This window comes from Podarcis melisellensis (genome assembly GCF_964234715.1).
Source record: "Podarcis melisellensis genome assembly, chromosome: 5".
Classification (NCBI taxonomy): Eukaryota; Metazoa; Chordata; class Lepidosauria; order Squamata; family Lacertidae; genus Podarcis; species Podarcis melisellensis.
Genome location: NC_138537.1, coordinates 282,486 through 350,862, shown reverse-complemented (window position 1 = coordinate 350,862; position 68,377 = coordinate 282,486). Strand labels below are relative to the sequence as shown.

The 68,377-nt window shown below is 52.9% G+C and overlaps 3 protein-coding genes and 1 long non-coding RNA gene across 9 annotated transcripts; all 4 read right to left on the bottom strand.

Moving 5' to 3' along the window:
• Positions 1-4,763: 4,763 nt before the first annotated feature.
• Positions 4,764-8,078, bottom strand: XXYLT1 (xyloside xylosyltransferase 1). Its single transcript, XM_081911301.1, has 4 exons — positions 7,590-8,078; positions 7,349-7,496; positions 6,647-6,779; positions 4,764-5,875 (listed from the first exon to the last, which is right to left on the bottom strand). Exons 1-4 carry the CDS (start codon positions 8,061-8,063, stop codon positions 5,479-5,481), a joined length of 1,152 nt encoding a protein of 383 aa, XP_081767427.1. The 5' UTR covers positions 8,064-8,078; the 3' UTR covers positions 4,764-5,478.
• Positions 8,079-10,263: 2,185 nt separating this feature from the next.
• ACAP2 (ArfGAP with coiled-coil, ankyrin repeat and PH domains 2) lies at positions 10,264-39,493 on the bottom strand. Of its 5 annotated transcripts, none has more exons than XM_081910924.1 (25): positions 39,354-39,493; positions 32,595-32,652; positions 31,923-32,042; positions 31,407-31,460; positions 29,329-29,387; positions 28,508-28,691; positions 27,421-27,465; positions 27,074-27,169; positions 26,537-26,611; positions 25,214-25,326; positions 23,858-23,878; positions 21,520-21,571; positions 20,802-20,902; positions 19,764-19,869; positions 19,121-19,326; positions 18,943-19,012; positions 18,099-18,193; positions 16,955-17,148; positions 16,238-16,342; positions 15,311-15,391; positions 14,522-14,709; positions 14,303-14,412; positions 13,595-13,705; positions 13,290-13,351; positions 10,264-10,462 (listed from the first exon to the last, which is right to left on the bottom strand). In XM_081910924.1, the coding sequence occupies exons 1-25, from the start codon at positions 39,404-39,406 to the stop codon at positions 10,359-10,361; spliced, it is 2,463 nt and encodes an 820-aa protein (XP_081767050.1). In that variant the 5' UTR covers positions 39,407-39,493; the 3' UTR covers positions 10,264-10,358. The 5 variants fall into 5 exon arrangements, with proteins under 5 accessions (XP_081767050.1, XP_081767053.1, XP_081767052.1 ...); XM_081910927.1 differs by having other exon boundaries at positions 31,923-32,105; positions 39,354-39,434; XM_081910926.1 differs by lacking the exon at positions 16,238-16,342.
• Positions 39,494-46,196: 6,703 nt separating this feature from the next.
• On the bottom strand, positions 46,197-62,335 carry PPP1R2 (protein phosphatase 1 regulatory inhibitor subunit 2). 2 transcript variants are annotated; one of them, XM_081911405.1, is made up of 6 exons: positions 62,056-62,332; positions 61,377-61,484; positions 58,694-58,771; positions 58,417-58,517; positions 56,284-56,475; positions 46,197-46,735 (listed from the first exon to the last, which is right to left on the bottom strand). In XM_081911405.1, exons 1-6 carry the CDS (start codon positions 62,262-62,264, stop codon positions 46,668-46,670), a joined length of 756 nt encoding a protein of 251 aa, XP_081767531.1. In that variant the 5' UTR covers positions 62,265-62,332; the 3' UTR covers positions 46,197-46,667. The 2 variants fall into 2 exon arrangements, with proteins under 2 accessions (XP_081767531.1, XP_081767532.1); XM_081911406.1 differs by lacking the exon at positions 46,197-46,735 and adding an exon at positions 48,935-49,004 and having other exon boundaries at positions 62,056-62,335.
• On the bottom strand, positions 47,492-48,054 carry LOC309370025. Its single transcript, XR_014168366.1, has 2 exons — positions 47,939-48,054; positions 47,492-47,898 (listed from the first exon to the last, which is right to left on the bottom strand). It is a non-coding gene; the product is annotated as an uncharacterized lncRNA (long non-coding RNA).
• Positions 62,336-68,377: the final 6,042 nt, after the last annotated feature.

The window sequence follows — 68,377 nt, the reverse complement described above, 5'->3', positions numbered from 1 at the left end:
TCCCGAGCTCAGCGGCTGCCTGCCGAATGGGGGTCTCCCTGACCAGGAGGAGAAAATTAGGGGGCAGAGCTCAGTTTCAGAGAGCCCTCGGACCTCAACACGCAGCAGGGTCAGGATCCTGCTCTGCCGCAAGCTGCTGAGTTTCCCTATAGAGTCTATTCCTGCCCTTTGCCACCTGAAGCGCCCTTGGTGGGAAGGCGGCGAGGTGCCCATTTCACAGATCAACCTACGAAACAAGCGTCCTCTGAGGGGCGTCTGTTCTCGCGGCCTGGGAAGGGGGCGCAGGTCCCGATGCCCCCCTGGAAATGGGGCAGGCAGGCAGGCGAGGAAAGCGAAGCTGGCGGACCCGCGCGCGCAGGCCTGAGCTTGCCGCTGCTGCTCCCTCTCGTTCCTCTCCGGGGGTCGCGGGGACTTGCAAAGGCTTTGCAACCCGCCAGGCCAGAGCAGCCGCCTTGGGGGCGCCTCACGTTCTCTAGCGGGCGGGGGGCTCGGATGCCGCCCGAGCAGGAGGCGAGCAGCAGCTGCTCCAGCAAAGCTATTTTGAGCGCAGCGGGAAATGTCAAGAGCCAGGCCCCCCGATGGCACCCTGGGGAGCCACGTCAGCGGGACTGGCGGGGGGGGGGGGCTCTGCCCTTTGCGGGAGGGTGGCGAGGGGAGCTGTGTCTCGCAGCAGCGACAGCCAACCGCCTTCTCCCCCCCCCCCCGGGCTGCTGTGGGCAGCAGAGGCGGCCAGAGCTTCCTTTCCAGCCGGCAGATTTATCCTGGGCAGGATGAGGCTCACAGAGAGGGATGAAAGGGCAGAGGCAGGCCGAGAAAGGGGGGCCCCCTGGCACCCCCCCCCAGCCTGGCTCAGAGGCCTCTGGGGTCCCGGGGGAGGCCTTGGGCAAGATGCCCCCCTGGTGTTTGTGTCGGGGCCCTGGAAGCAGGCAAACTGCGCGCCAGGAACAGCTGGGGGAAAACTGCCCATCTCGCGCACAGCTCCTGGCGCGACCGCAGCTAAGTTGTGCGTCCAGTTCTGGTCGCCTCGCCTCAAAAAGGATGCGGCAGGTTGGGAAACGAGAACGGCAGTTCGAGGGATGGAGGGGTCGGAGCGACTCCCTTCTGAGGAAAGGGCGCAGCCGCAGCGCTCGAAGTGAATAGCATTTCTCATGGCCCGGAGAAAAGCTTTTCTCTCGCTCCCTCGCAACACCTTAAAGACTAAGTTTGCAGCGAGACCCGTTGCTGCGACAAACGGGGGGACGAAGGGGCTTCTCATATGCCTTGAACGGGGGGGGGGGTGACAGCAGACTCACAGGGCGAGGCGGGCTGAGAGGCCTCCCCACACCACCCAGCCTTGCCCCCTGCTCTCTCTCTCTCCTCCTCTCTCTGCCCCATACATTATGGGGTCGACGTGGGTTCTGCAGAGCTACGGGGGCAGCGCCAGGAGCTGCACCTTGCCAAGGGAGGCCGGAGCTCCACAGGGACCTGCGGAGCTGCACCCGGCGGAGGGGGGAAATGCGCCCTCCGCTTCCCCATAACGTGCGGCAGAGCCAGACCAGTTACAGATAGGTAGCCGTGTTGGTCTGCCATAGTCAAAACAAAAATTTTTTTTCTTTCCAGTAGCACCTTAAAGACCAACTAAGTTAGTTCTTGGTATGAGCTTTCGTGTGCATGCACACTTCTTCAGATACACTCTTCTTCTTCAGTATCTGAAGAAGTGTGCATGCACACGAAAGCTCATACCAAGAACTAACTTAGTTGGTCTTTAAGGTGCTACTGAGCCAGACCAGTTATCTCTCTCCCCATCGCGCAAGGCTTTCGTGGGGCTCAGCTCCACCCCCCGCGACTTCCTGCAGATCTGGAACCTGCAGGAAGAGGAAACCAGGCAGGCGGCTCTGCGGGACCTGGCCGCTCTCCAGAAGCGCCCGGGCTAAAAATATCGCGCAAGTGCAAGCCGGGGAGGGGCGGGTGACAGACAGGCGCGCCCTCCTGGGCGAGCTGTCATTGCAGGACGGGTGCCTTGGCTCCAGCGGCGCAAGAGGGCTGTGCGTGACTCAGTCCCAGCCAGGCAGCCTCACTGACCCCCGGTGCGCCTGAGCTGCCAGCCAAGCACCCAGAGGAAAGACCCCTCCGGATCCTGCCCAGGGCAGCCTTGGCACAGCCTCCCGCGGGCACCTGCCACTTCCGCAACAGAAGCATCTGGCTGGGAATTGGGACGTGGCGGGGCAGGGCGCTGCTCCTCCGCGGGATGGCGCAGGGATCCTGCGTGCCACTAGCCGCTTGTTCAGTCCCAGTTCAGGGCTGCTCGTCCGTCTTCCTCCGGGGTCTTCTGCTGCTCCGTGGCAGAGAAACGGGTCGAGGGCTTCCCATGTTCTCTGTTGATAGTCCTGAAGCTGCCCTCTTTCCGGGGTAAAGCTGCCCTCTTTCCTGCTGTCCTGGTAAAGGGCCTTGGGCTGGACTCGAACTCCCATTCTCCCCGCCCATGAGGCTAGGCTGGCAGCTGGGAGCCAGGAGGGCACCGGGGAGGGGAGGACTCAGTCCCAGGGGGTGGGGAGCTGAAACACCCCTTCCTCTTGCCACCGGTGCAGAACAGCGTCCGGATCCTGCACCCCAACAATATTTTATGTAGGAACCCCTTTGCTGCTGGGGTAACCAACACACCAACACGGTTCCCTGCAGAGGTAGCTGGGCACCAGCGCCAGCCAGCAGGACCAATGGTCAGGCACGAGGGGCGAGACCTGGAGGGCCCTAAAGAAGCATCTTTGCACAGAGCGAGGCAGGGGCTCCTGGAAGACCCGCGTCCTCACGCAGCACGTCTGGCGAGCCGCTCTCTCGCCTCATCAGGTCGCTTTAGTTGAGACTCCTGGATGGCAGGGGCTGAACTAGATGATCCTTGGCTTCCCTCCCATTCCATGACTCTATGAGCTTGTTTCGCCCTCATTTGGTCCCTAAAGCCGGCAGAGCGGAGATGGGCGGGCTCCTGCTGCAGCTGCGACGCCAGACCCCGAGGAAGGCTCTCCTCGCCCCCAGCGTCAAACTCACGCTTTGTGTTTGGCCCCGATCCCTGTCCTGCTCAACAGCCAGAGGCCGCTTTGGCACCAGCCCAACGCCAGCTAATGGGGGATCCTGCTGCAAGGCTGCAGCCGGCCAGGACGGAGCAGGCTCGCCCGGGCTGCTGCTTCAAGTATTCCGCATCGAGGTGCCAATTGCTTTCCCCGACGCTGCCGAGACGCCAGCCCTGCAGAGGCGGCTAAAAAGGCGAATTTGCCTCGTGGGTTGTGAGAACGGGAGCAGCGCCCTCTGGAGGAGGTTCTGAGTAGGACAACGCAAAGGACCCAGGGATGGAGAGACGTCCCCTAGACCTAGAGGGATCAGCTTGGGGGCTTTTGGGGTTTAGAGAAAAGGAGAGGAAGAGGCAAAGGGAAAGAAGGATGTGAAATTATGCCTGGCATGTAGAAAGTGGAGGGAGAAAAGTTTTCTCCTCCTCTCTTATGACACCAAAATCCATGGACATCCAAGTGAAGCGGAAGCTGTTTTCGATTTCTTTTAATGCTGTTCACCTGCTCTGGGACCTTTGTGTGAAGGGCTAAATAAGTAAATAACAGCCGAATCCTGGAAGATTCAGAACAGAAAGGAAGCTCTCCTTTGCAGAGTTAACTTGTGGGACTCCCACCCCCAGGAAGCCCTGATCCATGGCTACCAACCTAGGCGGCTTTAAAAGAGGATCAGAAAAATTCACGGAGAGGAGGGCTATTGGTGGCTCCTAGAAGGACGAAGGCTCTGCTTCTGACTGCACAGCAGGGGCACCAGTGCTTCTACCAGTTGCTGGAAACCACGGAAAGAAACACTTTTCTTCACCTACTTTCTCTATGCCAGGCAACCTGTGTCACACTTTTATCATGTCTCCTTTTACTCACCTTTACTCTAAAGAGTCCCAAATTTTTCAACCTTTCCCCATGGGGGCAAAGGACAGTCACTCTGTTCCTTTGGTCATTTCTGTTGCTTTTTCCTGAACTTTTTCCTGCTCTACGATATCCTTTTTGAGGTGAGGCGACCAGAACTGGACACAGGATTCCAAATGCAGACACACCACTGATTTGTAAATAGCATGTCAGTAGTTTTGTTTTCAATTCCTTTCCTGATGATCCCTAGTGTGGAATTTGCCTTTTTCACGGCTGTCGCACATGGGCCCAACATCTCTATCGCTCTCTCTGCTCCAACCCAGAGGACCCACTCCTGGTCTTCAACACCAGTTCAGGCCCCACAAGTGTGTATGCGAAATCAACATTTTCTGTGGGAACCTGCAACACTTTACACTCGTTTCCATTGAATTGTACTTGCCATGTTGCAGCTCCCTCACTACTGGAGAGATCCTTTTGGAGCTCTTCACAATCTCTTTTTGTTTTAACCACCCTGATCAATTTAGTGTTACCAGCAAACTTGGCCCCCTCCCTGCTCTAGTCCAGTGTTTCCCAAACTTGGGTCTCCAGCTGTTTTCAGACTACCATTCCCATAATCCCTGTCCACTGGTCCTGCAAGCTGGGGATGATGGGAGCTGTAGTCCAAAAACAGCTGGAAACCCAAGTTTGGACAAGATCCTTTATGAACAAGTTTAAGAAGCGTTCTACTTCCCTCTGTTTGAACAGCTTTCCATTCCTGATCCAAGAGGCCTGGAAGCCACGTCAGGTGGCAGCTGGTCTGACTTCCAGCAAGCCATTTCGCTTCCCTGCTGCAGACCCCTCTCCTTCCACCCCGCTTTCCCCAGAGGTGAGAGACATGCTGGGCCTGTTGGAATGAATTTTATTCTGCTCCTGCAGAAGGGACATAAGACTCCTGGCACCCTCTCCTTCTCCCCCCAGGTCTCACCCCACTGCCCCACTGCCTGACAGCAGAAGAAGAACAACCACACCATCACCCCCTGGACAAGGCCTCCCAGCCCCACAGTCTCCCCTCGGCCAAAAGGGCAGCAGGGCCTTTTCACCACTGCCCAAAAGGATGTTGGTGTGGAAGGCCAGGGCTGAACGCTCTAGTGGAACTGGGGGCCAATGGATCGCTGCAGAATCCAGGCTTGGTCCACAAGAATCTGTTCTTGGTCCGGGGGCCACGATCCTGCTGCCTTGCTGGGCACGTGTGCTGCAGCCAAGATCAGAACGTGGATGGCCGCACTCTGCAGTCAAGGGGGAAACGTTCACAGTCCCCCAGGGAGCTGCCAGGGAAATGTCCAGCAGGAGGTCTCAGCCCCAGAGAGGCCTTGGGCTCACCTCCCTCTCCCTGCTGTGTCTGGGTCCCAAAACAACAATTGCTGGCTGGTGGCAGAAGGCACTCAGCTCCCATCCTTCCTGCAAAGCCCATGAGGATTCCTCCCAAGTAGACCCCAGTTGTGCGCAAGGGAAAGGGAGCAACCTCCACTTGATGGAACCCCCCAGAGAGACATGGCGAGAGCCCTGCAGTGACCACAGCACAGCTGCAGCCCCCAAGCTCCCCCTGGCCAGCCAGGGGCTACTCCTGGGGGATGGGCGTGTTGCAGTTGCCGTGGTAGATCCGGACGTGGCCGTCGCAGCGGAAGTAGTGGTCAAAGACGTCGCGGTAGCCGTGCTCACGCCACCAGGAGCAGAGCTGCCGGTTCCAGGTGCAGTCGAGGACGTGGAAGAGCTCCGGGTGAGCCATGCCCACCAGCGTGAAGAAGTCCTGGTCGCCCAGGTGGCCCCGGAAGTGGAACTGGTCCGCCAGGCGCTGGGCGGCGCCCGGCTCCAGCAGGCGGTTGTAGAGCTCCGAGTGGCGCATGGCCTCCAGGTTCAGCAGGAGGACCCCACTGTTGAAGCCGGGGAGGCCGTCTGGCGGGGGCTCCCCCACCTTGGTCCCCGGGTGCTCCTGGCGGTACTGCCAGAAGAGGTGCCTGCACAAGAGGAAAGGCAAGTCAGAGCCCTGCAGGATTAGGCCAGGGGCCTGGCCCGGCCAGCATCCTGTTCTGCTTCTATTAGAAAACTCGCAATCAGGATCCGCACCCAAGAGCAGCTCTGCCCTCCTGCCGCTGGGATTCAGAAGCATTGCTGCCTCTGACTGTGAAGGGCAGAGCGGAGGCCGTGGGGCCGGAGTCATGGACAGCCCTGAATGTGTCTAATTCTCCTTTGCAGGGACAGCTGAGGCGGCCAGAGTCCTCCTGTCTCTTCCAAACAAAGTCAGGAAGGAAAGTCGGGGGGGGGGGGGGAATGAGCATGGCCAGCCCCATCCCAGGCCCCTGCTGGCAAGAGCTGCGTACAAACAGCTGGCAAGAGCAAAGGAAGGAAACATCTGGAGGGCAGCCCCACTCCCCAGCCAGCAGAGGAGATGGAGGGCGGAGCTGACCCCCTTCCTCCCAGGCTCCAGGTGACAGCAGCAGTGCCCCCCCAGGCCTGCCCCCCTTGCTACATGTGTCCCTTGTCCTACCAGGTGTTTGTAAGCAGCAAATTGACAACAGCCCCCCCAAAAGTGAGCTCATGTTGAGTTTCAAGAGAACACTTTCCCCACAGATTTTCTGCCCAACTTCCCTTCTCAAGTCTTTTGTCCTGAGCGTAGGGGGGGGGGATTCTGGGAAGCCACCTCTGAGCACCCCCTTGTGCCCATGTGCAGCTTCTGCTAGGATCCCAAGTACCCCCCCCCCTCCGGAGCACCCACTGCTGGCACCTACCGATAGACGGGCTGCATCTCGTGGACGATGCCAATCACGGCCCCTTCTGGGAAGTTGTCAAACTCTTCAAAGAGTTCCCGGATGTTGGTCCTGTACTCCACATCAAGGTCCACCTGGATGATCCGCGAAATCTCTGTGGGGGAGGGGCAACGAGGAGCCTCTGAAGCACCTTCCCTGCTCCCTTGGTCCTCCCTAGGCACAGCTTCCACCCCCCCCCCAGGGAGGCTTCAATCAGCCCCCACCCAGGGGAAGAGGCCAGGGACCAAGACCATACATGGCAGTCAGGTAGGGGGCAGGGGTGGGTCATGGGGGCTCAGTAACTGTATATTGCACCTTCTCCCCTCTCCCTGCTGCACTGAGATGAAAGGGGGGGCAGTCTTTGTGGTGCATTCTGGGACAGGGTATTCTGCTGCCAATGGCAGGGGGGAGGCAGCATGGAACACTTTCCTTGTTAGGTGAAAGACAGAGAGAGAGAGGCATTGTATGCCACCCCCTCCCCATCCTCTGGCGGTGGCTGTGGGCACAGCCCCTTCTGCCCCAGTGGCCAGGCCAGTCTACTCAGTCCGACTTTGGCCATCTCACCTGGCGCTGCCACCCTGGCCAAGCTCACCCCCTGGACCCCAAGCGCCAGGCATGCGGAAGCGCCAAGGATGCCAGGGAGGGGGCAGGTGGACGGGGGGTGCTGCCCATCTGGCTGCTGACCTTTGGGCAGGACGCGGTGCATGGCCAGCGAGAGGAAGAAGAGGGCGTCGCCATAGTAGGTTCCGGCGCCGGCGCTGAAGAGCTTCTGCATGGCCTCGACCAGGGGAAGCAGCTTCTCGGCCACCACGTCCACGTCGTGGAAGACCACCTGCGGGAAGCGGGAGAAGCAGCGTCACGGGAGGGATGCGCGTCGGGGAAAGCGGGGCTGCCGCGCAAGAGCCCCGGCGGGACGTGAGCGCACCTTGTGCTGGAACTGCGCGCTGCGCAGCGCGTCGCGGAGGACGGCCTTCCCGACGGGGCGGCTGGGCGCGTCGCTGAGCAGGTGCAGCACCAGGGCCTGGCGCGGGCCCAGCTTGGCGAAGCGCGCCAGCGAGCGCAGCGCCGCCTCGGCCTTGGATCGCAGCGCCGCGTTGCGCTCCGCCTTGGCCAGCAGCAGCAGCACGTGCAGCTCGGCCTCGCCCGCCGCCCCCGACGCCAGCCCCGCCGAGGCCAGCAGCTCCTCGCCCGCCTTGGCCTTGCTCTCCCCCACCGAGGCGGCGGCGGCACCCGGGGCGGCCGGGGCGGAGGCGGGCGGCGGCGGCGGCGCGCGGGGCTCCGGCGAGGCGGGCGAGCGCGCGTAGTAGAGGGCGCACAGCACGGCCAGCGCCGCCGCCGCCGCCAGCGCGCACGGAGGGGGCCGCAGCAGCGACGCCGGAGAGCCGGCCAGACGCGCCATGCTCGGCGGCGGCGGCGGCGGAAGAGGCGGAGGAGGAGGACGAGAAGAGGCGGACCCGGCAGCGCAGCAGGAGGCGGCGGCGGCAGAGGGGCTCCCGGCGGAAAAGCAGGACACCACCAGCATCCCGCGGAGATGAGCGGGGAAACACCCAGGGCGGACCAAAGACAGGACTTCTTCTCCGAAGGGTCCCCACGCAGATTTAACCCCCCCGGGATGCCCTTAAAAGAGGACCGGGAAAATTAATGGAGGGAGGGCTGGAGGGCTGCTAGCTGCTCTTGCGCTCGGATCCAGCTGTGCCACCGCTGCGAGAGCAGGATGCGGGGCGGGAGCTTGGCCCGATCCAACAGACACTCTCTCTCCTCGTTTCCCCTGGGGGGAAGGCGAGCCTGGGCTGCCTCGGTCCAGTTGCAGAGCGGGAGGCCCGCCTGGGTGCTGCGCTCTTCCCTCCTGGAGCTCTGGCCCGGGGGCCCCTGCCAAGCGAAGAAGGGCCCCCCGGTAGCCCGAGCCAGCCTCCGGTGGAAGGAGACAAGGCGGCAACGGGCAGGAGCCGCGGCCACTGCAGGGCCCCCTTCGCCGGGGGGGGGGAGGAGGCAGCCCTTCAGCCCCCGAGATGCTCTGCAGGGAGGTGGGGGGGCAACAGCCCAGAGGCAAACAGGAGGTTCTGAGCGGCTGCTGTGGAGCCGCTGCCTCTCCATCACGGATACCTGAGAAGCCCACAGACGGGACCCGATTGGCACAAGAGCATTCTCCTCTCCTAGCCTCGCTCTCCATGAATTTGTCTTCTTTTAAAGTCACCCAGTGGCGGCCCTCACTGCCTCCTAGGGAGGGAGTTCCAGAATTTAACTCTATGCTGTGTGAAGGACTGTCTGTTCTCTGTCCTGAATCTTCCAATATTCAGGTTCATTGGATGTCCAAACCTCTTTCCACTTTCTCTTAAAAAACTTCCGGACACTGCACCACTTCTCCATGGGGTGTTGGTTCCACCCCCTTGATCATTTTGGTTACTCTTTTCTGAACCTTTTCCAACTCTACAATATCCTTTTTCAGGTGAGGCAACCAGAACCGTACCTGGCATCTCAAATGTGGCCACACCCTAATTTGTATAACAATAGCATTATGAGATGGGCAATTTTGAGATCCTTTCCTAATGATCCCTAGCACGGAATTTGCCTGTTTCACAGCCACTGCACAGGGGGTCGGGATCTTCATGGCGCTGTCCACTGTGGTCCTGAGGTCTCGTTCCTGGTCAGTCACTGCCAGTTCAGACTCCAAGAGCATGTATGTGATTTTTTTGTGTCCTGACATGCATCGCTTTACACTTGTTTTCACTGAATTGCACTTGCCATGTTGCAGCCCCTTCACTACGTTTGGAGAAGGCCTTTCGGAGCTCTTCACAATCTTCTTTTTCAACTACCCTGAACAATTTAGCATCACCAGCAGACTTGGCCCCCTCCCTGACTCTAGATCCTTTTGGAACCATTTAGAAAGCACAGGTCCCAATCCCGATCCTTGGGGGCCTCCACTTTCTCCATTTGGAGAACTCCCCATTTTCCTTCTCTTCTTGCAAAACCAGTTCCTGACCCATAACAGGACCTTTCCTCTTTGTAAGCTCAGCTTTGTCAAAAGCTGGGTTTTTTAAAAAAGATAAAATCTTTACTAATATATTCCACCAGTTTTCCTGGGGCAGGCATTTTTAAAAGTGGGTGTTAGTACATGCTGGGGGGCAGATTGAGCCCAGTGACTTGGTCAGAGTCTCCACCATTCCAATGTTGAGGTACCACGGTCAGTAGCTGCAAGCCTTAGATGGTCCCACAAGCTGCTCTTGGCTGGGAAATGCTGCCCCAGAGAGGGAGGCTACAAGGGCAGTTTGAGGACACAGATGATTTGGGGGGGGGGAGAAAGTTACCATCAGGGAAGATACAAGAGAAAACTGCTTTGCAGTTTCATTTCAGCCAAGTGATACATAAATCTTGTGAAGGACATAAATAAGACAAGCTCTTCCCTGCTGCCTGCAAGCAGCCCCACCCAGGGAGGGAAGGCAGCTCAAAAAGGGGTGGGGGGGGGAGATCCAGGTGGGAAGAGATTCCTGCAGCCCCCCCCCCCCGCTCAGCATATGGACACCCAGCTTCCCTTCCTCCCCAGCCACTCTGGTTGCATTTTCCAGGTGACACAACTGCTAAGAAACTGCAAACAGCATCTATTACTCAAAGCAGCGTTTATGTATAAAAAGGAGGGGTGAGCTTTCAAGGAGGAGGTGGGGGGGCTAGTCTTGGTCTCCCCCCAGCCCCAGAGCCTTCAGGGCTTCTGCACATCTGACGGATGAAAGCGGTTTAGCTTCTCCGGGTTATTGGACGCCATTTGTGAGAAGTCTCGAAAGATGTCCTGGTAGGTTTCGTCTCCTGCAAGAGGAAGAGGGGGGAAATGGCATTGGAGAATTGCGCTTCAGTGAAGGGGGCGGCAGAGCAGCCCAGCCATCTGCTGCCCCTCCCAAGAAAAGCATCCCGGTGGCTGAGCATCCAAGGCTTCAGCTGGGTAGCATTCCCACCGGGAGCATCTCCTACTACTCCAACACCCCCCAAAAAACCAGCATCCTGCTGCTTGCCTAAAACTTGCTCTGCAAACTTCACTTGCAAAGTGGTTCCCCCAAGTGGGCTCAGGCGCTGAGGCCTCCCCTGTCCCCTCCAGAGCCTCACCACTTGAGGGTGGTTTTAGTTAGGACTCTGGTCCTCCCAGACCATAATACTCCAGCCCAGAAGGGCTTCCGCAAGCCTTCGGAAACCCTGCCCCTGCCCGGCTGTGACTCCCAATGTGCTCAAGGTGGCAAAGCAATGCCCGTCCCACAAGGGGGTTCACGGGTCCCGTTTCTCCACCAAGAAAAGCCGCCCTGCATCTGCTCCCAAGCCCTGGAAAAGCAACTGAGAAAAAGTCAGACTCTACCTGAGGAGAGAACCTCAAAGGCAGCCAGAGAGAGGAAGCTCAACGTTAGAGAAACAAAAGATGCTGGAAGGAAGGAAGGAAGGAAGGAAGGAAGGAAGGAAGGAAGGAAGGAAGGAAGGAAGGAAGGAAGGAAGGAAGGAAGGAAGGAAGGAGAAAAAAGCTGCTTCCCACAAACCCAGGCAAGAGGAGCACCCCCAAATTGACCCCAAGCGCTGAGCAAGGGAATGGGGAGTGGAGGTGGCGCCAGGAGCAGGAGCCAAGGAAGACCTGGGATTCTTGTGCGTGGGGTGGAGCAGTCTCTTCTGGCGCCTGGCTTTGGCGGGGAGGGCCCAGCCCTTTCTCCTTCCTGGCCTGCCCTGAAATTGCCTTGACTGCCACTGGGGCCAGAGCAGGCTGGCAGTACATTCAAGTCGGCCCCAGGAGAGTCGGGGGGGGGGCAGGCACCAGCCAGGGGGGCCAGGAGGGCCGGCAGCGGCTTCTCTGGGGACTGGACACCCCCTTTGCCAGTTTCCCCCAAGGAAAACAGGAGCTGCTGTGGGCATTTGTGCTATGTGGTCTGAAGTGGGCCTGGGAAAAGACCTCCCAGGCCTCATTGGCAAGACTTGCCCCACCAAAGGCACCCCTGGGTGCTCTTTGGTAACATTCAAGGCGCAGCGTCTCTGAGACAGACAGTGCTGCTGCTCCTGGGTGGGTAAAGCTCCGCTGCCCAGCAGAAGCTGTTTCGGGGGACATTCTCTTTGGGTTCAAGTTTTGGCCACTCGAGAAACAGAAACTCCCGTATGAACACAGAGGAAACATAAAGTGCCCTTGAATTTCGCACTGTGCTGCATTCGAGGATCAGTAGCCAGACACATTCAAAGGACCTGTGTGCATTAATAGTGCAAAACGACTCGCCACTCTCCAGCCCTGACTCCCCAAACCCAACTGAAAAGGCACCAACCGGGGAGAGAAGCGGGTGCAGGAGGCTCCCAGGGGCGGAGGACGGGGGGGTGCAGTGGGGGCAGACGCCCCAGGTGTCTTCGCTAAGGGGGGTGACATTTGGCAGTCGTAGGCGTGCGGTGCGCTGAATGTCTGCCATTGGCAGCTCGCTCCGCCCCCAGCTGCAGTGTGTGCTCGTCACTTCGTGCACCGAAGCGGCTACCTGGGAGGGCACCCTCTGTGCCGCCCCCCCCCCCCGGGACTATGGATCTGCCAGCGAGGCTTGTCCAGGAGGGAAGAGTTAGACAGGGGCACCAGCACTTGCCAGGCCGGGAAGAAGCCCCCAGGGAGGGCAGCAGGAGGACAGCTGCCAGAGCCCCCTCTTCAGGGAGGAGGGCAGAGCCAGGACTCAGCCAGGGCAGGGGGCTTGGACGGCCAGGCTGGCCTCCAGCTGTGTTTCTGGGCAGCCCAGCCCTGCACTCTTGCAGTGGCCACCGAGAGGAGAGGGCCTCTGGTGGGGAACTCCATTTCTGCCCTCCTGGGCTACTTGTCATCATCTACCTTTGCAAGAGGGAAGGGAAACCCAGCTTCTCCTGCCAGGCTCTGGAAGGGCAGCTCTGAGCTCCCTGAGCAACTGCAGCCCTCCCTTGCTTTTGATTGTCAGCTCCTCACCCACGAGGCGACCCAAATGCTCAGGGCCAAAGGCTCCCGGCAGCCCCTGGGCAAAGGTCCCCCCACCCCAGCCAGCAAAAGCAGCGCAAGGGAGGCAGAGGCAGGCGGACTTGGAGGCAGAATTAGGCAGGGACGGAATTTGACTTTTCTTGGCCCAGGTTCCTGGAATGCTCTGAGCTGATTCCTCCTGACAATGGGCCTGATCCTGCCCAGGCTGCTGCCATCTCTCCACCCTCCCCCAATTCTCTGAAGAGCACATACAGTAGCCAACGCCCCCCCCCCCCATGAAATATACTTGCTGGACGGGGGGCTTTCACAGCCCATCCCCTCAACTCAACTCTCTGGTGCGATTATGAAGCAGGGGAAGGCTGTGTGGCCAAACCGTGTCCCATCCCCCCGCAATTCTCTGGACAGGGCTGTGCCAAAAGGGGCTTTGTGGGCCTTGGCGCCCCGTGGGGGAGGGAAGCGGAGAAGCGGCTGCTGGAGCAGGAGGTGGCTGCCCACTCAGGGTCTCTCCTGTGGAGAGAGACAGGGGCCGTTCCCTGCTCTGCCCTGGGTGCAGCAGAGTGCCAGGGGGGGCAGGTAACCCCTCCCAGCAGACCAGCAAGGGCTCCGCTCAGGCCTCATCCAGCTGCAGGCTAATGAACTCCTGGATGCACTTCCGGTATTGCATCTCAGTGGGGTTACTGGAAGGTTGACCTGGCTGGCCGTAGAGTCCCTCGGATTCCCGCATCTCCTCGTTCATCCTGGCCAAGCGCAGCCTGTGGGGAGGAAAGGGAAGGGGGCACAGGGTGAGGTGGGGCGGAACCTGAAGTGGGTGGTCTTGCAGCACCCACCACCCGCCCGGGAGGCAGCCCCTCTGAGCTCTTCCATCCCCACTCTGACCCCCCCCCCCCGGCCACTGTGCCCCACTCTGAGCTGACAGGCTCTGTGGTCTGACAGAGCAGCTCTGCCCCTGGGGTGCCAACTGGGGGGGGGGGGGAGAGGGGCCCAGCCTTACTCACAGCGTCACTATATCCGCGTTGGCAGCTTCAATGGCCACACTCAGGGGGTCCTTCCCTTCCTCGTCCGTGGCATGTTGGTTGGCGCCCCGTTTCAGGAACAAACACACCTGCCTGCAAAGAAGAGGAGGAGTTTGGATTTGATACCCCGCTTTATCACTACCCAAAGGAGTCTCAAAGCGGCTAACATTCTCCTTTCCCTTCCTCCCCCACAACAAACACTCTGTGAGGTGAGTGGGGCTGAGAGACTTCAAGAAGTGTGACTGGCCCACGGTCACCAGCAGCTGCATGCCTGCCATCTCTTCTCCCACAAAGAATGACCCCCTTGCTCTCCTCCAGGCCTGGCCATCCCCCTTACTCTGCTAATTCATTAATTGTCATTGTTCATTAAATTTCTACGCTGCCCTTCAACCAAGGATCACTGGGCGGTTTACAATATAAAGACACAACACAGTAACAAACAAACAAAAAATAAGGCCTCGCCCTCAGTTTAAAATGCAGATTAATTAGCCAAAGGCTTGGGAGAAAAAGAACGTTTTTGCCTAGAGAGATGCAGCGAAGGCGCCTGGGGAGCCTTCCTGGGGAGAGCATCCCCCAAACGGATGGGGAGCCAACACAGAAATGGCCCCTTCCAAATGAGCCCCATGCAGAGGCTCCTCAAGGCCCTCCCTCCCCACCCCCACCAAGAAGGGCAACGAGAAGCGCACCTACCCGGTGTGCCCCAAGACGGTGGCATGGTGGAGGGGGCCCCTGCCCTTGGCGTCCCGGAGGTTCACGTTGGCCCCGTTCTGGAGCAGGAATTCACAAGTGACCAAGGAGCCCTGCGGAGAAGACCACAGCTGAGCTGGGAGCCCAAAGAAGGCCTCAGACCCACCCCCTGGCTCTCCACCTCCGCCTGGCACTGTGGGGCCGGAAGAAAGCAAGGCTCACCCCCAGGACGGCCTGGATCAGCGGCGTGGACCTGCCCTCTGCTGCATTGACCCAGTTGACGTCCGCCCCGTGCGCCAGCGCCTCGGCCATGACAGGAAGGCTCTTCTGGAAAGAGGCCAAGTACAGCTGCAGCCCCGGAACATCTGGCCGGGCATCTCGGGAAGCAGCAGCCTCAGGCCTTTCAGCCTCTGGAAAGGGGGGGGGAGAAGGAGGCGTGACTCCCCAAACACCCTTCACAGAGAGAGGAGATCCGGTGGACTTTCAAAAGGCTTTGGACAAAGCACCCCAGACTCCCGAGGAAGAAGAGGAGAGGTCCTCTTGTGGCTTGAGTTTCAGGAAGCAGACAGTAGGAATCCACAGACAGTTCTCCAAAGGGAGAAAGCAGAGTCCCCCAAGGACTGCGACTGGGACTTGGGCTTATTCTAAATTGTTCATAAAGGATCTAGAGTGAGGGGTGAGCAGGCAGGGGGCCAGGTTTGCTGGTGACGCTAAATTGTTCAGGGCGGTTGAAACGGAGAGATTGTGATGAGCTCCAAAAGGGCAACCAGAAGGGCACAAAATGGGCAAATAACGTCAGTTCCCCATGCTCCTTTGATCCTGGCATTGCAGGGGGTTGGACTGGGTGACCCTCGTGGTGGCAACTCTACACTTCTAGGATTGTAGACCCCTGGGGTCCGGATTGGAGGTGGCGGACAGGGAACAAGACCTTTGGGACACAGCGGGGAGGGGAGAGACAATGGTTTGGCCATGCCAGGCTGCCTAGACTGGCGCTCCGCCCGCAAAACCCACCTGGCTCATACAAGGTGCTGGCTGAGACGGCGGAGGCCAGCTGCTCCCTGCTGTGCTGGAAGCCGCTGTCGTTGCTGCGCACTGTGGGAAGAAGCAGCACGGCCATGAGACGCCCACAGAGCAGCATGGCACAAGCACCCCAGCGGGCTCTCGCCTCCCAAACCCCGGTTGGAAAAACAAGCACCGTCCTGGAAGCCCCACGGCTCTCAGGCTCAGTCTCCCCTTCAGAAAAGGGCAGCCAATCCCCTGTGAAGAACGGTTGCAGCACTTTCCAGTTTAGAGAAAGGGTGAGTGGGGGGGGGGGGGGAAATGATGGAAGTTTGTAGAATTATGCATTGCATGAGAGAGAATGGAGAAAAAAATTCCTTCCTCTCTCGTAACAGAGATTGTGGGCAATCAATGAGAAGAAGAATCTTGGAAGAGTCAGGATAGAGAAAAGTAAGCCCTTTCCCACCCAGAACATAGTGGAACTGTGGAACTCCCTCCCACAGGAGGTAGTAACCCATCTAGATGGCTTTAAAAGAGGAGGGCTAGCAAAGGTTCCTAGCCGGGGGCTCAGCTCTGCTTCCACAGCTGGAGGCAGTGATGCTTCTGGATTCTGCGGGGGGGGGGGGGAGCTGCTTTTGCACTCAGATCCGCTTGCTGGTTTCCCACAGACTGCTGGTCGGCCCCTGTGAGAAGAGGATGCTGGACTCGAGGGGCCACTGGCCTGATCCTGCAGGCTCATCTATGTTCTCAGGTTCCCTTCCAAGGTGTATACAACAAGCAGGTGAAGGACGGGCAAAGGGAAGCGCCAAGCAGGACACTGGGCAGGCGAGAAAGAGGCACAGGGACAGCTCAGAGGGAGGGAAGGAGAGAAAGAGGGGGAGAGAGAGAGAGAGAGAGAGAGAGAGAGAGAGAGAGAGAGAGAGAGAGAGAGGTACTTACTACTCCGCAGCTTTGAGGCAGTATCAAAGTAGGAGAAGAGTGAATCTAGCTCATCGGGGCAGAACAGGGATTCCCGCCTCACCTCGTCACTACTGACACCAACCCCTGGGGGCATGCAAGTTAGCAAAGCAGAGCCCAGCAGGCAGGAGGAAGGAAAGAAGGAAGGAAGGAAAGGAGGAGGAAGAGGAGGAGGAGAAGCAGCCAGTTAGTACAGGGTGGGCAGCAGAGGCACAACAGCCCTCCCAGAACGACACCCAGGCAGCTTCTGCAGGAAACAGGACCTCTCTGCGCTTCATCCAGCCTTGCGCAAACCTAGGAGAATTCCTGACTGCCCCTTGTCCATCTCTCCCCACATTCGCCCCCCAGCCCTTTCCGCAGCAGTGCCAGAGCCCGCCTGAAACCCCTTGCCCACCACACTTTGCCATGATGCACCCACCTGGGTCTTCACAAGGCTCTCTCTCCCCCCCCCCCACTATTGCTAGGAGCCCCAGTGCTCCCCTTCCACCCCAGAGCCAGGCCTGCCCCCCACAAGGCTTCCCACTGCCTCCCTCTCCCTCGGAGGCAGCTCAAGAGCAAAGGCAGAACGTCCACATGATCCGGACTCTGTTTCTTATTTCCTGGAGGGATGGAAGCCAGAAGAGGGGGCAGAGGAAGGAGGAGAGTTCTGGCTCCTCCCCACCGAGCCTCTCGCGGCCCATCGGCGGAAGGGGCCCCTACCTCTCAGAGCTGCCGCCATTTGCTCCTTGGCTGTTGGGGGGGACTCCTCTTCCTCGGCTCTCCCCTCCGGGCTGCCGCTGTGCCTTTGAGGCCCCTGGCTCCGGGGGCGAGGCTTCCCTCCAGAGGCAGCAGGACACCTCTCCACAAACCTCTTCTCCACGTACTTGGCGCGGATGTACTCCTCCCTCTCCTGCCTGCGCAAGGGGAAGAGGCCAGGTGAGCAGACAGGGCTGTGTGTCTCCGGGGGGGGGGCGGGGGGTGGTCTGTGTTCTGCAGCAGCTCCTGGCCTGCCTTGCAGGGGCGCAGGGAGGAGGCTGCAGGACGCCACTCCTTGCAAATCCCCAAACAAATCAATCTTGCATCTCTCAGAATAAGAACGGGGGTCGGAATGCAGTTCCTCCCTCAGATTTTGCACTGCACTGAATTTTGCACTGCACCAAATATTTGGGCCCCCAAAAGATAACAAAACATGTTTTAAAACGCATATTTACAACAAAAGGGATTTATTATTACTATTATTATTATTAGCTGAATTTATATGCCACCCTATACCTGGAAGAATTTAGGAATGTGTGTGTTGTTGTTTTTGAAAAACATGTTAAAAGTCCACATCTAAATTTGCATTGTGGTTGTTGTTTTTCAGGAGCTGCAGATTAATGCAGAATATTTACAGCAGGAGGTGGAGAACCTGCTGCCCAAGAACTAATTTCATATTGGGGAGGGGCAGAGAGAAGCCATAAACTGCTGAGTCAGTTGGGAGGGCGGAAGAAGCCCCCCCCCCCCCACTCCACAGGCACCCAGTTCTGCCCTCTCTCTTCCATGGCAGCTTCCTGAGTAGGAAAGGGGAAGGGGGTGATGGCCTCGCCCACTGGACCTCCCATTTCTTGCCCACCCCCAGGAACGAGGCCCTTGAGAGGCAAATGGGCTCCCCACCCCCCACCCTGCTGCCCCCCCAAAGGAGCCCTGAGAGCAAAGGCACAGAGCTGACTGCAAGGCTGAGCTCTGGGGCAGCCCAGTTGGCAGAGCATGGGACTCTTAATCTGAGGGCTGTGGGTTCCAGCCCCACGTTGGGCAAAGGGTTGGTTGGACTGGATGCCCCTCGTGGTCCCTTCCAAGTCTACCATCCTACGATCCCACCGCCTACCTCTGGCCTCCAGGCTGAGGCTTCTTGACGCCCATCTTCTCCACGTTTGCTTCATATACCCTGTTGATGACCTCATTTCCCAATTCACACATCAGCTGCAAGCGAAATGAAGGGAGAGTTGAAAGGAAGGGCAGCACCTGCCCAGGGTCACCTTTGCCCTTAAATGGCACCTCATTGGTCAAAGGCAGAAACTGGCCCGGGTTCAGGGGGGGTAGCACCCGTCAGCCGCCGTGGGCACAGCCTGCCTCCTTCCCATTGGCTGGATGGAGAAGACCAGACACAGGAGGGAGGGGGGCTCTCTGAAACCGGAAGCCCCTTTGTGCCCTCAAGGCCACTGACCGCAATGGGCACAGGCGATTCTGTACCAGAAAGGCCTGGTCTGCCTTACAGGTGTGATGAAGTCTTCTGTGCCCCCCCCCCAAAATGGCAGTGGCTTAATGCAAACACCAAGGATTCCACTCTGAGGATTTTTTCCTGCAATCAAGCAGTGAATTTTTACGAAATAAGTTGTTCAACCAATTCCTAAGTATTTAAAGAAAAAGACCCATTGCATTTCATGTCAAGAGCACAATTTCGACTCTGAAGTATGCAAATGTTACCCTGCCTGGTAGAATTTTTTACAGGTGAATATTATGTCCCCTGCCACCCACAGGACCCTGTGCAGGATGGTCCGTCCCCCCCCCCCGCCCCCGGAGACAGCCCCTGAACCCTTGAAGGAGGCCTTCTCTTCCCTTCCCAGGCCCATGTGGCCCCAGGGGCTGCCCCCAGGTCCCAAAGAGCAGGAGGAGGAGGAGGGGGGGGCTTCCTCGCAGCTCTCTTCTGCCCCAACCTGCTGGGCAAATACCTTGAGCAGCTCTGGCTCCCAGGAGTCAAGCGTCAAGGAGCGGACTTTGGAGAAATGGACACCCAGGCTCCTAAGCAGAAGAAAAAAGGGAGAATGAGCCTGAAATCAGCCAGGGTGGGCACTGTGCCCTCCCTCCCTCCCTGCCTGGTGTGGGGCTTGAGCTGCCCAGCCTGCCCACCTGTGGATGCCAGAGCACTCGATGCACAGCGTGATGCCCAGGTTGATGCTGGCCCACCGGGGGTCTGCCAGGCCGCAGTCGCAGCAGACAGCGTTGCCGGGAATGCTCTGCACCCTCTGGAGAGAGCTCTCTCCTCTCAGCAGCTTCTCTTTGGGTTCCGCGCCCGTTTCCGGGCTCCCCCTGGAAGGGGACGGCTTCCCCTCCACCTGGAGAAGAGCAGAAAGAGGGACCCGTGTGACAGCCGCCAATCTGCAAAGCCAAGGCGTCAAGGGCTGCCTCCTCCTCCTCCTGCAGCAGCAGCCTGGCTTCCCTGGGCAGCTCTCTGGGCGCCTGTGCCTGCAGCCCAGACTGCAGAAGGCAGAAAGGCAAAGCCCTCCGCTGTCTGCCCCACACAGGCAGCAGCCACTGAAGGCCTTCCTTCCCCCTGGCTCCTCTTCCGCAGCTGCAGGGAGGGACCCTCCTCTGGGCCCCGAAGGGAATCCACTAAAAGGAGCTTTAAGCCCTCGTGTGCTTCACTGCAGGGAGAGCAGGAGGCTGTGCCACCTAAAGAGCCGTTTGCCGGCAGCAATGCTCTTCGCAAGGCTGCCCTGCCACCTGCCCTGCCCCTTGCGCTGGTGGAGAAAGGGCTCCCTCTCCCACTTGCCTCTGTGCTGTCCCCTTTCTCCCTGTAGGCCGTGGCAATGCTGGACTGCACCGCCTTAATCCACGCCTGCCGCAGCTTCTCCGAGTCTGCCTGAAGGATGCAGCTCCTGCGAGAGACAGATAGAGACGAGAGAAGAGAGAAAGGGAGGGAGAGAAAGAAAGAAAGGAAGGAAGGAAGGAGGGTGGGTGGGTGCTGAGCACACCTAGAGCCAGTTTGCCTTGCACCAACCGTGCCTGCAAGCCCCCAACCACCCATCAAGCGCCCTGGATGGGCAGCCAGGACCCTCATGCATGGACAGCCACGTGGGTCTATGTCCGTGAGGGCCCCAAGAAGCTGCTCCAGAGTCCCCAAGCAAGGACTGGTGAAGGAGCCTCCAGATGGCCGGGCAAGTCCCCCTCCTGCCCATCTCCACCGCCTGAGGCTCTGCCAAGGCCCCCTGGCACAGCCAGCCAAGAGCCGAGCCTCAGGAACAAGGAGAGGCAGCTCAGGGGACTGAGCTCCTGCAAGCAAGGCTGATGCTCTGCCCCTGAGCTGCCGCCTTCCCCCTTGCTCCCAGCTTGGGGGCAGCAGGAAGCTGGACCAGGTGAGCCAAGAAAGGCCTCCAAATCCCCCCAAGAAAGCAAAACCGCCTGCCAAGTGACAAGAGGAGGAGGAAAGGCAGCTTCTGCCCCTTTGCCCATATTTGGGTGTGTGTCAAATAGTTAAAATAAACCAAATTTGGGCCCAATTTCTATTTTAAACACACGTTGAAACAAAAAAAACTGACATGGCATCTTACTTTAATATGAGTTATCAGCTAACTTTTAGAATATGTTTTATTTCACTTTTTGGCAACTATTCACTGAACCTTCCCATCAAAAGTTAGAAGAGTGATTGACAATGAGCCTAGATGACAACCGATGACTTATCTGTCCTCTCCCCCCGCATTGGCCCTTCTGCCCCCCAGAGCCACCCCACCCTCGGCTATTCTCTGCCTCTCTGGCTTCATCATCCGAAGGGGCCACCCGTCTCTCCCATCGCCTTCCAAGGCCCCCTTACTTGGTTGGGGAGACGACCTCAAAGCAGAAGCGCCTCTCAATGTCTTCGCAGTGCTTGACTGTGCAGAGCCGAAGGTCTTCCACAACCACCGTGGGGTTATCCTAGGGAGAAAGGAAGAGGCCAAGCCTGAGGGAAGCTCACCCAGGAACACCTCTGGCCAGCTCCATGGGCCCACACTCAATCCCCAGTGGGGGTTCAAGAAACTCCCTGCCAGAAAGCCTGGAGAGACGCTGCTGCCAGTCAGTGTGGGCAGGCTCAGCCAGATACACTGAGTCTAAGGCAGCTTCCTCTGCTCCTGTGATGGGAGGAGGAGGATGGCAGAGCCCAGAGGGCACACCACGGATGAAGGCGGCCTGAGAGTCTCTTAAGACTTAAGGCATCCCAGCTCTCCTTGGGTGTGCCCAAAGAAATCAGTCCCCAAGGCATGGGGGTCAGAACCCCTCCGTTGGGGCCTCTCCTGCCTGCTGAGCCCAAAGGATCTCCGGCCACATCTCACACCCAAGCAGCCCAGGGAGAAGCATCTTCATGCTAGCAGCCCCACTGCCTGCCCCTCGCCCTGGGGAGGAGAGGAAAAGGCAGTTGTAGGCCAGGCAGGGCCCCCCCAATGGCTGTTTGCCCTGAGTAAGCGCCATACTCCATCCCAGTGGCCCACCTGTCCCAACTTCCTGCCTCCCCAGCCCTTGGAGCCCCCCCCCCGGCATGCTTCCCCAGGACTCACCTTAAATTTCTTCTGGTAGACCAGCTGATTGTTCTGGATGGAGAACCAGCGCCTGCACAAGCGAAGGGAGCAAAATCAACAGCCCTCTCCTGGCAGCAGGAACCGGGGAGCCAGGAAGAGAGAGGACCTGGGCACACAGCAGCTACAACCCTCCAGGGCAGCAGCACCCCAGTCCACAAACACAGAGAGCATGGAGCCTGGCTCGGGGGGGGGGGGTGTCTCAGGAGGTCAAGGAGGGGCTTCAGCAAATCACCACTAGCCTTAGCAGAGCCTTCTGCCTACGGTGGCTGGCGGGACAAATGCCACAGGAGCTGTGAGAGTGTTTTGCGCATGGAAAGTGCATCACCTGCCCTTCATGGGCACAGGGAAGGAGGGAGAGAGTGCCCAGCTCAGACCAGGGCTCTGGGGCTCTGGACATGGCCGCCATGGGGCAGAGGCAAAGCCAGGTGAAAGAGAAGCTCCTGGGGGGATTTGGAGGAGGAGGAGGAGGCCTGTCTATGTCACCTTGATAGAAATGCAGTAAATAAAAGAAAAAACGGGAAAAAGACCAAGATGACCCCCTAAGCCTGCCCCCCCCCCAGCCTCTGAAGCACCAGAGCAGAAAGGACCTCTAGGTCTGCCCTGCAGAGATGGCAGGCAACCCCTACAGCATCGCTTCCTGAAGCTGGGGAGATCCTTGCACTGTCTGGCAAATAATAGCGGTGGGAGTTGCAGGCTTTGAGTCGGGCAGTTCTGGTCAATGCTGCACCTCCGCTCCACAATCCAGAGGTGGCTCTTGCCTAAACAAGATCGAGCCCTGACAACGCCCCAAGGAGAGCAAGCGAAGGCCGCGTGGCCCCCGGAAGCTCAGCGTGAGACTCTCCACCACGTTCCACTTTGTCTTAACACACTTCATTATTCCAAAGCAAGTGCAACACTCCAGACATTAGGCCTACACAAGGTTAATCATCAGCCCAGATTTAAGACGGCTGCGTTTCAAAACACACCAAGACGTTTGCTGTTTGGAGGAGAAAGTAGTAGGTCAAGCATCTAGTCCAGGCAGCCAGAAAAGAAGAAGGCAGGTCCTCCATGCCTAGGGGTGAAGGCAAGGGGGCGGGGGACAATGTGCAATGGGGCAAAACGCAGAACAGCTGCCAGGAAAGACGGGGGGGCAGGGGGCAGGCCTACAGGCTTCCTTTCTTGTGGGGCCAGTCAGGAGAGGGACCCTCCAGCCAAGAGGGGGTGGGACTCTAGCTTGGTTTGTAGCAGAACTCCCTGCCCCCTTTGTTTTGCTGGGAAGTCACCAGACCCTTGGAGAGAGAGAGAGAGAGAGAGAGAGAGAGAGAGAGAGAGAGAGAGAGAGAGAGAATGAATGTATCTGTTGGGGAATGAGCATCGCATGATGCTGCTGCGCTACAAAGATGGCCGTGACCGCTCTTCATCCAGTGCTGGGACCCACATCCAAATCGCTAGACGACAGCTGTCCATGCATGGGGAGCCTCATGGCTGGATTGCTGCCATGTGCTAGAGGTGGGGCTCCCCTTGGGGTTGGTCCAGAGGCTGCAGCTGGCACAGAACATGGAGGCCCAACTAACTCCATGTCTGGGTTGCCCCTCAAATGGGTGTCTACCTCCACCCCTCCGCTGTGGCCAGGAGAGCTGGGTCAGCAGCTGCAAGGACTGGGGCTGGGGGGGGAGGGGAAAGGAGGTACAGCAGGAGCTGCAGCTGGGAGACCTTGAGGCATCACTGCAGCCTCCCCCTCCCCAGACCCCCATTACGCTGCCATTGGCCAGAAGCTCACTCAGCCTCAGAGGGAAACTTTTCTTCTGGGAAGAGCAAGCAGGAGCTGAGCCCCTCGTGGCAATCCAGAGATCCGGAGCTCCACTCTAACCCCAGGGCTGCGCCTCTTGGATCTGAGCAGTGAGAAGGAAGTGGGAAAGTCATCCTGCACTGCTGGGGGGGGGGGCAGCAGCCAAGATGGAAAAGGGCACAACACCAGCTGTGGAGCTGGCAAATACTTCAGGGTCCCTGGAGATCCCAGCCAGCTTTCCGCTGGTTCCAGAGAAGCCCCTTCTCAGAGGCGGAGCCTACAGCACTCTGACCCACTGCAGCTACCAAATGCCAGCCCCCTCTTGTATCACAGAAAAGGGGGGGATCCTAAACCACCAAACCTGCTTCAGCCACGGAGCAGCAGCAGCAGGAGGGGCCGTTACTCCCGAGGGGGACGGAGACATGTGGTTTGCCATCCATTGCAAGTTGTTGGAGCGAAAAGGGTTAAGGGTTAGATTCAGAGCTTGCATGCTGGGCCAAAGAGGAAGAGGAGGGAGGGAGGGAGAGGATGCCGGAATCTGGCTGGTACCTGATGCCATCGGGCTTTTTCCTGTCAGGTGGAGAAAATGGGGAGGGTTAGGTGGGGGAAAGGAGGTGAAGAAATGAACATGTTAAAAAGAAACAAAGACCCCCGCAAACAAATAAGCAGAGAGCAGAAGGGGAAGCAAGGCGCCCCCATTTCAGCTGACCCAGGGAGGGAGGGCTAAGCCACAGGGCCTCTCTCTCTTTCTCATGGCCATCTTACGGCAGCCAAGGAACCCCAGGGAGCGGCTAGGAAGCTGCTGCAACGTGGAGCCCTCCAAGACACACACAGGAAAGAAAATGCGGGAATTCTCTGCAACTAAAGAAACCTCTAGACAGCCCCTCCTCTCCAACAGGAATCCCAGGGGCAGCGTATGTCAAAGGAAAACACAATCAAAACAGAGCTAAACACAAAGCAGAACAATAATAAACAGTCAGAAAGGAAGATCTGATGAGCCAGATGATGCCAGACCAAGCAGACTTGGGATTTTGTCTCAGCTGCTCTTTGGCTGGCACCGGGAGGACAAGGCAGGTGCCAGGCGGGCATCTCTGGAGAGAGCCTTCCATCCTCAAGGCAGCCCTCTCCCCGGTAGACCCTGCTGCCCCCCAAGAGCAAAGCCACCACGCACACCTCAAAGAGCTCAGACACCCATGCTTCCCGAAGGTGCAGCTCTTCCTGGAACCTCGTGGCAAAGGGCAGGTTGGAAATCTTGCAAAGGGTGCAATGGGCAAGGCAAGAGCCACCTCTTCACCACGGGGAGCCCTCCACTTGCCAGGCCGGAGCTCAGAAACAGCCCCTGCTTGACCCTTTGAAGGGACACACCAAGCACAGAACAAGGCCCAAGTCTGGCTTCTTCCCCAACAAGGCCTGATCTGGACTTTTAAGCTCACTGCCAGCCTGGCAAAGGGTTGACCCAGACCCCAATAGGGAAAAGAGTTCAATTCATTCCTTTACTAAAATCCCCCAGGTGCTATCAGCTCACCAGGCAAGGAGCTGGGCAGACACTCCCCTGCTGCTTGCATGGCAAGGAAGGAAACATGACCCAGGGGCAGGACACGCTGGTTAACAGGGGATTTGGGCAGAAAAATGCATGATGATCAAAAAAACCCAGCAGAGAGAAGCTCACTGACAGCAAAACTAGGGGTGCAAATTTGTGACCCCCTCCATGTGCTGTTAAAGGGATTAGTCCTGTGGGGAGGGGAGGCGACAGAAGGTGATGCATCTGCCTCAGAGGCCAGAGAGCCACAAGTGGGAAGGGGAAGAAAGCAGCCTGTATTGGGGGAGCACACAGCAAAGCCCAGCCCAGGCCACAGACAGTGGTAGCGGCAGGAAGAGGAGGAGGCCGAAGAGGAAGCCGGGTACCTGTTCCAGGTCTTGAAGGCGTTGCTGGCTCGCTTGAAGAGGTAGCCTTCCATGACAACGCCACTGGCGGCATCCACATTGTACTCTAGCATAGGGTCATCGCTGGCAAAGTCCTGGCAGAAAAGAGGCACCTTGTTCAACAAGAGCAGCAAGATGGGGCACATCTCCCAGGCCAGTCCCCCTCACCCCAAAATAAGACAGTCTGCCATGAAGTGGAAAGTGAGCGGCAGCATATGGGGCACCAGTCTCCCTTCTGGAGATGGCAGGTACAGCGGAGACTCTTCACGCCTGAAGGTTTCATTCACAAAGAAATGGACTCTTCCTATCTTGTTAGGGTTCCCCTTGCAAGCTGACATGGGAGGGCAGCTGTGGGGGAGATGGTGGGGCAGCTAAGCCCCACAACTCAAGAAATCCTGCACAGCCCTGCCTTGGGCAGGGAAGGAGAATTGGGGGTCTCAAATTGCTTCTGAAGCCAAGTGAAGTGGCAGCTCCTGGGTCAGGTTGGTGGAAAGAGGCAGGCGGCCACCTGAGTCAGATGACAAGAGTTTGTCCCTTTGGGGTCCTCCAGAAGCAGCTCTCACAGTCCCAGGGATCTGCAACTCCATCACGCGGAAAAGCAGAATCCTGCCTGTGCCCTGAGAAAGCTGAGAGGCAGAGGACACCTCCGACTTCCGCCCAAAACGCAGCAGCCACTAGGACGGAAAGCCCTTTGCTTCTCCCTCTCTCTCTTTTAAAATACTGTTTTTATTTATTTTCATGGTATAGAAGATAAATTTTGACTACTTTGGTTCTCTTTTGCCTTGGGTCTTCCCCAGACCAGCTTCAGAATGGGCTGCTTACTTACATTTTCAAGGGCAGAGACTCAAAAGCAATCATAGTGGTGTTTTCAAACCTCTCTGTGACTGTTTCTGGGGAGGGGTGGTTGCACTGTTTTAAAAACTATTTTTAGCTATGTTTGTAAACTGCCTTGACAAACATGTAAAAGGCAATTCCTAAATTTAAAAATAAACAGCACCCAGTCCAGCTTAACACATGGGACAACCTTCTAGGAGCCTAACTGTTTCTACAGAGACGGCTTCTGTTGGCAGCTGGAGAGACTCTGGTCCCGCCGAGTAGCAGGCGGCCACCACAGAAGACCTGGGCAGCCCTGGCTTCTCCCTCCCCATAGTGCCCCCTGGGCAGCTGGCACTGGGGGGCTGGGGGCTGGGAGAGTGCCCTGGAAGCCCTGCTGGCAGCGGGAGCACACAGGGAAACTTTTTTGATGCAGCCAGAAGAGAGAGACCAAGCGGGTGGACTGGCTGCCTCCTGCGTCCCCTGCAGTACCTTTTGCTGAATGGTGGAGTGTTTGTGCTCCATCTCCTTCTTCTCCCTCACAGCATCTACAGCCAGCCTCTCAAGCTGTAAGAAAGGAAGAGAGTTGGCAGTGAGGGCTCCTGTGCCTCCAGGGCCAGAGAGGTGGGGCGCCTTGCTCGGTGTGCCAGGATGCCCCCCTGCCCAAGCGAGCTCCCCTCCCCTGGCAGCCTACCTGCCAGATTCCCGACCTGAGGCTGGGCAGGGCCTGCCCGCTTCCTGCCGCTGCTCCAAGGAGTTGGCTTCCCAGAATAGCCAAGGTGCCAGGGACCTGCGGTGGGGCTGGTGCAGCGCAAGGGCCGGCTGGAGAAAAGGATGACTCATGCCGCCTGAGCCGCTCCAGAGCCAGCTGCCTGGCCAGCCCTTCTCACGGCAGGAGCAGCAGAGGAGGAGGAGGAGGAGGAGGAGGAGGAGGAGGAGGAGAGAGCCCTGCTCCACTGCCAGAGGAGAGAGCATGAAGGCCAGCTCCGTCCCCGGGAGAGAGACCCAGCCACCCACTGCAGTCGTTACCTGAGCTCCAAGGTCTTTCATGTAGGGTCCAAGTTCACTGAAAAGGTCGTAGCCTTGATGGAAAAAGGCCAGGTGGGCATACATGAAGGACAGCATCTGGCAGGGAGGAAGAGGCAAGGTCTCAGGGGGCTTCCAGCATCCCTCACGCCCCGCCCTCGATGCCAAGCTCTCATCACCCTCCCTCTGCCCTCCTACTCCTGGCAAAACTGGCCTCACGCAAACAGCCGCTCACTTTCAGCAGCTGCCACAGGAGCGAGGCCTGGCACCAGACCCAGGTCCCTCAGGGACACAGTCGCCCATCATTTCCAACCCTGCAGTATTTCCTGGCGGGGACATGAGAAGCTTACCGATTTTAGGATCTCTGATCTCCTCTTTGACTGAAGAACATTAATCTAGGGGGCAAAATGAATCGTGTTAATATGCCAGCAACAGAGTGTGGGAAGGAAGAGCTAGAAGCTTCTGCAGGAGCAGCGCAAGGCTGTCAGCAGGAGTCACAAAACAAGCAGAAGGATGGAAAACTCAAGACCAGCTCAAGCCAAGGTTGCACCTGGGACACTTCTTGTTTGCAAGGCACCCGCTGGGCCTGCAGCCCCAGAGAACCCGGAGTTCCAGCAAAGGCGGGTGGCTCACTGGCCTCCCAAGAGGACCGGCCTGACTCCTCTCCAAGCCAGAGCTCTCTCCAGCTATGCCAGGGAGGATTCCCCACTTGGGTCTTCTTTCTGCAGCTTTGAGAGACCCTTCCCTTGACCATGGTTCCATCTCCAAAGCCCTTTGTTTAGCCACCAGACACACTCCAGCTTCCTCTTCCTGCACCAGTCAAGGTGAGGCTGCTAGAAGGGCAACTAACTTTGGGAAGGACAGTCAAAGCTACTTTTTAAAGAAGCACATTTATCTTTCTGGACATCAGGAACAAAGAAATCCGTAAAACCAGGGCAACAAAATAAGGCAGAACACTCCCCTCCGAAGGCTCTCATCACCCTGCAGCTGTCCTTCCAATTGTCCTGGCTTCTTGAAGGGGTTCAGTGGTGTTGCTCACAGCCCATAACCCAAGGAACAGCCAACACCAGTTCTTCATCAGCAACACCAGTTCTGGCCCCAGGCGAGCCTTCCACAAAGACCCCTGCCCACGCCAATTCCGGCAGTGGGGGACTTCATGGAGAATACCCAAGTCATTAGAGGTAACTGCTGAGCTTCTCCTGACTTGCTCAGAGCCTTCACCCGCCCACAGCCAAGGCCTGACTGCCAGCCCTCTCTCCCCCTGGCTCTCCCTGGGCTTTGCCTCCGCCTGCCTCTGGGTCTGCTGCTAAGCCAAGCAAGACCTCTGCTCTGCCTGATGCAGCCCCACCTCTGCCAGAGGAGCCCCATCCCCAGAGTCCCCCAGAAGCAGCAACACATTTCCTTGGCCCTTTCCCAAAGCCCCCCAGGGCAGCCCACCTGCAGGACATAGTCGAGAGCGATGTGGCGGAAGCACTTCCTGGTGGCCGTCAGGATGTTGGTGGCCTCTTCCACCTCGTGCTGCTTTGTCCGTGGGACCTGGGCGTTCTTGGCCAGGGCATTCTCCTTCTCTTCACTGACTTTCTCAAACTGCTTCTTGGCATCTTTGAACTTTCGGATATCTCTAGAGCACAAAGGAAACACAGGGCTGCCCTCCATCAGCTGCCCTTCGCAGCACAGCAGCGCCCAGGCGGCTTCACAGGGGAACTGGGGCTGAATGCAGAGACGGCTTCATGGACGGGGAGGGCACAACAGACAGAGAGAGCGGGCACAGGAGTGCCTACCTGGGGGCAAGGGAGGGGGCTCAGCAGAATGAGGCCTGGCACTTCCATCGTGGCTCAAGAGTGGCAGAGGAACAAACAGGGAGCTCAACCCAGGCTGGGAGACCCAGGCTGGGCTTTGGCTTCCATGGCAGGAAAGCCTTTGCTTCTTCTCCAGCAGGCATCCCCAAACTCTGCCCTCCAGATATTTTCAGACTACAGTTCCCATCATCCCTGACCACGGGTCCTGTTAGCTAGGGATGATGGGAGTTGTAGTCCCAAAACATCTGGAGGGCCGAGTCTGGGGATGCCTCTTCTCCAGCGTCAGAAGTCTTGAGAAAACTCCATGGTAAGGCAAGATCTTGCACCACCTGCATGTCCAAGTGACGAGGAAACCTTGAAGATATGCAACCTCTGCTCAAGAGTCCAGCTGGCCCACAGCCCCTCCTGGAAGCCTGACCCCCCCACCCCCAAGACTCTTTAAGAACAAGTCTTACTTACTCTTTAACGAATGTCTGAAGCTGTGCTTTAATTGATCTTTGTGTTTGGTCAAACAGGATCTGAAATAGAGGAAATGCTTGGAGAGTTAGGCTCAAAGGCACTCCAGGCACCAGCACCGCTAGCCTCCTCTTCCTCCCGGTTCTCTAAGGGTCCCCAGGCAACAGATCCCAGAGAATGAGCTTCTGCAATTTGCCAGCTTTCCCTTTTCTTTTTTAAACTCAAGGGATATTTCAGATTATACGGCAAGCTCACCATGGAGCCAGAGAAGGTACAAACAACAGAGGCTGCCTGCCCTCTGCCATGCATGAACTGTTGGCATCCAGGTTAGGCTACTGCCATGGGCTGCCTATGGAGCAGCCTTGAAGACAGCTCCAGCAGCGACTGGTCCAGAATACAGCTGCCCAGTTGGTGACTAGACACGCCAAAGGGAATCTCGCTCAGCAGCTCCTGAACAACTTCACTGGCTGCGCAACTATTTTTCAGCACACAGTATCAATGTTCACCTTCACGGCTGGCTCCATGAGCCTTGGAGGGCTTTAGGCAGTCGGCTTTAGCTCTGGACTGTGACCCCCACCCCTCCCCACTGCCTCATTTTCTTTAGCATCATTTGACGCTCTCTCTTTAGCATTTGCTACTGTAGGATTATAATGCCATAAGCCACCCTTTCAGTGACCAAAAGACAGGACAGGAATAGTTTTATGACTCAACAGACCAGCCAGAGAAAGGCCTCTCCCCACCAACGACAACCAGTTCTGATGCAGCAGCCCAGTGAACCCCCAACCCAAACCCACCCTGCCAGTACTGCCTCCCCCCCCCATGCCCAACGCTCTGCAAGCTGCTCAAGGGGAGGAGCCCCACATTCGAGGCTTCCCAAGGCCTCTCCTCACTCCTCCCATGGCTGCCAGGCACTTCCCTGCTTCCAATGGAGCCCCTTCAGCTGGACCCACATCTTTCAGCTGACTGAATGGCAAAAAAGAGAAAAGAACATAAAGCCCCCACCTTTCCTGAGTCCTGGATTTCCCCTTCCCAAATGGGATCAGAAACGGAAGGCAGGCGCAACAGGAGTGAGGCTGCAAGGGGGGGGCAAAGCACCTGCCGGAGGAGCAACTGCAGCCCTGCGCTGAACCCCTGGGCCCACCTGGCTCCCTCCCTTGGCCTCTGCCTCAAAGGCCACACACTGCACACCCCTCCACTTGGCTTAGCAAGAAGGGCCCCAACCCACAGCCTCCTAAACAGGCCCAGAAGGAAAGTTATTGCGCCGGGGCCAAGAAGGCTTCCCTCGGACCACAGCTTGCGTGCAGGACGCCCCAGGCAGGAACCCCCCACCGCATGCCCTCTCAGCTTTGGAGAAGCGCTGCCAGGACTCTCTGGATGCCTCTTGCTCCAAGACACCTTCAGTCTCCCCACTGAAGTTCTTCCTGCCTTTCCCCGCTAGCGCTGCCCTGTGCCTTCCACAAGGGGGCACTGAGAGATGGAAACTTGGGGTTTCCAGGCTCCAGAGTCCTGCTCTGGGACTGCGCAAACAAGCCGCAAAAATGTCGAGGGGAGGGAGAAGAGCCCCTCACTTCCTTGCATCTCTCTTCTTTCCCCCCATGCCTGGAAGATGCATGGTGGACGCTTCCTTCTTTCGCTGCAGCTGAAAGAAACAGCCACACCATTGGGCAGGCTGCCACGAGGCTGCAGGAGTCATCTCTGACAAAGCCTCTGTGTTAAGGAGGCTAGAAATTAAGATGTGCAAGGCCCCACACAGACTCCGGCTGCAGATTCACCCCCATGCCTGACAGAGGGAGGGAGGCAGAGTTTCCAGATGGCCAGCCAAGGCAACCGGGAGAGAGTGCCAAGAGCTGCGATGTTCCAGGAAGCTGGAACAACCGAGTCATACACGCTCCATCGGGACTTCAAAACACACATTTTTTTAATAAAGAGAGAGAGAGAGATTTTAAATCTATTAAGGAGGCATTTCATTTCTAAGTGTCTTGGAGTGTCCTCAAAACACAGGGAAGAAAAACTTTCACATCTTTATCAAGCAGCTTTCTAAATCCATAGAGGAGAAAAGCGGAGCTACTTCTGAAACTTACAGTGTGGTAATTGATCATCTCTTGAAGGCTGTCGGAGAACTTCGTCAAGCTGGTCTGCAAAGGGGGGGGGGGGCAGGGAGAAGAAGCAACAAGGCCAGCCAGATTATTCCTGCCCAGGGAAAAGCAGGGAAGCCCCTCTCCCAAACGGGACAGCAGAGACAGCAGAGACAGGGGGCCGGGATTCTGCTCTTGAAAACATTCCTCTTCTCCAACTTCTCTCAAGGGGTCAGCATGAACTAACAGATATATTTACCATTTAAAGGCTGAAGAGCCAAGTATGCTTAGTTTAAGGAGATGAAAGCAACAGATATTTAATGGGGAGCCCATTTAAGTTCCTACACTCTCTTAGGAACAGCTCCTCCCTGGATGGGCTGTAGATTCCACACACACCCCCGCCCCCTCCCACACTCAGGCGCCCAGGCGGGCAGCCCCCCCCCCCCAGTTCCCCAGGCGAGGGGAAGCTCTAGACTCCAGAATATGGAACTCCTCTGAGCCCACTTGGCAGGGGGCACTTACCTCCACAAGGGCATCCTTGCTGGAATACTGAGCCAGGTCCTGAATGCCATGGATGAACTGCTTGTTTGCCAGGCAGAAGGCCTTCCCTGTGTCGATCATCGCAATGCAAAGCTTCACTAACTGAAAGAGAAACAGCAGAGTCTTCCTATCTCAGGGCTGCAGTCGTCTCTCAACATATCTACTCTGCAGCAAAGAACAGCAAATGCCCTTTTCCTCCAACATCTGGCTGACCACCTTGGCAGATGAAAATGCTGGATGGGACAGACCCTGCTGGCCTGTTGCTGGATCCGGCCAAAGGGACTCCATCTAGTCCAGTCTCCTGCTCTCACAGGGGCCATTCAGATGCCCCCCCCCATGAGAAGCACACCAGCAGGACGTGAGCACAACGGCAGCCACTCTGCCCACCTGCGATTTCCAGAAACTAGTTGTGTTCCGCATGGCAATGCCCACCTCAATAGTTGACTGGCAGTTAGTTGACCCCCTGGTTCCAGGAGCAGAACTGGCTTCAACTAGGAGTTGGGCCTAAAGGGTGGCATTCAATATCCCCCTTCCACTAGTGCAAGGATTTACGCTTACCCAACAGAACATTGCTTCTCCCTCCCCAAACCTTCTCTTAAGGGACCCTCTGAGGAGCAAGATGGGGGTGGAACTGCCCAGGTGATGTTTGCTCACCTTGTCCAGCTTCTGCTCTAGCTCTGTTACATCTCCTTCCACATCTTCCAGAGCAGCCCTGTGAGGAGAAACAGACTGAGATGTCACACCCTCCAGACTCCCTGGGAAAGTCGTCCGTTGCTAACAGAAGACCCACCACACACAAAGCAGCCAGTTCAACTTCAGAAAGGCTTACAGTGGATCTCTCTGGAGGGGTTTGAGGGATGCGGGTGCTCCATCCTGGCACAAGCAAGAGGCCCAGGGTGGAGGAGGACTGTGTAGCAGAGGGAGACACCCTGCACTCGGCCCCTGGAAGTCCCTGGGTTTTCAGTGGCACTGGCTTCCCCATTTAGGTCTGGCCAGATTCCCATTGTTTGCACGCCAACTCTGAGAAGGAGAAGGCTTCGGTGTCAACAACTGCAGCCAAGCACTCAGGGCTGCTTGCAAAATGAGTCGCCTCTCAGAGGATGCCTCCACAGAGCAGAGTCAACAGCAACTGCCAATGCCAGGTGGGACCTCAATTTGCCACCGGGTGCCACAGAAACACTCTCCCCACTCCAGGCATGACGCTGCCAAACCCGTTTGTGGAAAAGGGCTCTCCTGCCATTTAGGAGGGAGGGTGACTACCTTTTTTTAAAAAATTGCCTTTTCGATGCCCCTTTCACACAGAGCCCTTTGCCCACACTCTGATCTCCATGAAGCTGTAGGATCGGTGTGAGGAAGGCAGCCAGTGGGCAGAGGCACCCAGGAAAGTCTCTTCACACACACACACACACACACACACACTGCAGCTGGGACGCACAGTCTAGCTGCAGGGGACCACACAGCGGGGAAACAGCTGACAGGCTCTGCAGCTGCGGGTCAGAGGGGACGAAAGCCATGAAGCAAAGGGTCATTCCTCCCTTCTCACTGTTTCCATTGGGGAGGAGGCTGGGAAAGAGGCAAAGTGTTCATTTGGGTCTAAGCTGCAAAACAGGCCCTCTCCAGCAAATCCAGCAAAGGTTGCTGACTCAGATTATTCCTAGCCATCAGCAGCCTGCCAGAAAGTGAATGTTATTCACTTGGCTCCTTTGAGAAAGCACCATGCAAAGAGACTGCCCCGGACACAGGCCAGCCGCGATGCACAGACCCCCACCTGGCTGAGCGGGGATGCTTCTGGCAGAAGCACCAACCTGCAGGTGCCTCTTGCCTGGCATCAACAAGAGTGACGAGGCCCAGGCCGGCCTGACCCACAACTGTTTGTGCTCTCCCTCAAGGACCAGTGGCATCCAGAAGGGCTGGAGCCCATTGAACAACCAACTGGAGCAGATGGACCCACAAGCAGTACCAGGAACCAACGGAGGACATCCCAGACACGTGAAAGGAGGGTTCTGAGGGTGATGCCAGCCATGCCTTGGCCACATTTCTTTACTTACAGAAGGGGGTGAGGGCATCTTCAGTAGGAAAGCAGTGCTTGGGTAAGTTTAAAAATCCTCTTTAGCCAGCACCTGCCTGAATGGCTTTTTGCAGATGGAAAGCCAGAGGAACTGCCTGCTGAGGAGAGGGGAGCAGGCGTTTCCAAGAGAAAGGCAGTCCCTGGCTCTGCCATCCCACCCTCTCCCTTGGCTGCTTTTCCTGCAACAAATGGAGCAGGCCGGCAAGGAGGCTCAACTTTTTCTGCCACCAGGATTCCCCAATGGGCAGAATGTTTTAGAAATTTTACTTAGGACCCTGATACCCTGCTTTGTCCTCCCAATAGGCTCACAAAACACCTTACAAAAGATGTGCCCAATTAAAAAACGGAGAAAGGGCCCAGTAAGAGCTGAATGCTATACCCTGGCAGGCAAGGGGGAGAGGCTGGGAAGGGTGCCCCCCCCCCAGTGAGGGCAGCTACTGATGCCCCTGCGGGCAAGGGGGGGGCAGGCAGGTTGTCCAGCCCCTGGGCTGCTCTGCTCCATCCCACCCTGGTTCTCCATCCCCTGCCCCCTGGCTAGGAACAGAGGCCCCAACCCTTTTCAGGCGCAGCATCCAGGGAGCAAGCCTCAAGCGAAGGGCAAACAGTGGGGTCAAGGGGGTGGCAGGAGCTCCAGCACCAACAAACCAGAGAAACCCAATCCAAGACTGGAGGAGCAGCCAAGGACGAGACACCGCACAAACCGATGTAATTGTAACAAATGCCGCAGCAACGGAGGCATCAGGAGGGAGACTGGCCTGTGACACTCCACAGAAAACTGCCGGGGAACGCAAGGTCTGTCCGGAAATCCTCCAGTTCACCCCCTCAGTCAGGAATCAAACTGAAAGTCGCCCCATGCTTGCTCCTCTAACTGTATTTCATTTGATTATGTACGCAATAAAGAGCAACCTGAGTGAACTGAACACAGAGCCTCTGCCATGGAAAAGGGTCCCCAATGCAGGTCATTATTGCTCCATCTCTGAAGGGAGCAGAGAACGGTCAGGGAAGCCCCGTCTCTCCTCCTCAAGGACTTTCTCATAAGCAGAGATATCCGGCTGCCAGAAGTCAGCTTCCTCTCAGAAAGAAAGGAGAGCCAAGTGTCAAGCGCCCAGGGGTCAGAACCTGTCCACCCACAGCGCCTGCTTTGCACGCAGGTCCAGCCTCCATCCTCAATGGCACCTCCAGGTGGGGCTGGGAAAAAGCCTCCCTGCCAGAGACCTTGGAGAGCTGCTGCCAGCCAGAGTCAACAGCACTGAGCTCAGTGGTCTAGCTCAGGAGAAGGCAGCTTCCCGTGCTCCTAACATGCGTTTAAACCCCAGCCTCTGCTTGGGAGATCTTTCTTAGTCTTCGTGGCTGCCCTGTGTGCTTTAAATGTTTGCCAAATGAAAACACTGCATCTGAAGCACTAAGGCAGCTCGTGATATAGGTGGGGTTGGGGGAGGGCACTGCCAAATGGGGCACAGAGAGACACCTTGCATGTGAGTGTATCGAGGGTCGGCATTCTGCAAAACGGTCTATCCTATTTGCAGGGCTTCAGCAACCGACTGCAAAGCCACCTCCGTTTCCAGCCGTGCAGAGGAGTGGCTGGATGATGTGCTGGCAGTCAAGCAGCCTCCTTCTTCCCTTGGGGCCCCAAGAGCACAAGGACACACTGGCAGCACCCACAGCATTATGGAGCAGAAGCTCTGTCCCTTTAACCAAGAAACTGCTCCAGATTGTGTGAGTTAGGTTCTTAGGGTTAGTGTACCCTCCTTAGTTTCCAAATATGGGACTTACCTGATGCCTCTAAAAAAAAATCTGTTTGTATTTGTTAATTTCTTTCTTTGAAAACAGTAAAGCACATTTACAAAAAAAGAAGAAGAAGAGGGTCTATCTTTGGGAGTAAAGGCTTGGATCCCAAGGCAAGTTAACTTAAGTAGTTCTTGGCAGAAAACACTTCTGCTTCCGCCTACCGCACCTCCCAGAAAAGTCTCCCCTGAGGGCTTAGAGCCCCTCGTGAAGACAGTGGTGGGCACCAACTGGGCAGGCTTTAAAAGAGGGCAAGACAAATGCAGGGAGAAGAGCGCTACCCAAAGCTGCAGGGATTCACAGAATGGATTTCGCTGCAAGTTAAAATAGCTTATGCTTCTGAAAATGCCTATAAGATTGTCTTTGCTGTCTGTTGGGCTAGCAGAGGGACAGGGAACTTTTGTCCCTCCAGATGTTGTCGAGAAAACAACTCCCCTCACTGCCATCGGCCATCCTGAGGGTCACTATTTGGAGGGTCACAGCCCCCCCCCCCCGCTGAACTAGAGCACAAAAGGCAAGTGACACATTACAAAGCCTCCGCTCCCTCTGCCTTACAGCTGTGGCAGATTAAATACTGCTTTCCAGTGCTTTGAAGAAGCATTTTCCTCCTCCTTACAATCCAAACAAAAGTTTGCTGACGCGTTGCTCTGTAGCAACACTGGTTAGGGTTTGATGCTTGGAGCCCCTCCCTGAAACAACTTCTGCATTTGACATCCGTCATTTGCACAACTGGGTCAACTTGAGGCCTGTTCTCTTGTCTAGTTTCACTGGTCACTGTCAGAAGGAAACTGAGGTTATGCCCCGCGAAGCCTGGAAGGAGACTGCAAAATTCCTAGCTGAATCCAGTTTTGTGGTGCCTGAGATTTCTCCAGCCTCATCAACAGACCAAGAGGGCTGTATCCAGATAGGAGAGACTATGGTTTATTAAGATGAGAAGAAGGCTGAGTAAGCCTTGGACTCACACAAGACCCCTCCTCCTCTTCCAGCGCTACCACAAGGAGCTCGAACTTCCAATTTCTGATTAAACACAGCTTGTAACATCATCTAGATCTGACAAATGGTAGCTTATCTTAACTATGGTTTCCTTCAAACAAACCAACTTCAAGTACAGGTTACAAAGCAGACTTGTTTCAAAAAACTGTAGTCTGTCAGGTTCAGATGCCATGCGAAAGTGGTTCATTGAAACCTGAAGCCAGATTGGGAGAAGGTACAGGAATGAATGTGCCTGGGGCTGGCATCTTTCACAATAAACCAGAGTTTATCATGGCATAGCAACACAGCATCTCTACTATGCCTGCCTTATTCTGCAAATCTCCAAGCACTTGGCAAAAATAACCCTCTCAGCCCTTTTTTCTTCCTCCATTTCAGCTACACATTCAAGGAGTCTTAAAACTTGGAGACCATTTTCCCTGTCAGTTACCCATCTGAACCGTTTCTCTGTTAACTTTACACAAAGAATCACACCTGCAGAGCAGAAGCCCTGAGAAGCCCGCCCTGTGAACAGCTTTGTATCTTTGCTTCTCTGTATCCAGGTAAAATGACAGCAAGACAGAAATCTCTATTCATTTGGCAAACGCGAGCAGCAAAAGGAACCATTTTAAAGGACAGCTAAACTTGATCAGCTCCAGATTCCAAGAATTACATACTGAAGTGGGTAGAAATCTGGCAGGAAACCACCCGCCGGTTTGCAGAATAAGCCAGCTCTTGCATGGGTGTTTCCTTCTAGCTTTCCTTCCAAGCTCCAGGCTGTGACCCATCTAAGACAACCTCCATGACCAGAAGAGCCACTGTGGTCCAGTCTGGCAAGGGAGGGATCAAACATCTCATAAGCACACAGCAGTACAGGAAGGGTGGGTACACCCTGCAAGTTAAGGGTAGAAATGTCTCCATAACAGCCAACACATCGGCTCTGTGAAGGCACCCTGCTACTTACGGGGGGATGCAGTCTAACTAAGGCTTCGCCTGCATCAATATATCCAAGCAGCCGACATAAAAGCCCTGCACTGGGGGCCACGGTCCCTTATTCACATCTGGGGGTGGCTTCTGCTGCACAGGTCTCCCTCCAGCCACTGTGGCTACTTCCTATCCTGCTTTCCTTGTCATGATAGTCACTGACTGAAAAGCCACATGTTGAAAAGTGGATTCAATGACAGTGCAATGGAAGAACGTCTTTCATAGATGAGCCCTGGAGAGGCCAGCATTACAAATCCCATTGTGTAGATGGGAAACACTGAAGGTGAGGAAAGAGTGGCAGGGATGCCCGAGGCAACTAGAGAAAAGAAACCATCAAGATGCCTAAATAAATGATGGAATCACCATGGCGGGATGTATCTGAGGCCACTAGCCAATCAGGCAGTAGGAGATTGAAGGGACAAGGTTCTTGTTGCCTTCCAGCATTTGGATATAGGGCTAACAGTTGTTCTTTCCCCTATATTTCAAAGCTTCTGAAGAGGCAGACCACAAACTGAGGACACACCAGGTGCTTTTACCAGAGGCTCAAAAATGGACGAAAACAAGATCAGGTAGAGTTGGCTGGTTGGTGTGCGAGACCCCCACACCGCTTACTGTGGGTTGGTTGAGATGGGTAACACAGATTTGTGTCTGTTCCGGTCTATTTCTTGCGTGCATTCCAGAGCAGCTGAGCTCAAGATGAATGCTGCTTGTGAAAGTCAAAACACACAAACAAACCAACAAACCATCCACAGAAACACCCACTCTAACTTAGCAAATACAGTCTAACACATACGAAAGAGTCACATGTCCATCAGAACATTTGAGCATTAGGAGAGGTCAATGATTCCTACAAGTTTTATATTGACAAAAGGATCCACCACTTATTTGGATGCTTCTCATTTGCACCCTGATGTTGAATGCCCTCCAGGTTTGGGAGACAAAGTCTTAACCACAGGACCATAAAAGGCACCCAGGCCATTCTTGGTACTCAGCCTGTGCATGCCTGGATCCAAGTGAGCATTGATGCCCCAAGGATCTGGTGTCGGCTACAAGGTCCTCCTGAGCCCCAAAGCCCAGCTGGGCGTGGCCAAATGTGGCAAGGGAGGCCCCCATCTGCTTCATGGCCTCTTCTCCCCCAAGGAGCCCCTGGCCTGGGACAATCTCCGCCCCGCTCCCTGAAGGTCTGCCACAGGCTCGGGCTGCCTCAGAGGGGAAGCCGAGGAGGAGGCTGCCCCCTCTGCCCCCTCTGCCCCCGCCGGAGGACGAGCCTGAAGAGCGGGCATCCCCAACCTCGCCCCTCCAGCTCTTTGGGGACTACTGCTCCCATCCTCCCCAGCTAGCAGGACCAGGGGTCAGGGATGCTGGGAGTTGCAGTCCCGAAACTGCTGGAGGGCCGAGGTTGGGGGAGGCTGCTGAAGAGGAAGGGCGGAACCAGAGAAGGTGGAGAGGGGCCCGAGAGGCTGTCCCCGGCGGAGGGAGCCCTGTGGCGGGGAGCAGGGCGGCGGGCTCTCCTCCCTTCAGCCGCGACTCCTGCCCTGCTGCCCCCCCCCCGGCAGCTCCTCGGGGGCCTCCCCCCCCCCGGGCCCGGACTCCGCCCCCCTCCGGACCTGAAGCGGGGCGAGTCCTTGAGGCACTCCTCGAACTCCACGGCGACCCTCATGGCTGCCTCCCCGCCGCCGCTCCTTCCTTCCTTCTTCTCTCCCTCAGGGACTCGGCTCGGCTCTGCCGGGGGGGGGGGGCGAGGCGAGAGGGGGCGGGGCGCAGGACGGGCGGAGAGGGGGGCGGAGCCCAGCCCAGCGCCCCACCCGCAGACCAATCGGCACAGGCGGCGCTGCGCACGAGCCAATGGCTGCCGGCGGCAGGGGTCTCTTCCGCAGGCCGCCTCCGAAGGGGCAGCTCCCCGAGCCAATGGGAAGGGAGAGTGCGGGCTGCGAGCGCCAATCCCGGCTTGCCAAAGCGCTTTCCTCGGCTTCCTCCACCCGCCCCGCTCTCGATAAGGGGCAGCCCGGAGAGCCAATAGCGCTCGTCCATAACGCGCGCCGCCCTCGCGTCCTGCGTGAGCCAATCGGGAGCAGGAAGAGCCGCGTCGGGAGGGGGCGGGCCCCGTTGCTTAGCAGCCGAGCGGAACGCCTCTCGGAGCGACGTAGGCAGAACAGGAGCCCCGCCCCCTTTCAGGACGGCGGCTGAGAAGAGGCGGAGGGAGCCGAGCCCGGGCCGGAGGGAGGCCGGAGGCGGCCCTCAGCTCGGAAGGGAAGGGGGCCGCTGCTTTTTGTGTTGAATATATGCGAGATGGTAATTGATGGACCTCATAGGTATCAAAGAACCTTTTATTGAGGGTGAAAGAGGAGAGCGCAAAATATGGTCTGAAGCTCAACATCAAAAAAACGAAGATCATGGCCACTGGTCCCATCGCCTCCTGGCAAATAGAAGGGGAAGAAATGGAGGCAGTGAGAGATTTTACTTTCTTGGGCTCCATGATCACTGCAGATGGTGAGAGCAGCCACAAAGTTAAAAGACGCCTGCTTCTTGGGAGAAAAGCAATGACAAACCTGGACAGCATCTTGAGAAGTAGAGACATCACCTTGCTGACAAAGGTCCGTATAGTAAAAGCTCTGGTTTTCCCAGTAGTGATGTATGGAAGTGAGAGCTGGACCATCAAGAAGGCTGATCGCCGAAGAATTGATGCTTTTGAATTCTGGTGCTGGAGGAGACTCTTAAGGAGACTCCCATGGACTGCAAGAAGATCAAACCTATCCATTCTGAAGGAAATCAGCCCTGAGGGCTCACTGGAAGGACAGATCCTGAAGCTGAGGCTCCAAGACTTTGGCCACCTCATGAGAAGAGAAGACTCCCTGGAAAAGACCCTGATGCTGGGAAAGATGGAGGGCACAAGGAGAAGGGAACAACAGAGGATGAGATGGTGGGACAGTGTTCTCGAAGCTACCAGCATGAGTTTGACCAAACTGCAGGAGGCAGTGGATGACAGGAGTGCCTGGCGGGCTCTGGTCCAGGGGGTCACAAAGAGTCAGACACGACTAAACGACTAAACAACAACAAATTGATGGACCTACAGTAATAGGTCTCTAAAGCCATTTGCACATGTTGCCAGACAACCAGTCCATCCATGCAGAATGTAGGCACCCTGTATATAGAAAGGAGCAAAGCAGTCATATTTTTGGGAGCAGGCTAGCAGGCAGGGCCCATGACTTACATCCTAGGAGCTGACACAACACAAAACACTGTTGCTGGATGGGGGGGGGGGAGAGAGTGGGGCCCTAAGCTATAGCTTATTTAGATTATACATACTGTATTTTTCGCCCTATAGGACGCACTTTTTCCCCTCCAAAAATGAAGGGGAAATGTGTGTGCGTCCTATGGGGCGAATGCAGGCTTTCGCTGAAGCCTGGAGAGCGAGAGGGGTCGGTGCCCACTGACCCCTCTCGCTCTCCAGGCTTCAGGAAGCTATCCGCAAGCCTTGGGAGCCTGGCCTGAATTCCCACTGGGCTCCCTAGGCTTGCGGATAGCAGCCTGCATCCTGAAGCCTGTGGCGCACTGAGCAGCCCCAGCCCCGCGCCTGGGGGAGATTTTTTTTTCTTTATTCCCCCCCCCCCCAACTAGGTGCACCCTGTGGGGCAAAAAATATGGTAAATCCAGCACTGGGAATCAGCATCATTAAATCCATCATGGCGCCATTATGCTGGGCGGCTGAGCAACACAAGAAATGCAAAATGAAACCACCAAACACATCAGGTCTAAAGACAAGCCCCCCTTTCCCCCACCCATTAATCCAGATTACAACAGGACGTGGGGGTTGGCTTCCCACCTCGCCAGCCTTGAACAAATCGTGCTCAGCCCCTTCCTCTGCTACAAAACAGAGTCCTTCCAGACACAGCGCAACTGAACTGCGGAACTCCCTCCCACAGAAGGCTGCCAAGGCCACCGACCTCAATGGCTTGAAAAGATGAAGATTAGACCATTTTACCGAGAGGGCTATGGGTGGCTCTTAGGCACAGCGGCTCTGCTCTTCCTTTGCAGTTTGAGGCCAGCAGTGCTTCTGAATGTCAGTTTCTGGAAAGCACAGCAAGGGCCTCTTGTGCTCAGATCCTGCTGGCTGGTTTCCTATTAAGGGCTGCTGTGAGAACAGGATGCTGGACTTGATGGGCCACTGGCCAGCAGTCTCATGCTCTCATGTATCCCTTCCCCTGCCTTTCCAACCCCAAATCACCAGTCATGGTTGAACTCCCAACTGCCCCAGACTAATGGTCAGGGATTTGGGGAGCTGTAGTGTAACGTTATACTGCCCCCAACCCTCCTTGCCATCAAAGACCCAAATATTCACCTGCAGCGGACTCAATAAGCTTTGGGGAAAGCATTTTGTTTGTTTCAGACCAGGATTTATATACAGTAGTACCTTGGTTTACGAACGTAATCCGTTCTGGAAGTCATTCTTAAACCAAAGCGTTCTTAAACCAAGGCATGCTTTCCCATAGCAGCAGGGAAATTTACAAAAGGAACACACTCAATAGGAAGCGGAACATGTTCTGCTTCCAAGGCAAAGTTCACAAACCAAAACACCTACTTCCGGGTTTGCAGCGTTCTTAATCCAAGTTGTTCATAAACTAAGCTGTTCTTAAACAAAGGTATCACTGTATAGTTAAACTGCAACTTACACACATTTTATTTCTAAGAAAGAAAGAAAGAAAGAAAGAAAGAAAGAAAGAAAGAAAGAAAGAAAGAAAGAAAGAAAGAAAGAAAGAAAGAAAGAAAGAAAAGGGGCAGGAGTCCAGAAAAAAAGCCTTTGTTTTCAATGGTGGGACTGCCAATGTTTTGACTATATGCAATTTTGGCTTCAGGCATGATCCCTGGAAAGTAGGTTGAGAGCTTACCATACATGATTCTACTTCAGAAAAGACAGTTGGCTCCTCCATTATTTACCTTGCAATAGTATGACCTCTCATCTTAAAAAATAAAATTAAACATGGTTAAAAAACCATGGCACTCTGTTGGGAAACCTCTTTCCACCTTTTTGGAGAGTTTGGTTCAAAGTCCACCAGGGTCCAACTTCTCCCCCCGCCCCACAAAGGAGAACAACAGGAAACATCCCCTTTGGCTGCAGCCTCAGCAGCTGAACGAATGCAAAAATACATACAGTTAAATTAAGAACTTTATTCTAAATACCAAACAACCCAAAACACACTCTGACATTGCATAGAGCTCCTGCAGTTGCATCCTGGTGACGGCAGTGACAGTGAGCAAATGAAGCAGGAAGAGCCTGGTGAAGGTATCCCACAGCTGAACATTCTGCTGGCAACTCTTTGCGCCTTCGTTTGCGGTGTCCCTCCAGCAGAGAAAAGGAAGGAGGAAGCAGCCCCTCCAGAGGCTGCCCTGAGGGTTCTCTTTTTGACTTTGTGGGTTCAACACAGGAAGGGCAGTCAACAATTGATGTGTACCTGGCTTGGCTGAGGAAGTTGGGAGGTGTGTGGCTGCTTTCCTGGTGCTTGTCAGCTTGCTTTTCCCCTCAGGGTGAGCACACACCTCTCCCAAGAAAAGCCTGCAAGGCCAGGGAAGGGAGAAGGAGCCTTGTCGATGGAGCTTGCTTTTGCTGTGCCACACAACTAGCCAAAAAGAAAAGCCAGCACCCATCAGGTGTTTTCCAATCCCTATTGTTAAAGCTGGAGGGGGAGGATTGTGACACCCCAGAAGTAGTACCAAGTCCCCACCACGGCCTTGAGCTAAAGTCAGGAGGATGAGCCTGACCGTTCCCTTACACCAGGGGTCTGCAACCTTTAAGACAAAAAGAGCCACTTGGACCCGTTTCCGAAGAAAAACAACTGGGAGCCGCAAAATCGGGAAGGTGACGTCGGGACGGTGCATGACTAACGCACGCACCGCCCCATGCGACGTCACAGCCAGTACAGCGCCCGCCACAGTGGGGAGTGTCGGGGCGCACAATGCGCCTCCTCCCCTCGCTAGTATCCGCCCTGGAGCCGTGGCAAAGGTGTAAAAGAGCCACATGCGGCTCCGGAGCCGCGGGTTGCAGACCCCTGCCTTACACCATAAGCACAAGCGCGACATAGCCCTAAAACCCCAATCCTCCCTCTTTTGAGAAATCAACTATGGTTGTATCTTGGAAGTCGAACTGAATCAGTTCTGGAAGTCCATTCAGAAACCAAAGCACGGCTTCTGATTGGCTGCAGGAAGTTCCTGCAGGAAGAACGTTTGCAAACTAGAACACTCACTTCCAGGTTTGCGGTGTTCGGGATCCAAGGTATGACTGTATTAAACGCATGCTTCAATGAAATACCATTCTTTGATGAATGAACTCTGCATTTTCAAAGAATGGGTAACAACTGACCAATCAAAATCGTTTGCAAAACAGTGGAGTGTGCAGTCGGCAGGGCATCACTGCAGTGCTTAGGCAGGGAAGGCAGCTCAGCCTTTTGCATGGTAGATTGAGCCCCTCCCGCCGGGCAGACAGAGGACGGAGGTTCATAAAATGTAATTCTGGTTTCAATTGCCTAGAAGTGTTACACTGTATGTTTTGAACTTGGCTGAAGGGGGGGGGGAGATACAAAATCTTCAGAAATTCATATAGAATCAATGCCTTAACCTTAATCAATTATACTTGGATGGTAGTCTGGGCAGATTATAAGACAGCATGAGACTGTTCACAAGAGATTCAGCTGCTGGGGGTGGGGCCTGAAAAGCAGCTTCTCTCCTCCCCACCCGAGTAGAGGAGGTTCTTCCCCGGACCCCTCCACTTGCCATGTCCTGGTGCAGAACCGGCACTCATGCAGAGCTCACTTGGAGGGATCCCTCCAGCACATGCCCAGAGGAAGTCAGGGGCCACCAGCTCCCAGAGACCCCTCTGCTCTTCTGCTTCTCATAATTAATGCTTATGTCCCTTGATTTGGTATTTTAAAATGCTGCAGCTTGGCAGGAAAAGGGCCATCAATGCATGCAAGACGAGGGGCTCAGAGAGGCACCTCTGGCCTCAGCACCATGCAGCCGATTCCCCCTCTCCCAGGCCAACCAAGAGGCGCTGACTCCAAATGCAGGCATTTCTCCCCACGCTCTTTGCAGAGGAGCCTGAAGTCCAAAGGAGGTTTCCACAGATGGTGGGCCAGCAGAGAACAGGCTAAACTCCCCCAGGGCCAAGGGGGAGCTTCGCAAGCAGTCAGGATGGCTTGAGGAAGCAAGCCAGTGGTATTAGACTTGTTTATTTAGGGTCAGTGCTGTACAGGACAGACAACATCCCTGCCCAGAGGCTCACAATCTCAGCCAGCCAACTAGGGGACTGGGGGTGGCTGCCCTGGAGATGCAGCTCACTGGGATCAAGTGGGATACAGGCCAATGTCACTTCGCCACGATGTTGTCAGAATAGGGCCGGCAGGGGTGGGGCTGGGAGCTGGAGTGCAACCAGCAGCTGGAATCTGCTTTAAAGAGCAGAACATTCACTACAGTCAAAGGAAGCTACACTTTTACTTAAAACATCAAAATAAAACTGCAAATGGGAAGCCAGACAGTGACTCTGATGTGCTAACGCTTTCATGCAATTCCACACAGCCTGGACTTTTGTGGAAAGGTTAAGCTTGTTTCAACGGCCCCCTCCCCATTTTATCTATATTAAATGACTACACACACGTCTCTCTTGTAAGGGTACAAAGAGCCTAATGTTTTAGGACAGCCCTGGAATGCAACACTATAACTTTCAATGTGTTGTTCAGATGTCACACAGTAAACAAGCCACCTTAAAACAGATCCATAGAGTCATATGGAGTTGGGTCAACACATGGAATTTAGATCAAAATTAGGAAATGAAAAGCCAAAGCAGGATTGTCTCCCTACTCAAGTCTGGAGAGAGGAAACAAGCCAGGCCCACGACTCTTTCTCCCCTGCCTTCATCCATCTGCCAGGACCCCACCACTTGGGGCCTCCAGCACGAAGGCTGGACTTCCATCTGCAACCACTGACAGGTGGCATGGCAGCACAGTTCACCAGGCCACCCTATCGCTCTGGACAGGAAGAGGGAGGGAGGCGGGTGCCAGTGATGCTCTCAGCGCAATTTGCAAAGCACACTTCCCTCCAACTTTGGGAAAGTGTGGCAAGCCCCTGGGCTGCCTCAGCTGACAAGGTGGCACACAGCTCAATGGAGATTCAGGGTGAAAGAGCCCACAAGACAACACTCCACAGCCAAGCCCACAAGCAGAAGCAGAGAAGGTTGCACAGCCTGGCAGGGTTGGAACATCATTTCCAGGCTCAGAACAGCCCCCCCAAAACAGCAGGGAAGCTCTGGGAAGCATGGAGGGAATGCAGAGCCCTGTTTCTCCTTCATTTTGCTCCTGGCTGCATTAATGCCGCCTCCCTCTTTGCCTCTTTCTCCCCCTCCAGCAACAAGATACAGACTAGCAAGATTAACAAAGAATAAATATTCTACAAAAAGAAACCTATTAATCAATCAATCCCTTTTTTTTCTTTTCAAAATACCTTGTCAATTGTCAAGCGGTTCAGTGTAAGGGTTCATCTATTCTAGTCGTAAAGTTTGGCACATCAATGCCAAAGCCCTTCTACCAGGCATGTGGCCACTTTAAGTCCTAGAAGGTCCTGCCAAATAGAATAGGAGAAAGCAAAGTGACTGGTTGTTTCAAAACCATAAAGAGGAGCAACACGGATGTGCCAAAGTCACCTGCATTGTACGTCATGTGATCCTGCTGTTTATGCATGAAGCCGTCTTCTCTGTGGCTGCCAGGCACAAGAATAAGCCACCTCAGCAGAGTTTTCCGTCTGCCTAAGAGAAAAGTCTCGCCAGCTCCCACCACACTTGGCAACACTAAGTGGGAGCCGACCTGCTCCTCAGTTACTTGAGTCACAACTGCAGGTGTGCAAATGCAGTGAATACAAAGGTGTGGCTTCAGGATCAGCTACAGTCCTGAGCAGACTTCTTCTAGGCTGTGTGCAATTTTCTCAAGTGGGTCACTAGGATCAGGTGCTGTAGGAAAGAGAAAAAAAGAAACGGGGAATTTCTCACCAGATGAAGTTTACATCACAAAAGATTGTGTGTCTGTGGGGCAAGCGTTCACCCTCACAGGAGCAGAGCCCAGACGGTCACATGCCTGCATGCAGCATCATTCTTTTTCATCTGAACAGGGTGAAACTCCAAATGGTTAACCTGAGTCCATCAAAGCGTGTGCACAACGCCCAAACGCATGGATCATCTCCACTAGCTGCAGGGTCCCACCCACAATGTCCATCACGCAGGCCTTTTAAACCACCCACATGCTTCAACCATCTTCCAGGTCACAAAAGCTGCCCTCCCGGACTGCAGGCCTGAAGCCACCTGGGAAATAAATCCAATTTGGGCAACCAAGCGCAAGGGACTGAGGCATCCACACCTCATGGTCAGGATTCTGCATCTGCCGCACATAATCCCAGCAAGAACTGGACCAGCCCCAAGTCTAGCACCATTTTTGAACAGGCTGGCCAAGGAGGTACATCTACCCTAGAGAAGACTAAGCAGGAAGGCACACGGAGAGGCAGAACTATACATATATAAACACACACACACACACACACACAACCCACAGCTGTCAAGCAGGTGGCTGAAGAGACAAAAGGGAAGGGAGCAGCATCTTCGACTAACAGCAGTGCACCAGGTGACCGGGAAGGGGAGAGATCAGCGACTCACAGATCAACTGGTGGGGCAAAGCGATGCCATTTTTGTTTTACTTGGTTCTCAAGGCTAAAATAACCTCATCAAAGATCTCTGAAGATGAAGAGAAAGACACGGGGATCTGGGACATCATGTATGCCTTCTCCTCCCTGCCCAGTTCCAAGGTTTTTGTAGCCAACTGATGAGGATTTGCTGCCCCAAGTGTCTCTCCTGGCCTCCCTCCCGACATCTTAGTCTCACAGCAGGTGTCTTAAGTTGAGGGACGCATACAGCTCTTTAGACAACTGAGCAGGGAGCTCCACACTACACCTCACAGCTTAGCCCGATACTCCCCAAACACCACCCACACCATTCCTACAGGACTTGGGGTAAAGAGAGGGACAAGGGGAGAAAATGCACCTTTTTCCTGGCGCCTCATAGAGAGGTAGGAAATCCCATTCTTAATAAGAAAAACCTGCAGGCATCCAACTCAGACCCCATTTCTGAGGAAAGAGTCCTTTAAAAAGCCACACAGTTAGTGACTTAAACCCCGCAGTGGCTTCAGCCCCACAACCAGCCCTCCATTCAAAGGCAGCAAGTGAGCAACTGAGAGCAGGCAACTCAACCCAGACTTGTCCCTCTGCTTGGAGAAAAGATGATAGCCATGTTCAAATATATAAAAGGATGTCACATAGAGGAGGGAGAAAGGTTGTTTTCTGCTGCTCCAGAGAAGCGGACACGGAGCAATGGATCCAAACTACAAGAAAGAAGATTCCACCTAAACATTAGGAAGAACTTCCTGACAGTAAGAGCTGTTTGACAGTGGAATTTGCTGCCAAGGAGTGTGGTGGAGTCTCCTTCTTTGGAGGTCTTTAAGCAGAGGCTTGACAACCATATGTCAGGAGTGCTCTGATGGTGTTTCCTGCTTGGCAGGGGGTTGGACTCGGTGGCCCTTGTGGTCTCTTCCAACTCTTCTATGATTCTATGATTCTATGAACAGCTGCCAAAGAGTCTACAGGCCTGCATGCTAGAGGGAAGCCCTTCACTGGGCTCTGCAGTTGTGGGAAGGGCAAAGACGGAGTCCTGGTGATACAACTGGAGGTCGTAGGAAGCCACAGGGAGCTTAGTGGAAGGAGCTCAACTCACAAGCACCCCAGGGCCTTGCTGGGGGAGAAGACCAGGAGCCTGGGCAGCCAGACCCTCCTGCACTTAGCCACCCATTCCGGCATGCCAGCATGAAGGGGACAAACACAGAAGCCCCCCCCCCCCCCGACCCAGCTGAAAGGACTGCAACCCCTCAACTGAATCAACATTCAAGGCCTGCTCTTGTCCAAATACTGTGCTGAAACGAGATGAAGTATCCTACAGGGATTTCTAAGTGACTCAGGCTGACAGGAAGTTCAGAAATGCGTATGTTTCAGCTTCCTTTGCTCTGTGAACTGCACAGCTTCACAAGAAAGGTCATCCGCGGAATTACGGCCAGCAGCTAACCAGCACGTCGTCGTCGGGGTTCTGGTGGGAAGATTCATTAGGCCTTGATTTGATTCTCATCTGCTTTATTCCTACTACTCTGAATGTCATGGCTAACATATTATTCAACAGTCCCAATCTGTCAGAAAGAAGACAACAGTAAAAAACAAAACCTCACCTCAGTCAAGAAATGCACATAACGTGTTTCAGACTGGCCAGAATATGATGGGCAGGCACAGCTTCAGTGCACTTGCAAAGATAAAATTTGCTTCCAGAGGTTGAAGTGATGGCAGAGCCCCCTGCAGGATCCAGCCCATGGCCTGTGTAGGGCAGAACTCTGTTCTCAAAGGGGCCAAGCAGTTGCCCCTAAGGGATGCCCGCAGGCAGGACATGAGTGCAACGCACCAGGGAACACCAGCCGCTGGTACGGAGAGGCCTGCTGCCTCCGAAAGAGGCGGCAGAAGGACAGGCACAGTGGTCGGTCACTGGGGGAGCCTGATCTGCCAAGCTTTTCTCTAATCCTCTTTTAATGCCACCCAAGTTGGCGCCCATCTCTGCCATAACTTGACTCTGTGCTGTGTGAAAGATGTTCTTTAGTCCCAATTTTATACCTCTATCATGTTTCCTGTTGCTTGTCTTTCCTCTGAACTAAAAATATTGTCACCTTTCCTCACTGGTTCGTTGTTTCACCCCCTTTGTCCTTTTCTGAACTTCTTCCAGCTCTACAATATTCTTTTTGAGGCGACATTCCAAACTGCACCACAAATTTGTGCAACGACGTAGCAATTTTGGCAGTTTTATTCTTAATCCCTTTCCTAACAATCCCTAGCCCAGGCATAAGCAAACTCTGGCCCTCTAGATGTTTGGGACCACAATTCCCGTCATCCCTAGCTAACAGAACCAGTGGTCAGGGATGATGGGAATTGTAGTCCCAAACATCTGAAGGGCTGGAATTTGCCTATTCCTGCCCTAGCCTTACTCAACATCTTCATCAAGGTCTCCACTAGAACCCAAGGTCTCCTTCTTGGTCATTTGCTGCCGATCCCAGGAGCACTGATGCAAACTTTAGATTTCTTGCCCCCATGAACATCATTTTACACTTACTCACGAGTCATTCCACGCCAAATCACCTGATTTTAATACTCGACCATGCTCTCATGACTCAGTTTTTCTTCAAAAAAAAAAAAACTATGTGTAGATACCTATGAGATAACCTCAAATTATTTTGTAAAGATTTTTTGGTCCAAAATCAGGCGCAGGAGATTTATACGATCTGAAGAGAAACCAGAGGGATTAAATTTACGGCATGTAATGCCCTAAGAGAGAATATTATGAAAATGATGTACAGGTGGTACATGACCCCAGTCAAGCTTGCAAAAATTTATCATTTGCCCGATAATAAATGCTGGAAATGTAAAGAAAACGAAGGTACATTCTTTCACCTTTGGTGGACGTGCCCAAGGATTAAGGTTTTCTGGGAGATGATCTATAATGAATTGAAAAAGGTATTTAAATACACCTTCCCTAAGAAACCAGAGGCCTTTCTCCTGGGCATAGTCAACCAATTGGTGCCAAAGAAGGATAGAACTTTCTTTATGTATGCTACAGCAGCAGCAAGAATACTTATTGCAAAGCATTGGAAGACACAAGACCTACCCACTCTGGAAGAATGGCAGATGCAAGTAATGGACTACATGGAAATGGCGGAAATGACTGGCAGAATCCGAGACCAGGGAGAAGAGTTGGTGGAAGAAGATTGGAGGAAATTTAAAATTTATCTACAGAAACACTGTAAAATTTTTGAATGTTGATGACATTGAAATGAGCTGAAGGAGTTCTAGCAACAAGGTTAAAAATAAGATGATAATGATAATAATAATAATAACAATAATAATAATAATAATAATAATAATAATAATAATAATTTATTACAGTGGTGCCCCGCAAGACGAACGCCTCGCAAGACGAAAAACCCGCTAGACGAAAGGGTTTTCCGTTTTGGAGGCGCTTCGTAAAACGAATTCCCCTATGGGGTTGCTTCGCAAGACGAAAAAAATTTTGCATCTCCCCGTGGGTTTTTTTCGCTTTTTTCACCCTTTTCTTAAGCCGCTAAGCCGCTTATCAGCTGTTCCGCTGATAAGCCGCTTAACAGCTGATCGCTGGAAGCCGCTTGACAGCTGTAGCGCTAATCTGCTAAGCTGTCAATGGGCTTGCTTCGCAAGACGAAAAAACCGCTATACGAAGAGCCTCACGGAACGGATTAATTTCGTCTTGCGAGGCACCACTGTATTTATACCCCGCCCATCTGGCTGGGCCTCCCCAGCCACTCTGGGCGGCTTCCATAAAAACCAAAAATACAGTAAAATCTCACACGTTAAAAACCTCCCTGAACAGGGCTGCCTTAAGATGTCTTCTGAATGTCAGGTAGTTGTTTATCTCTTTGGATTGATAATAGATAAATTAATTGGATATGAATTTGCTGAAATAATTTTTAAAAGGGATACAAAAAAGGGAGATGTGAGGAAGTCAGGAAAATAAGTGAATCAAAGAGGAGAAATTTAAAAAAGGGATTTTTGTGTTTTCTTTTTAGTGTGTTTTTTCTGCTTTTTTATAAGTTAAATGTTTGTATTTTTTGTATTTTGTAACTTTATATTTTTCTGTATGTGTTTTTTCTTCTTTCTGTTTGTTGTTATTTCTAAAACTTAATAAAATATTATTAAAAAAACAAAAACAAAATTGGGCACAGGAGACCATTCAAAGTGAATCATTATTTAATAACAAAATTGGTCTATAATTCTTTACACTCAATAAATCTGTGCCTTGTTTTGGAATCAAAGTAATATAGGCTTCTTTCCATGTCTTTGGGATCAGTCCTTTTGTCAATATATTGTTCATAACTTCTCTTAACAGGGATATCAGTTGTTCACCTAATATTTTATAATACTTTACTGTAAATCCGTCTGGTCCAGGTGCCTTCCCAATCTTTCCCTCTTTAATTGCTGTTTGAACTTCCGTAATTGTTATTAATGAGTTCAATTGATTTTGTTTTTCCTGCAGGATCTAATAAAAACAAACTATGTCTCAGAGCCCTTGTTCAATTTATTGTGTAAAACACTTCTGAAATGATATGGTCAAAGCTATTTTGTTTCCCATAAATGTAGTATGGTCAATGATGCTGTTTTAACCACTGTATGCAATATGACCTTTCTGAATCAGCAAGAAAAAATGTATTTATTTTTGTACTTTAAAAACATCTAACAAGTTTCTTGTGAATGAAACCAAAGGATTTAGGCAATAAGTATCAGACTTGAGGGATTCTCTTCTCCCCCAGCAGCTTCAAGGATCAAAGAAAAAGCAAGAAATTCTTATTTTGTGGTTTTAATTCAGCAAATACGGAGCCTGGCAAGCAGCTCCATCTAAACACCATTGTGACAATGCTCACTCTGAGCCTCTCCCCCTCCTTCCCCAGCAACAGCCAGTAGGTTTTAAATTGGAAAATACAGATTTGTTAGATCTTGGAAGGACATGACAACAGAATTGGATGCCATGCGTACCTGTGGAATTATAAAGGGAAAGTGCATATTCCATAATCACATAATCAGGAGGTCACTTTTAAAAGTATGGGAAAAATATAAAGATTTATTAGAACAAAAGACTTTGTGGTAGTTGTCACCAACGGAAGCAACATCAATTTAAAAAAAGGAGAAAAATGGCTTACGTATAGAGATCTTTTAATAGAAATAGAAGGGAAATTAAAATGGAAAGATTTTGAAGATTCAAGATCATGTTAATGATTGGTTGCACTATTTTCAAGTAAATGGGGTTTTTTTAATAAGATATAAAGAAATGATTTAGCTATACTCTATCTAGATTTTAAAGAGAAATTGTAGAGGATAACTGAAGAAAATGTATAATTTATTGTTAGAATGGGAAACCAAAAATGAAGAAGTTAAATGTGTAACGATTAAATGGGCACAAGATGGAAATGAAAGATTGGGGCAAATTATGGATAAAGTTGATTTAAAATTTACTGCTTGTACAACTCTGAAAGAGAATTATATGAAAATGATGTACTGATGGTATTTAACTCCAGTTAAGCTTGCAAAAAATGTATAGAACTAGTTCCAATAAATGCTGGAAGTGTAAAGAGAAAGTTTTTTCAAATGTAGTGGAATTGTAATTACGAAATAAAATTTGGTATAAAAATGAAGCTGTGAGAGCACATGGCAATTTGGTATAAAAATGTTAAGTACATTGAGGTATAAGATCATAAAAATAAGACAAAAATTAAGCAGAAGTAATAAATATTTAAAGAACCAGGGAAGTCATGGGGTGGGGTTTTTTTCCTTCTTTTGTTTATATGACAAATGTTATATTGTGTTATTTGGTTGAATATTAAATTGTAAAATCCAATCTATCTATCGTCACATATACATTTACATGCGCGCACACACACACATACAGCCTCATTACCATATTACATGTATGAGAAACAAAATAGATTTGACCATATCATTGCAGAAGTGTTTGACACAATAAAATGAACAAGGGCTCTGAGACGTATTTTGCTTTTATTAAATAATCAATAAAACTTAATTTTAAAAATATATCAGATGACACTGTAACATAAGGGGATACAATTTTAACTATTCTCATGAATGGGTGAGATATTTCAGGCTCAAGGAGACCTTAAACCTGTACAAAAAAAGTAAAAAAGTGCAAACAATTTACTTAAAAATCAATTTATTTTATAACCACAAAAAACCCCTCCTTATTTTTAAAACATAAAAAGTACATGGTTAGCCCATTCTACAACAAAAGTATGAAACACATGTTAGTTGTGGTTTGCACGCTATGGCTTATCAAACCCACCAGAAATAAAATGAAAAAAAATCACTTTGAATGGTCGGTGACCCTTTTCTGTGGCACTTAGTACCATTTTTATACCTTATTTTGAAAGAGACCACAAGTACCTTTATTTTGATACCAAAATAAGCCCAATTGGTTGAAAAATGAGCGAAAAAGGTTTTTCTTAAACTGACACAGAAATTACATTAGCCTAAATCGCACAAAAAACCAAAATTTCAAAAAAAAAATCATCTGCGCCCAAAAAATCTTTTAAAATTATTTAAAATTATCTCATAGGTATCTATCTACACATTAAAAAAATGAAGAAAATCTAAGCTGTGAGAGCACATGGCCCCAGGTGATTTGGCGTGGAATGAACCTCATACCAAACAGCATTTGCCATTTTGTCTGTTTGGAGAGGTCCTTTTGGATATCTTCACAGCAGAAAACAGCTATCATATCACCTGTGTCTTCTCTTCCCGGGGCTCCCTCAACCATTCCACAGGACACCTGGGCTCACTACTCTCTCCTAGAGCTCACAGATCCTCCTCTGTCGCCCGTCTCTGCCACAGTGCTGTTCTGCATGTACTTATTCCAGGCATAGGCAAACTCGGCCCTCCAGATGTCTCGAGACTACAACTCCCATGATCCCCAGCTAACAGGACCAGGGGTCGGGGTGATAGGAACTGTAGTCCCAAAACATCTGGAGGGCTCAGTTTGCCTATGCCTGGCTTATTCTTTTCAAAGCTCCCTTTGTTATCAATGCCTTTTCTAGCCCAGATGTCAAAGGTGTATTTCTGCTAAAGGAGAGACTTAGAACTAAAGAACTTGGAAACTGAAGTTCATATGTGTATCATGGGATAGAAGAATGTCTGGGTTGCATCTGGGAGGAGAATCTCAAAACCCAACTGTTCGGGCATCACTGACACGGCTGCTTCCAAAGTGTCTTTGTGAATGAAGCCACTTGGCCAGCAGCAGCAGCAGAAGCCAACTAAAAATAAAGAAGTCAGTGCCACTGAGCAGCCTTTGAAATCTCCGAGAGAAGCATTCAGTTTATTCATGTGAGGATAAAGGAGGATGGGTAAATGAGGCATGCAAAGAGGGAAGGCCAAACCAGCTCAGCAGCAGCTGAATAAGCCATTCTGCATGCAGAACGCTGTGTGAGGAGTGCAAACGCAAACCTCCAGGCCAGCTCAGCTGCTGCCCAATTCTCTCGCTCTCTCTCTCTCTCTCTCTCACGCAAACACACACTGAGTCTGTCTGCAGACATGGCAGTGCTGGCTGCTTGGGCTCCACCCAGCTGCACAAATCCTAGAAGGGCTTGCCTTCCAGTCACCTGGAAAAGGAGTGGAAAAACAAGAATGGCAACACACTGCCCATTTCTGTCTCTCCACAGTTCCCATTTCTACCTCAAGGAGAACGGCCCCTGCAGGCAAATAGGAACAAGTCCCTCCAATGGAAACAGAGCTGGCTGTTAAGGCTGGGCAATATCTGGTTTTCGACATCGTGATATATCACCAGTTAAACATTGCAATATACTGATGAAATAAGGATGGAGCTATGTAGAGCCATTGGCTGGCTTCATGGGTTTTCCCACATTGTGATTTTTGCCAGCACCTGCTCTTGTGATCTGCTGCCCCCTGGCAGGGGAGAGCTGAGCTGGCAGAGTTTAAGAGGGGCTGGAGGAATTGCGAGAATCACAGAATTGGGAGAAACCACAAAGGTCATTTACTTCAACATCCTGCAATGCAGGAAGCTTGGCTAAGGCATCCATGACAGACGGCCATCCAACTTCTGCTTGAAAACTTCCAAGGAAGTGTGGGCTGGCTTCATGGTTTTTCCCACATTGTGATTTTTGTATAGTGCGCCAAACGTACTCACTCACACACAGACTAGGGATAGGCAATGTATTGAAACATCATCAAAAATCAGTTTGAAGTCCACATTATGTCAACAGTTTCATAATATTCAGCATGGCAATATATAGTGAATCACAATGTGTGTGTGCGCGTACGCACGCACTATGAAAAAAATTGCAACATGTAAAATATGTGAAGCCAGTCATGCCTTCTCTCACAATTTCTTCTGTCCCTGTTGTTCTGTTCTGTCAGTTGTGTCAGTTTTAGACCGCTAAGAAGCAGCCCTTTCCAGGACGTTACCCTGTTCACCTCTACATAATTACATCCTTATTTCAGACATTGTGATCTCTTGGTATATCAGGATGTTTACCTGATGAATGTCTCACCAAACACATATTGCCAGCTCAAAAATCATGAAACCGACAGCATGATATAGACTTCAAGCTGGTACTGTATATCATTCTGAAGAAAATACCAGAGTTGTCAGGCGATGCAAAGCAAACCCTTGGCTGAAGATGGCCAAGGCTGCCAAAGCCCTAGAGCAGCTGCCTAGGAGCCTGCCTGGGGATTTCATCCTGGCACCTAAGAATCTGAAACCTATTCTCAGCCCTGCCAAACGCCCTCCACTCTGTGGCTCGTAGAGCCGACGCTAATGGGGAAGTGCTCTCTGACCGGCACCAACTGTAGGCACTTCGGGAGTAACTGGCTCACCAAGGTCTACTGTGTCCCGCATCTCTTCATCACATTCATCGTCTTCATCCTCATCATCACATTCATCATCGTCATCTTCTTCATTGGCTGTGTCACCATGCAGCTCCTTCGCAATCAGCTGCCTGGCCAGCTTGATGTTCTTGCCTTCATTGTAGTGGATCTTCCTTTTCATCTCAAACTGCCTCTTCTTCTCTGCACGGAGAACAAACAGATTCAGTAGACCTACTCATCAGCCATTGTTTCTCGATTGTGATACCTCCTGCAACTTCACATTTTACACACTCTGCTAAAGCTGCAGCAGACCTTGCCGCCACTGCCTGCTGCCATGAAGACCCTGAACTACAAGAACTGGGGTCCATCAAAAAAAAAAAAAATCAAAATTTCAACAGGAAAGTTTTAAAAAATCCTGCAGAGGCATTGCATTTGGCCAGGAGACAATGTACATAAATGTGTTCAACTGGAATTACTTACCACATTCCCTAGGGTGCATTTCCTAAGGAGAGTTATAGCCGACCTCATCCCAAAGGCTATGGGTGGGTAGGGAGGCAGCACAAACAGAACTTGTTTTTGGTCAGTCTAGAACTTCCAGAACATTTCCTCCTCCCAGCTTCTGCAGGGTGCTCAACTAGAATTTTTCCAGGTCCGCAATGGAGCAGAATTTCCACCTGAGCAGCCAAAAACCACCTGCACAAGTGTGTATGCACAGTCTGTGCAAGAACCACACCAATGTCTATTTTGTTGGGCCTTCGCACTGAGAAATCAGTGGCTTATTTTTCTGCTTAGTAAAGTCAAAGGAAGGAGACAGACCAACCTAAGCAGCTCCCAAGCTCAGCCATTTTCCTCTGGAGTCAGGCATAAGCGTAGGTAACTGGGAAGGCTTAAGGGTACAAAAAAAAGATACCCAGCACAAATGCCAGCTATTCTCAAGGGCAGTTCTCAGAAAGCCGTGGTATGAACACACAAGAACTGCAGCGTGTAATTGCAAAAAGAGGCAAGAACATGTTTCCCAAACTGATCCGTCAAAGAGCGACCATTCTTTCCAACTTGTTCCCTGGCCCCTGCAGGTAGCCTTAAAGGAAAATGCAGCTCATTCACCACCACAGCTCTCTCCCTCCTCTAGGATGTTATGCAGTCAAAAGAACTGCTGACTTGGAGAAAGCTCCGTGTCTCACCAAGAGCCTGAAATTTAGAAATTTAGTTGGAAAGTTCAGGGGGAAGGAAAACATCCAAAATCATAACTGTCACCAAGCATCTTTATCATGCCATGGGGAGGTAGAGATCTAGGAAGGATGAACTTTTACCTGTTAACCCAACCCCAACTCCACTTGTTAGAAGGTCCCAGCCATTACCTGACACTTAAGGGCTCTATTCCAGCTAAGTCATACTCAAAGAGGAGCCCCTCATTGCAAAGGGCTTAAGTCAATTAACAACACTGGTTTCAATGGAATCCAACCCCCAGGAGTGCCTTCAAACCCAAGCATCTTTCTTTCACAGGTTATAAATATTATATTATTGGGGTCCAAAGTCAAGAGTCTGTTCCTTGGGCTTCAATCCCACCTCCCAGCTCCACTGGATGGTCACAGGCAAATTACCATCCTCTGCCTCAGCTTTCCATCTATAGATAGAGATAAGGTAAAGGTAAAGGTACCCCTGCCCATACGGGCCAGTCGTGTCCGACTCTAGGGTTGTGCGCCCATCTCACTTAAGAGGCCGGGGGCCAGTGCTGTCCGGAGACACTTCCGGGTCACGTGGCCAGCGTGACGAAGCTGCTCTGGCGAGCCAGCACCAGCACAGCATACGGAAACGCCGTTTACCTTCCCGCTATAAAGCGGTACCTATTTATCTACTTGCACTTATGGGTGCTTTCGAACTGCTAGGTGGGCAGGAGCTGGGACCGAAAGACGGGAGCTCACCCCGCCGCGGGGATTCGAACCACTGACCATGCGATCAGCAAGCCCTAGGCACTGAGGTTTTACCCACAGCGCCACCTGCGTCCCGACACATAGATAGGGATAAGCACCACTTAAACAACAACATCTGTGCAAATATGAAAAATAAAAACTATCTAGCCCTTCACACATTTCAGCTATTCCACAGGCACCATTTGGCTCTAACTGGCAAAGCAAGACCTACCACGTTCTTCAGGAGTTAACTCCGACTCATCCTCTTCGTCGCTGCTCTCTTCCTGCTGAGCGAGGATCTTCGGCCCCTTGCCATGCGCTGCAGCTGCTAACCTACACAGATTTATTGGGTTATTTATTTTATTTCATAATACTTTTAGCCCAAGATCACAGGACAGATTACAGTAGTAGCATAACACACCCAAAGAAATAAGCAAGTTCAGGTAAAAATATAAATTTAAAATGTAGCATAAAACCTAAGAATCCTTCCTGCACCCAGGAGCACTTACTTTTTTGCCAACACATCTGCAGTGACGGCTTCGTTGCATTCTGTATCGCTGCCTGCATCTTCGTCTTCTCCTGCCATGCTGCAAAGGTAAGTAAGACACAGAGAGGACATCAAGAGAACTTGCTGCTACAGCCTCACTTGAAGAAGCAGCACCACCAAGCTACTTGCGTGCCAAAAGAGATTCCTTTAAATGCCAGCTCTCCTTATTTCAAGTATTTTTGTGTAAATCAACTCCTGTGCTGAAGATACCAAAGGTATCTACAAAAATCAAGGCTATATCCAACTATGTCATATTCAGAGATGTATTAAATGCTGTAATTGGTCTCTTTAAACAGAGTAGAAGGGCTTTTCCCTCAATATATAAATTTGTTGAGAGATATAGTTTATAATTGGAGCTTGAAGGGTATAGGTGCAATATACTCTAAACAAAAAGCTAAGTTAATAGTAAACAATGTGGTTACGGAAGAAATACTAATAGAAAAAGGGACACGACAGGGATGCCCAATATCCCCTTTGCTTTTTATATCAGTCCTGGAGGTTTTGTTAAATATGATTAGAAGGGACCAGTTGGTTAAAGGTATTCAGGTCGGAGCCAAAAACTACAAGTTAAGAGCATTTGCAGATGACTTAGTGTTAACTTTGCAACAGCCAGACACTAGTACCAAAAGAGTATTAGAACTAATTGAGATATTTGGTCAAGTAGCAGGATTTAAACTGAACAAACAGAAAACGAAAGTGTTGGAAAAAAAACTTAACAATGGAAGAAAGAGAGAGATTTCAGAGTGAAACAGGGTTGGAAATAACAAAAAAAGTGAAATATCTGGGGGTGAACTTAACATCTAAGAATGTGAATTTATTTAAAGATAATTATGAAAAGTGTTGGACAGAAGTAAAGAAAGATTTAGAAATATGGTCTAGACTGAGACTTTCCTTGTTAGGTCGAATTGCTGCTATTAAGATGAATGTATTGCCTAGAATGTTATTTTTGTTTCAGACGTTACAGATTTTAGACAAGATGGACTGCTTTAAGAAGTGGCAGAAAGACATATCTAAATTTGTCTGGCAGGGCAAAAAGCCCAGAATAAAATTTAAGATTTTAACTGATGCAAAAGATAGAGGGGGCTTTGCCCTGCCGGACACATTGGCTGCTTCTTGAGGATACAGACATTTTGGATTTGGAAGGGTATGATAATAACTTCGGTTGGCATGCATATCTATGGTATGACAAGGCAAAGGTGTATAAAAGTTTCAAAAACCATATTGTCAGGAAAGCATTATATAATGTTTGGATTCGATACAAAGATTTGTTGGAAAGTAAAACCCCCAGGTGGTTGTCACCAATGGAAGCTAAGACGGTGAAAAAACTTAATATGGACTCTAATTGGCCAAAATATTGTGAAATCTTAGAACAAGATGGTGAGAAGTTTAAACTTCAGAGTTACGAGAAACTAAAGTCCAAAGTTCGAGATTGGTTACATTATCGCCAGATAAATGAGACATTTAAGCAGGATAGGAAAATAGGATTTCAGAAGGAGAGGTCAAAGTTAGAAACAGAATTGTTAGAACCCAATACCAAAAATTTGTCTGGGATGTATAACTTGCTGTTGAAATGGAATACACAGGATGAAACGGTGAAATCAGCTATAATTAAATGGGCACAGGATATCGGTCATGATATTATGTTTGCTGACTGGGAACAGTTATGGACCACTGGTGTTAAGTTCACGGCATGTAATGCCCTAAAAGAAAACATAATGAAAATGATCTACAGGTGGTACATGACCCCAGTCAAGCTTGCAAAAATTTACCATTTGCCCAATAACAAATGTTGGAAATGTAATGAGACTGAAGGTACTTTCTACCACCTTTGGTGGACCTGCCCAAAGATTAAAGCCTTTTGGGAAATGATCTATAATGAAATTAAGAAAGTCCTTAAATGGACCTTTCCTAAGAAACCTGAGGCTTTCCTCCTGGGCATGGTTGGCCAAATGGTGCCAAAGAAGGATAGGATTTTTTTTATGTATGCAGCCACAGCAGCAAGAATTCTTCTGGCAAAGTATTGGAAGATGCAAGAACTACCTACTCTGAAAGAATGGCAGACAAAGGTGACAGACTTCATGGGACTAGCAGAGATGACCGGCAGAATCCGAGACCAGGGGAAAGAGACAGTGGAAGAGGACTGGAAGAAATTTAAAATATATCTTAAAAAATTGTTGTAAAATTGAAGAGTGTTAGGATGTCAAGGGGTATGAAGTAGAGAAATACAGCTGTAACTAATAAATTTGAGGAAAATTAATGAAAAGGAAGTTAATTAGATAAACTGACTAAAGGGTTGCTAAAGAACTTTGGAATAAGGATACAGCGAAAGGGAGGTATGGGGAAGTCGATATATGTTCAATGTTGTGTTTGTTTTTGTTTTGTGATGTGTCTGTTTTTTATTATGTGTTTGAAAAATTAATAAAAATTTTATTAAAAAAAAATATATAATTGGAGCTTGCACTTCCCAAAAGCCTATCATGCACACAAATGTGCACTAATTAATCAAAAGCAACCCCTGCAACACAAAAAGCCTGCCACGCCATGCAACCTTTTCACTCCAGGCTGCTGTTTAGCCTATCAAAAGTGCCTTTATCTGGCGAAGTGCACAAGGGCAACCTATCTTTTAATCATCGTGACTGGCTTACCTATGGTAGGGAGTGCTTGGCTCATCTATCTTCATTAAGCCGTAGTCTTTGCCCGCTGGATGGTAGGTAGCTAGGATGTTCATTTCATCCCACTTCTGAGACTTCTTACTAAAAGAACATGAGAAAGGAAAGAAATGGAATTAGAACGGAGAGAAACATTAGCACTTCTCTCTTCCAGAAACCCTATTCCCTCTCCCTAGAGAGCAGGGCAACTCACCCTTTTGATCTATCCAACCCCACCTTAAAGCCCCTGCTCAGGTACAAAGCTCACTGGGTGGGTCTTATAACCCCCCAACCCGACAGGGCTGTTGTAAGGACAAGACGAAGAGGGAGAAAGGGCAAAGACCACCTCGAGGTCTTTGGAGAAAAGGTGGATGATAATACTACTAGTGAATTATTTATACCCCGCCCATCTGGAATGAGAACAGATGACCGCTCAGATCTGCCTGTTCCAATCACGAAACGAGGTCGCACACGCCCCCCCCTTGACGAAGGGCAGCCCCCAAAACAGGACCCCCAGGCAGCAAGCAGGGAGATCTGACCAGGAGGCTCCCCGTCCCGCCCCCGGGGAGCCCCGAAGGGAAGCTGATCCAGGGCCGGAGCGGCGCCCTTCCCTCGGCTGCGCCCCGCCTTCGCCCGCGCCCCGCCCCCCCCGGCCCGGCCCGGCCCGGCCTCGCACCCTTGGGCGTCGGCGTCGTAGGCGCCTCCCAGCGGGGCCTCGGCGGCGGCGGGCGGCTTGGCGGCGGGCGGCTTGGCCTTGGCGGTGGAGGCCTCCGCCAGGGCCGCCGCCACCAGGCCGGCGCCGCCGCTGCCGCTGCCCGCGGAGGGGTTCTTGAGGATGCCCTTCACGGGGGGGCGGCCGCTGCTGGACGAGGACTTGGCCTCCATGGCGCCGGGAGGGGGGCAGGCGCTCCCCGCCCGACCACTCGCTCGCCCGCCCGTGGCCTCGCTGCTCGGCCCTCCGGCGGCTGCTGCTGCTGCTGCTGCTCCTCAGGCGGCGGAGGCGGGACGGGAGGCCGCGGGAGTCACGGAGCCGCCTCGCTCTGCGCACGCGCAACAGGCAGGCGACGCGCGACGCGGCGTCATAAGCGGGGCGCGGGGGGGCGGGGCCGGCTCCTTCCCTCCCTCTTCGCCTCAGAAGCCCGGCGGGCGGGGAGGACCGGCATTCTGAGCATGCGCTGAGCGCGCGAGAGGCGGGACGTCCGGAAGCCCGGATGTAGAACGCGCCGCTCAACGCAAACTGCGCCTGCGCAACCCGTACAACAACAACAACCGCTGCCATTGGACGCGATCGGACGCGCAGGAAGGCAGCTCCCGTCGGCCCCCGCGCCAGCCCGGCAGGATGGCGGGAGTTGTAGTGCAGGCGCGCCCGGAGGGGCCCAGGCGGGGAGGCGAGGAGCCCGCGCTCTGGAGCCGAGGGGGGCCGGCCCGGCCTCGCCCGAGAGGGGGCGCACCAGGCTCCCCTCGCCCGGAGGCCCCCCCTTCCCGGGGCCCTTCAGGGCCTTCCCATTCTTAGAAGGAACCCCCGAGGGCATCCAGTCCCGCCCCCTGCAACTCCACTCAGAAGGCTATTCCCCCAGAGGACAGGATGACACTTCAAAACGACCTTGACAGATTAGAGAACTGGGCCAAAACAAACAAGATGAATTTTAACAGGGAGAAATGTAAAGTATTGCACTTGGGCAAAAAAAAGGAGAGGCACAAATACAAGATGGGTGATACCTGGCTTGAGAGCAGTACATGTGAAAAGGATCTAGGAGTCTTGGTTGACCACAAACTTGACATGAGCCAACAGTGTGACGCGGCAGCTAAAATAGCCAATGCAATTCTGGGCTGCATCAATAGGAGTATAGCATTCTAGATCAAGGGAAGTAATAGTGCCACTGTATTCTGCTCTGGTCAGACCTCACCTGGAGTACTGTGTCCAGTTCTGGGCACCACAGTTCAAGAAGGACATTGACAGACTGGAACGTGTCCAGAGGAGGGCAACCAAAATGGTCAAAGGCCTGGAAACGACGCCTTATGAGGAACGGCTAAGGGAGCTGGGCATGTTTAGCCTGGAGAAGAGGAGGTTAAGGGGTGATATGATAGCCATGTTCAAATATATCAAAGGATGTCACATAGAGGAGGGAGAAAGGTTGTTTTCTGCTGCTCCAGAGAAGCGGACACGGAGCAATGGATCCAAACTACAAGAAAGAAGATTCCACCTAAACATTAGGAAGAACTTCCTGACAGTAAGAGCTGTTTGACAGTGGAATTTGCTGCCAAGGAGTGTGGTGGAGTCTCCTTCTTTGGAGGTCTTTAAGCATAGGCTTGACAACCATATGTCAGGAGTGCTCTGATGGTGTTTCCTGCTTGGCAGGGGGTTGGACTCGATGGCCCTTGTGGTCTCTTCCAACTCTATGATTCTATGATTCCTGAATTATATCCTCACAGCAACCCTGTGAGGTAGGACAGCCTGGACAGCCCATGGCTAAGTGGGCATTCAGACCCACTCTCCCTACTACACCACCGCTGGGAGTGGTGTGGCTGGTGAGGGACACATTCCTCCGCTTGCATGCCAGGCCGCGCAGGCGGGGCCCTTCTCTCCTGCCTTGAGCTCCTTGATGGGCCTGGCCAGCTCTGCCCCAGGTGGAGCCTGTCTAGATGGGTGTGGAGCCCTCTCCTGCTCCCCTGGCAGCCGGCAGCCTGTGCCCATCCCAGCTCCGGTCCTCCATGACCGCCGTCAGAGGGCTTTACTGCTGGCTGTGAGGCGCTGGGCTAACAAGCACACTGGGCGGGTGTGCGGGGGGATTAGGGTTTGCCGCTCTGCTGTCAGAACAGCTTTAACAAGTCGGCCATCTCCGATCGCTGCAAGAGCCTCCCTTCAGGGGACGCGGCGTCAAAGGCGCCGACATCCATGCAGAGCAGCTCCAGGCAGGAGAACATCCCGCCCTGCTTGGCTGCTAATCAGGATGCCGTGTCTCTGCCTGTTCCCTTGCAAGGAGTGACAACCGCATCATCTTGCCAGCTGTCAGCCCTGCCCAAACCAATCGACCGGCTTGCTCGAGTGATTGAGATAATGGCCGGGTTGAGCCTGGGCCGCTGCTGGCTCATCAGATCATTTGGGAGCTCGGGGGGACTGCCAGTCTCTCGGCCCGAGCACTAAATTGCCCAGACAGGCCTCTTCCCCTTGAGCGGTTCGGATGAGTTCCACGCAGTGGCCGCATGGCCGGGCTCCCGGGTTGCCAGCTCCCCTGCCCCTGCTTGTATTTTTATGCCGTGAACCAGTGGTATAGAAATTTAATAAACAGAAGGGAAAAAATAAAGGTCACATGCATCCTGTTTCACCACCTGAGGCGAGATGGGAAGCTGCTGTCCTGCAGGTGCTCAGCCCACCTCCCCCCTTGCCGCCCCACCTAAGCTGTGTGTTCTGGCGATATCTCAGGAGAGCCCCACAAGATTGTGCAGAGGCCTCACCCGAGTCCGGAAGCCACCCCAACCAGCCGCCCTCCAGTCGCAAGGGTGGTGGTAGAGGGCATCCATGGAGGCACCCCATAGATTCTGCCACCTGAGGTGGCTGCCTCAGTCTACCTCATGGATGGGCCAGCCCTGTGCGCATCCGTCACGCAGCATCAGGGTGAGTGGGCAAGCAGGCAGTGGCTTCACTTCAGTCACCTGGGAGAGAGTCAGGGTGTGTGGGAGCAGGTTCCCCAAGGCAGGTGTTGCGGTTGAGTGAGGGCGAGGTGTTCCTGTTGGATTGGGAAAGGCACAGTGCTGTGGGATGGCACTTGGCAGACACACAGCCAGGAGGGCTAACACAGAATCCCCAGGGGTGGCAGCAGACCGCCGCCCCCACCCCCAACTGAGGAAGAGCCAAGGGGGATAAAGGCAGGTTAGTGTGAGTCTCGCTGACTCCCAGAGGAAGCCATGGCATTTGTCCCTGCATGATGCTGAGCTAAGCGCATGTCACTGTAGTTATCCATCTGAACACCAGCTGCGGAAAGGTCAAAATATTTAGAGGGACCAAGATGGCTGTTGGTGGTCTGTGGAAAATGGGATTCTTTCATAACTGGTGGGCAGATCTGAGCCAAGGTTGAGCAGCTGGGAGTTTGGGGGGAGCTCAGAGCTGGATCTGGAGTCGGACCCAGAAGCCACAGCGTCAGGTTCCAGAGGGTGACATCTAGGTTGGTAGGGGGAGAGCAGCTTTTTGCAGGGACATCTCAGTCCTCCAGCAAGAAGAGACAGGTTTGGCCAGCCGCAGGGCTGCTGCGCTGCCCGTTTTCTCCTGGGCAAACCAGGAATTTGTGCCTTTGGGGCTGCATTTGAATTTACAGGGACTGAAAGTTGTGTTCTGTCTGTTCAATCCATATATATACATATATATAGATGCAGGTTTTGGTGTCCTCGGGTGTCTTCCCGTGTAAAAGTTGGGGTGTCTAGGCGACGTTTCGACGAGGTCTCACTCGTCATCTTCAGGCTGGTGCTTTCGGCTTCTTGTTACTGGAACAGAGCAGGATCTCAGTGTTTGAGTTCCTATAAATACTGTTGAGGGGGTGTGGTGTATAGCCTCCAATGTTCTGGGCAGAGAGGAAGTTCCCAGGCTAGTGTGCCTTTTCTTCTTTTGTTCCTTAATTACTTGAGGGATATCTTGAGTGATTTCTTGAGTGATATCCTGAGTACCACTTAGGTGGGTCATTAGGTGTGGATTAGTTGCTAAAGTCTTTGTGTCTTGACCTCTAGAACTTTGTGAAGAGTTTTTCTGAGAAGATGGCTGTACTGCACTTAGTTGTGCTCTGGCTTGGCTTCGTGTATAGGGGCGAGCTGTGGTTTTGTGGCCTGTGTCAGCCAGATCTGTGTAGGGATTGCAGGGGGGTGGAGCATCCGGAGGTGCCACCATGGTTTGGCTACTGGATGGTGTCTGTAATTTATCTGTGGAGAGGGTCTGGGTTTGGGTCTGGTGTGGTTGATTGGTGATGGCGTTCTGTGTGCCTCTGGACCTGGTGTCAGTTTTTGTGGGGAGGGCTAATTTCCAGATGTCTGGCAAGCGGGATGTGTCGTCACGCTTGTTCATGTTGTGAGGGTGTTTCTCTATCTCGATGGCTTCCATGATTATTCTCTTGTGGTGATGTTCCATGTTAAAGAGCAATTTGGAATCTGCAAAATTAATTTCGTGTCCTGTTTCTTTCATGTGTTGGAAAAGAGAGGAAGTTTTTTCTTCTTTTTTGACGGCATTCTTGTGTTCTGCGATACGTGCATTTATTCGTCTGTTTGTTTGTCCAATGTACGTGGCTGGGCAGACTTTGCAGGGTATTTCATAGACCCCTTGGTTTTCCAACTGGATTTTATCCTTGGGGTTTCTGAGGATATTGGCTATTTTTTGGTTGGTGCAAAAGGCTGTTTTGATATTGTGTTTATGGAGGATTTTGCTAATTTTATCTGTAGTGCCCTTGATATAAGGAAGGAGGGCCATGCCATTGTTTTCTTCTGTGTCTTGGTTTTTGGGGGGTGTTTCTTTTTGGATTAGCTTCGTAACCCTGTTTTGCTGGTATCCATTGGCAATTAACACATTTGAGAGATTCTGTAACTCAGTTGTCAAGTGGTCTTTGTCAGCCAGGCGTTTGGTTCTGGAGATGAGAGTCTTGGCTACGGAGTTTATTTGTGCAGGGTGGTGGTGTGATTGTGCATGTAAGTAGCGGTTGGTGTGTGTTTTTTTCCGGTAGATAGTGTGTCCTAGGGAGCCATCAGGTTTTTTGTAGATTAGGACGTCAAGGAAGGGAAGTTGGTTGTTGGCTTCTATTTCCATAGTGAATTGTATTTTGGGGTGTAGGCTGCAATCCCTACACAGATCTGGCTGACACAGGCCACAAAACCACAGCTCGCCCCTATACACGAAGCCAAGCCAGAGCACAACTAAGTGCAGTACAGCCATCTTCTCAGAAAAACTCTTCACAAAGTTCAAGAGGTCAAGACACAAAGACTTTAGCAACTAATCCACACCTAATGACCCACCTAAGTGGTACTCAGGATATCACTCAAGAAATCACTCAAGATATCCCTCAAGTAATTAAGGAACAAAAGAAGAAAAGGCACACTAGCCTGGGAACTTCCTCTCTGCCCAGAACATTGGAGGCTATACACCACACCCCCTCAACAGTATTTATAGGAACTCAAACACTGAGATCCTGCTCTGTTCCAGTAACAAGAAGCCGAAAGCACCAGCCTGAAGATGACGAGTGAGACCTCGTCGAAACGTCGCCTAGACACCCCAACTTTTACACGGGAAGACACCCGAGGACACCAAAACCTGCATTCCTGTACCCGTGGAAATCTACGAAAGCATATATATAGATATATATATCTGCGTATGTATTGCTTGGAATGCAGGTCCTTACAAAAATGGCAGGTGGCAACTGCATTTCGTTTAGGAAGGATTTCTTTCTCCTCTCTCACACAGGAAGGAATCCCTCCCCCTCTCTCCCCTGACTATTCCTGCTATGGCACACATGTGCTTCACCTAAAAGCCATTTGCTCCCTGCTTCAAAACTACTGTATGGCCATATGGAAATTGAACCATCAGGATTCTAAAATATTGCTGTTCTCCTTAGTTTTGGGCCCTCATTTTCTGCTTGTGGCATAAGTTAGCTAAGGCAAATATATGCAGATGAGAAAAAGCTCATGGGTAGATGTGCCAGAATGTTTACAGCTTCCTGTTTTATTTTTTAGTCTTAATAAGTTAATTTTATTAGTATTTTGCATTTTGACTTTCTATGTGAGCCAGCTTGGAAGGGCTTTGGCCCTGAGTGGTGTCAGAGCTATTATTTAGAGAATAAGCAACCCAGAGGAGGCCAGAGGCAGGAGTCCTGATTCCACACAGCCCTGCGGACCCTGCTCCGACTCTCTTGAAGGGCTCTGGAGCACCAGGTGCTTGGCTCCTGACAAGCCACTGGGTGGCGCTCCAGGCACACTCGGCGGATCAGCTTGCTTGCTCAAAGACCCAACAGCTACCTAGAGAAACTGGG

Coding starts and splice junctions, on each gene's coding strand:
- XXYLT1 (XM_081911301.1), bottom strand. CDS start 8,063: ATGGCGCGTCTGGCCGGCTCTCCGGCGTCGCTGCTGCGGCCCCCTCCG. Junction 7,497..7,589: donor GCGCGCAGTTCCAGCACAAG/GTGCGCTCACGT, acceptor CGCTTCCCGCAG/GTGGTCTTCCACGACGTGGA. Junction 6,780..7,348: donor GCACCGCGTCCTGCCCAAAG/GTCAGCAGCCAG, acceptor CCTCCCCCACAG/AGATTTCGCGGATCATCCAG.
- ACAP2 (XM_081910924.1), bottom strand. CDS start 39,406: ATGAGGGTCGCCGTGGAGTTCGAGGAGTGCCTCAAGGACTCGCCCCGC. Junction 19,870..20,801: donor GAGGTCGTCTCCCCAACCAA/GTAAGGGGGCCT, acceptor TGTCTCTCGCAG/GAGCTGCATCCTTCAGGCAG. Junction 15,392..16,237: donor TGCCTCAAAGCTGCGGAGTA/GTAAGTACCTCT, acceptor TTCTTCCCACAG/TGCGCAGCAACGACAGCGGC.
- PPP1R2 (XM_081911405.1), bottom strand. CDS start 62,264: ATGGAGGCCAAGTCCTCGTCCAGCAGCGGCCGCCCCCCCGTGAAGGGC. Junction 58,772..61,376: donor CCAAGCACTCCCTACCATAG/GTAAGCCAGTCA, acceptor TTACCTTTGCAG/CATGGCAGGAGAAGACGAAG. Junction 58,518..58,693: donor GCAGATGTGTTGGCAAAAAA/GTAAGTGCTCCT, acceptor AAATCTGTGTAG/GTTAGCAGCTGCAGCGCATG.